This window comes from Megascapheus bottae, chromosome 11 (genome assembly GCF_031878675.1).
Source record: "Megascapheus bottae isolate mThoBot1 chromosome 11, mThoBot2.hap1, whole genome shotgun sequence".
In the NCBI taxonomy this organism is placed as follows: Eukaryota; Metazoa; Chordata; class Mammalia; order Rodentia; family Geomyidae; genus Megascapheus; species Megascapheus bottae.
Window position 1 is genome coordinate 22,071,822 of NC_143519.1, and position 72,089 is coordinate 22,143,910.

At 37.7% G+C, this 72,089-nt stretch overlaps 1 pseudogene; it reads left to right on the forward strand.

Annotated features, from left to right (window-relative positions):
- Nucleotides 1–11,143: 11,143 nt before the first annotated feature.
- Nucleotides 11,144–60,067, forward strand: LOC150056814 (general transcription factor IIH subunit 5 pseudogene; annotated as a pseudogene).
- Nucleotides 60,068–72,089: the final 12,022 nt, after the last annotated feature.

Genomic DNA, 72,089 nt, shown 5'->3' on the forward strand with positions numbered 1-72,089 from the left:
TGGCCAGAGATGACCTAGAAACACAACAAATCAGAGAATGTCTGGATAAGTGGTACTGCATTAAACTGCAGAGCTTCTGTATGGCTAGGACATAACTAGCAAATTAACTAGAAAGCCGACAGAGTGGGAGATCTTCACTAACCATACAACAGACAAAGGCCTCACATCTAAAATATACCAACAGCTCAAAAAATTGAATCACTCCCAAATTAATCTCCAAAGAAACAAACATCCCATTAAAAGATGAGAGATGGGCCAAAGACTTAAGGAGAGCCTTCTCTGAAGAAGAACTAAGAATGGCCTATAGACTCATGAAGAAATGCTCATGCATTCTGTCTTATCAGAAATTTGTCATATGGTACATACTTAAGATATTGACAAACATGGAAGAAAATAACTCAATAATCTAAGAATGATGGAAAAGCAAAAGCTCATAGGTTGGTATCATATATAGATTTTTGGGACTGTGGAGTTTTAATTGGGCTTTAAGGTTTTTTTGTTGTTTTGGAAGGATATATTAGTAAGAACAACTCCCATGAAGAACTACCAGCATTCTGGATAAATGTACAAACAGGAGTCTGTACATGTACTCACTCCCCCTAAAAATAATACATGTGGATATTCACATGGATACTTTTCTAAAAATTATAGTTGAAAAAGAAAAACATTTCAAGATATGTTTTGGTTAACTCGAGACAAGTGAATATCAATACTATTGGTTTAGCAATTCATAATCTATTACTTACTAAGCCTGTCAATGATGCCTTCACTCAAAGAAAGCTCTGGGTGATTCGTCTGTATTACATATAAAAACTATGAAAAGAGCAATATCAGAAGGGTGGGGGCAGGCTGCTCGTGGCAGTTTCAGCATTGCTAACGGACAGTAAACAGACATTTACTGGCAAAATCCATTCCAAATGACAGTATGATTTTTGTCATTTCCTGTCAGTCTATTCTGATTGAGGCTAAGATTATTAGAATCATGTATTTCATACTAGGGGATCCACCCTTTAAGCCTTAGGGTATAGAGATTCATATTTTGTCTAGTCATCTTAAGTATACTTAAGCCAAGGTCATTAGCCTGCTTCATGTTAGACATTCATTGCAATCCTCAGTTACAACAGGATATTACTCAAGATTCTTTTGAGCTAAAACAGAAATGCTCAGTGAAGTCAAAGTATACGTCCATAGTATTTTGCAGAACTTGCATTCCTTTCGATTTCTCTTCTGCGTTAAAACCAAAGGATTACATTCAGCATCTACTCATTATGTCTGTCCTTTACCCAGATGCTCCACTGCAACCAGAAAGAGCATTCAATTTCATCCAACCTTGGATAAAGGTTCCAAATAGCCAAGAACTGAGAATCAGCTAATCCTCGCATGACTTAGCAGTGCCAGTTCCTTCCTTATGAAAGCCTCCCTCTTGAGACATCAACTCTGTGGCTGTCAGTTTCCTATTGGTGCCTTTAGGAAGGGATCCACCCCAAGTTCCCAGGCCTCCAGTCCCACTGGGATGTACTGCAGTCATCTTAGTGCATCAGAGGTGGGTGAAGGAAATGCATCGCTTCCCACAAATCCTCAGTCTAATTTTAATTTTTCCTATCCCTCCCTCTCCTTGGTATGCGCGCACACACATACACTCATCCCCTCCTTCAAATGACCCATTTGAAGTCATAGATGTAATTCTATCTGCTGCTTCCATTGCAACTCAGGTCAAGAGAGCAGCAGCTGCTGACCTTGACATTCACACCAGGGCTTGGTGGTTTCTTCCAGCTGTTCTCTGGAAGACAGAACATCTGCAGCTGTCTTTTAAAGCTGTTTTTGTTAACATACAGAATTTTGTAAGTGTGACGGGTCCTTCAGCTATCTCTTGAGTTGTCTCCTCAAGAAACCATGTCAATGCCACCGCTACAAACCAGGAACGTGTTGGCTCCAGTGAAAATGACAATGGCCCTTATCTTTTCTAGTGAAAAAAAATTTGTAAGATGAAACTGACATGACAATGTTGCTGAATGGTGGGACTTCTCAAGTTTTTCTAGAAACATTCCACTGATGGCAGAGAGGAAAGAATTGTGACTAAAGCCAGACAGACATATAGAAAGACAGACAGAGATAGATTAGATTAGATCATTTCTCCCTACTTCATAATGATATACTGAATATATCCTTGATAATGTCCACTTTACATTATTACAACAATAAAATAAAATAAAATGTCCACCTCATAAGGCTCTCCCGTTGAGATACCTTGAGTTCTGTTCATATGTGGTTCTCAAGACTGAATTTTGTATGGAACTGTGGTATCAACACACCAATATTCTTACATACTCTATAGGACCTTGACTGAATTCCTCTTAGGAATATTTTTTTTGAAAGTAGCTTAGCATAGCTGATCCCAAGGAATGAATGCAACCTAAATACTTGTGAGAATTGGATGTTTTTTATTCCAGAGTATCTTCCTTCTCCACCTCTCCTGTCATTTTCAAGTGAAATTAGACTAAAACTAATACCAAGATTTGTCTTAAAAGAAAATATCCCTAATATGTGGATATTAGATCCAAATAGTACGAGAGCGATGAGTCAATATTTGGGTACCCAAGGTTATGGACATGGGCTTGGAAATATACACATGACTACACAGACATAAATATCTATGATGGGATATACACTTTATAGGTATAATGTTATATAGATTGATATGTATCTATGACATACAAACCTTCAGCTTAATTTTAATTGTGTTCTAAAATCTATTGTGCCAGTGATTGTACATAGAGATTCCTTTCTTGAATACTTATTTCTTAAACATGACATTTGAAATATGATGTAAAAATCAGTGTTAATAAAATTCTTTAAAAAGTTTTAAAAAGAATGAGCTCCTCCTAAAAGTAAAATAAAAAAAAGAAAAAGAAAAGGAGGGCCCCACAACAGAAACACAGAAAATAAATGTAAAAAAAAAATCCTCAATCATTAGCCATGGTGATACTATGAGCCTAATAGATTTGTCACACATCAACTATCAGTCATTTGGTGACTGAATCTATTTTCTTCCATCATAAGCTTTCTTGGAGATTCACATTGCAGGACAACAATCCTGGACTGATCTGCAATTTCCAAATCAACAGTGTTACAAGATTCGTGCCATGAATACTGCATGCAGTCTGTCCCCAAAGCCATTTACATTCATTTTTATTCCCTTGATTTCTTTGGGAGCAAATAGTTCCATTGTGAGGGGATGTGACATGTGAGGGTACCAACATTGAGTCTATACACTATCACTATTTTTTGTCTTCAGAGAACAGAGTTTTATTTAGGAATTATTAGATTACTTTCTCAACATTGCGACTCAGCTGAATCCCCAGAAAGCTCCTGATATATGCCAGAAGCAATATACATCATCCCCAGGGTTATTTTTATGTGCATATATTTCTTAACATCTGAAAGGTAGCAACTGGAAAACATAAAAGAAAATAATGAATATTAAAATATTAAACAAGTAGTATAACATGTAGGGATTTTTAACTATTAAACTCATACACCTCTAAAAATATTGATGTTTCCTACTGAAAATAGAAAAAGAAGACCCAGAGTCTTTTGCTCGTCAATAAAGTCAGAGGAAAGGAATGAAAACTTTCAAGTTAAATTGTAAAGAAGGAAATGAGAAAAAGAATAAGTTAGATATACCTGCTGCAGAACTCCTGGTGTGATGCTTAAAATAATGCTAAAATTATTCCAGTGGTAACTCTCTCCCTAAGGTCACAAATCCTATTTCAGTTCTTTTGAGATGAAATATTTAGATCTCAGCTTCTATACCAAAGCTATGTACCTTACACTGAAACAGTCTGTAATAATTTCAGTCAACTTTATCAATTAGTATTATAGAACCAGCTGGGGCATATCCAAAACAAATTATATGCCTTAATCCATTTCAAAATGACAAAAAGATATTAATGATATCATCAATTAATGTTAACTTCTAACAACAAAACAAGAATATGTTTAGAGAACATAAATAGGCTTATTGCCTGTTTTTTACTATGAGAAAGAAACAATAAAAGTATTTTATCTACTTTAAAAGTATCACAAATCACCAACAGACTACAAATTATTTCCAAGGCAAATAGCTAGCAAAACCATTCTATCTAAGAAAAATGTCTCTGCTTCATCTTTTTAGGACTATTTTGATATATTTAATATTTGGTATTTTTATTGCTTCCATTTCTTTCAGGTCTAAAAACAATGTTTTCTAAACTGACCTTCCCAAAACATTTTGGTGATATGTGACCCAAAAATTTAAATCTTACTGAAATATACATTGAGTTCCATTGTAAAACCTTGCTATGGACAAACTAAATTGGATATATAGCATGTTGCTTACATTACAAATTGATTGCTTCCTATAATAAAACTTTACCATTCCAGTGAGCTGTTGCCCAGGAGAACAAAGGGCAAAAAAACTTCATTGTTTTTTAAGGAACTTTCCAAAATTTTCTTTTTTTTTTTTTTTTTGCCAGTTCTGGGGGTGAACTCAGGGCCTATGGTATGGTCCCTGAGTCCTTTTGCTCAAGAATAACGCTCTACCACAGCTCTACTTCCATCTCTTTTCTTTTCTTCTTTTTGAGTGATTAATTAGAGATAAGAATTAGAGATAAGAGTCCTGAATGAGCTGGCTTTGAACTGATTTTAGGTATGAGCCGCTGGCAACCGGCTTATTTATTCTTATAAGAGACTACTCAATTATCTCTCTTAAAAATAAGCAAACTGATTTGACCATTGAAATCCTATCTATTTAGAAGACTGAGGTCTGAGGATTGAGGTTCTAAGCCTATCCAAGCAGACAAACTTGAAAGACTTTAATCTCCAAGTAACTAGTGCAAAGCCAGAAATAGAGGTATGGCTCAAGTGGCAGAGCACCAGCCTTGAACAAAACAGCCAAGTTAGAGAATGAGGTTTTGAGTTCAAGCCCCACTACTATTACTACAACTAGTGCCAGTACTACTAGTACTACTACAACACACACACACACACACACACACACACACACACACACACACAAAGAAAGAAACAAGAATCATACCATCTCAAGGCATTGCATTGCTCAACTATACTTATCAATATATTATACATAAGTGGCACTGTACCCAACATAGGGTATAATTCTCAGCCCAGTAAAAAGCTATTTGCTAGATGTAAAATAAACAGAATAGGACTTTCTTCCCTTATAATTCTAAATGCCAAGAACCTAACTAGCTATTTCCATTCCACAAGATTGCTCTGTCATGGAACTTTCTTCTGAAATCACTTCAATTTTTGGAACATACCTTATTAACTAGGGTTAATAAAGTATTCCTGGGCCCATTCACCTTATTTCCTAATTCTTCCATGGTTTTGCTGTTCAAAACTGTAGTACCTACTGAAAAGCTCCATTATTGAAAATCACAAGTCTTGATATATACTTCTGCTTTATTTGATTTTTGTTCAAATCACTATTCTAAAATCCTATCATTTTTTTCTCACCATGTCTGTGACAGAACTTGTAATACTCTCAAAACAGTAAATATTTGCATCAGAAAAGGAAAAGGATAATGTCCAAGGTTATATAAAATCTTATCCTGGGTGTAAAACTGGGACTAACTTATATGCTCTTACTTTAAATCGGCAAAAATTACTACTTTTTTCTGACTTTTAAAACCTAACCCCAAAATACTTAGAACATGGTAAGTACATCAAGTATTAGAAAAATACAATTCTTATTCTAGCAATGAAAGAAAGCTAAAAGAAAGTCATTGCATTAGTTAAATACCCTGGTCAAAATAATAGACATAAATTAGTTTGTTAATTTAACAAACACACTCATTAAAAGAAAGTGTCATACAATACCATGCTCCTGCACAATTTGTGGAAATGTACAAAAACAAGGCTGAGCATCATGCTTTGTCCATCCTCCTGGATTCTATGCAGTTCCTCCCGTTAAGTCAATTCTAACAAAGGAAATTTAGACAAGGATGTCTGTTCTCTCTGTTCCTCTGCAATATAGTATCAGAATTTCTAGCTAGATATAAAATCAACCCTCAAAAATCAACTGCCTTCCTCTACGCCAACAGTGAGAGGAACGAGGCAATAATCAGGAAAGAAACTCCTTTCATAATAGCCTCAAAGAAACTAAAGTACCTAGGAATTAGCTTAACTAAGAATGTAAAGGACCTTTTTGATGAAAACTTTAAAACCCTAAAAAAGGAAATTAAAGCAGAACTAAGGAAATGGAAAAACCTCCCATGCTCCTGGATTGGAAGAATCAACATTGTGAAAATGACAATCTTGCCAAGGGCTAGCTACAAATTCAATGCAATACCCATCAATATCCCAATGGCATTCTTTAAAGAAATAGGAGAGTGAATCCAAAATTTCATATGGAATAATAAAAGACCCTGTATAGCAAAAACACTTCTTAGCAGAAAGAACAGCGCTGGAGGAATTTCAATTCCAAACTTTAGACTATATTACAGAGCTATAATTCTCAAAACAGCTTGGTACTGGCACAAGAACAGGCCTGAAGACCAATGGAATAGAACTGAGGACCCAGATACTAAACCACAGACCTATGGCCACCTAATCTTTGACAAGGGAGCCAAAAAAATAGAATAGAAGAAAGACAGCCTCTTCAACAAGTTGTGCTGGCAGAACTGGTTAAGCACCTGCAGAAAACTAAAGTTGGACCCTTCTTTGTCACCCTGCACTAGAATTAACTCCAAATGGATCAAAGACCTGGAGGTAAAAGCTACCACACTGAAAACTTTACAGGAAGGAATAGGAGATACACTAGGCCTCCTTGGCACAGGTCGAAACTTTCTTAATAAGGACCAAGAATCACAACAAATCAGAGAAAGGCTGGATAAGTGGGACTGCATTAAACTTCAGAGCTTTTGTATGGCAAAGGACATAGCTAGTAAATTAATTAGGAAGCCTACAGAGTGGGAGAACATCTTCACCAACCAAACAACGGACAAAGGCCTCATATCTAAAATATATCAACAGCTCAAAAAATTGAATCACTCCAAAACTAATCTCCAAAGTAACAACCATCCCATTAAAAAATGGGCCAAAGACTTAAAGAGAGTCTTCTCTGAAGAAGAAACAAAAATGGCCTATAGACACATGAAGAAATGCTCAACATCTCTGGTCATAAAAGAAATGCAAATCAAAACAACTCTAAGATTCCACCTCACTCCAGCTAGAATGGCCAGGATCAGGAAAACGAATAATAACAGATGCTGGAGGGGATGTGGCCAGGAGGGATCACTACTGCACTGTTGGTGGGAGTGCAAACTCGTTCAACCACTATGGAAAGCAGTGTGGAAGTGCCTCAAAAGGCTAAACATAGAACTCCCCTATGACCCAGCAATTCCACTACTTGGCATTTACCCAACCAACCAGAAACAAGGACATACTAAACCCACTGGGACAACAATGTTCATTGCAGCACTATTCACCATAGTAAAGATATGGAACCAACCTAGATGTCCCTCAGTTGATGAGTGGATCAACAAGTTGTGGTATTTGTACACAATGGAATTCTATGCTGCTGTCAGAAAGAATGACATCGCCCCATTTGTTAGGAAATGGAAAGACTTAGAAAAAATCATATTAAGTGAAGTAAGCCAGACTCAAAGGAACTTAGGCTCAATTCTTTCCCTCATTTGTCATAATCAGTAGAAACCTTGGGCTCTACTAGCAGAGATCTGCAATAGAGCAAAATCTTGATACATAAGGCCACATAGTATGAAGCTAATTGAAAGGACCTCCAGGATATTGAAACAAAAGCCATCTAACGAATGATTATTGTCATTAATGTACTATGTTGACCCTCATCTCCTTTGCTGTCCCTCGGTTATCTCATATTGTTACAGTATCTCACTTTGTTATCTGATATATTTATTTGTATTTGGTTATTTGAAATTTGATAGGGAAGGGGGGAAAACCAAGACGGGTGGGGGGTGAGGGGGGGAGGGTACTGGGTACCAAGACATGTGAAAGGGTATCAGTATATGTGAATTAATGCACCTTCTATCTGGCAAATATCATGTAACCCTTTTAGTAATTACAATAAAAAATTAAAAGAAAATAATGAGAATGACTGTATAAATAATAAAGTCTTTCCCAACAAACATTAAAAGCCGTAAAAAAAAAAGAAAAAAGAATTTCTAGCTAGAGCAATATGGCAAGAAGCAAACATAAAGAGGATCCAAATAGGGAAAAATAAAGTAAAACTTTCCCTCTTTGGAGATGACATGATTCTATATTTGAAGAACAGAATAGACTCAACTCCCAAGTTACTTGATCTGATACAAAACTTTGGCAAAGTAGCAGGTATAAAACGAACCCTCAAAAATCAATGGCTTTCCTGTATGCCAATGAGAAGAGCAAGGCTGAAGTCAGGAAAGCAATTCCTTTTACAATAGCCTCAAAAAAAACTGAAATAAAATATTTAGGAATTAACCAAGGAAGTAAAGGACTTCTACGATGAAAACTTTAAAAATCTGAAAAAGGAAATTGAAACAGGATTAATGAAGTGGAAAAACCTTCCATACTAATGGATTGGGAGGATTAACATTGTGAAAATGGCAATCCTGCCACGGGCTATCTACAAATTCAATGCAGTATCTGTCAATATCCCAACATCATTCTTTAATGAAATAGAGGAAGCAATCGAAAACTTCATATGGAATAATAAAAGACCCTGGATAGCAAAAACAATCCTTCCCAGAAAGAACGGCACTGGAGGAATATCAATACCAAACTTCAGACTCTATTGTGGAGCTATAGTAATAAAAAAAATGTTTAAAAAAGGCCTGGTACTGGCACAAGAACAGTCCTCAGGACCAATAAGATAAAACTGAAAAGTCAGAAATTAACCCACAGACCTGTGGCCACCTTATCTTTGATAAAGGAGCCAAAAAAAAATAGGATAGAAGAACAGCCTAAGCCAGGAGTTTGGCCTAGTGGTTAAAGTGCTTGCCTGTCATGTACGAAGACCCGGGTTCGATTCCTTGGTACCACATACATAGAAAAAAGCCGGAAGTGGTGCTGAGGCTCAAGTGGTAGAGCTCTAGCCTTGAGAAAGTCCAAGGACAATGCTCAGGCCCTGAGCCCAAGCCCAGGACTGGCAAAAAAAAAAAGAAGAAGAAGGACAGCCTCTTCAACTAATGGTGCTGGCAGAATTGGTTAAACATCTGCAGAAAACTAAAGTTGGATCTTTATTTGCCACCCTGAACCAGAATTAATTCTAAGTGGATCAAAGACCTTGAAGTAAAAAGCAGATACCCTCAAAACTTTACAGGAATGAATAGGAGATACAGTAGAGCTCCCTGGTACAGGCTGAAACTTCCTTAATAAAGGCCCAGAAACATAACAAATTAAAGAAATTTGGACAAGTGGGACTACATTAAAGTTCAGAGCTTCTCTGTGGCAAAGGACATAGCTAGCAAGATAAATACAAAGCCCACAGAGTGGGCAATATAACAGACAAGGGCCTCATGTCTAAAATCCACTTACAGCTCAAAAAAGTGAATCTTTCAAAAGCAAATCCTCAAAGAAACAATCATCTCACTAAAAGGTGGGCTAAAAACTTAAAGAGAGACATCTCTGAAGAGGAAATAAGAATGGCCATAAGACACATGAAGAAATGCTCGACATCTCTGGCCATAAAAGAAATGCAAATCAAAATAACTTTAACAATCACTCTGGAAGGCAGTTTAGAGGTTCCTCAAAAAATTCAAAATAAACCTTCCCTATGACCCAGCCATACCACGCCTAGGCATCTACCCTGAGCATCATAACCCAGGATATATAAGGACACCTACTCAGCCATGTTCATCACTGCATTATTCACAATAGCCAAGTGATGGAAACAATCCAGGTGCCACACTACAGATGAATGGATACAAAATATGTTACATACATACAATGGAATTCTACATAGCCAACAGACAAGATAAAATAATGGCATTCACTGAGAAGTGGATGGAACTAGAGTGAATCATGTTGAGTTAGATAAGACCGAAGGAACAAAAGGTACAAGGTGTTCTTGCTATGTGGTTATTACATCCAAACAATACAAGAGCGATGAATCAATACTCAGGTACTACAGGTCATTGACATGAATTTGGAGATACAAATATATCTATATAGACATATAATTCTATGATGGTATATATGTATATTCTATAAATATATATTCATACATAGATCGATATGTATCTATGACATACAAAGACTCAGCTTAATTTAATTATGTTCTTAAATTTATGTGCAATGATTGCATATAGAGATCGCCTTCTTGAATACTTATTTGTTGAACATGGTATTTGAAATATGATGTAAAAACTTTTTTTAAAAAGAGTAACATTAATGGGTGAATTTGTTTTAACCAAGAAAAAAAATGTAAATATAAAACAACTTAGTCAGAAAGAGAGGTATAAGTATGAAAGTTACTCAGAGAATCTACCTGTTGCATCAGAATGCCAACAGGTTACGAACATGTAAAGAATTTGGAATGAGTTACGTTTAAAGTATGATATATCCAGTGATGTCTTCACTTATATATGGTATTAGTTGGTCTCATTGTTTATTGCGCACTTGTAATGTATCTTTACCTTTGGACACATGTATAAATTTGGTCATATGACCAGCAGATACACAGAGAATCCCTAAAAGATCTGATGACTTTTTCTTCTGTTTTGAAAATTATAGAAGAAAGGTGTTAACCTGAGTTGTGATTTCTTCACCTGCTGCAGAATATACTGTTCTTCATGTGTGCCTTGTAGTGTTTATGTATTTTATAAGTATAGTAGATATTCAAATATATTACTGTGACAACTCACATAAAAATTACCATAAGAAGCTTAATTTACACATTTTGACTTTGGCTTTAGAAAGTAAAACTCACTATGTTTATAATTTAAAAAAAAACTTACATGGTAGGATCTATCTCATAATACATAGACTGACTGCTTTACTGAACATTTGTCATTCTCTTCCATTCCCTTCCTGAGATGATGCAATCATTTCTATATACGCCTTTGAAACTATACTAAATACATGTGAGATTAGGTGAATACCCAAGTGAGCATTTGTATGAACTAAGATGCCATCTTTAAGAGCACGAGGGCTGGGGAATGACTGCCAAATTGGATTCTACATGGGACCCAAGGGAAGAACCTGTTTTCCTATAAGGAGCAACATAGCTAAAGGTGAAGCTGAACAGGGAGAAGGAACTAGCTCAGTATTAACAGGTTAGTGCCTGGTTCTGTACACACTGTGGGAAACAGCAGATGTATCAAGAGAGGGTAAAAATGCAGGGAACTGTAATGGGAACAACTATTTATGTTGATTGTTTTGGTTATTTAGTCATTTTTCATTTATTGAATTTCTATCTGCATCTGATGTTCTTGATAAACACATATCGTATGGAGAGGCTAGAATGCTCTTCACTTAAAATATACTAAAGAGCTATGCAATCAGCTTTTTTTAAAATAATGTTTCATTAGAGATAAGCTGAAGTCCTCTATGCCATTCATAGGAATAAAACCCCACCTTCAAGAGTGAATCTAAGACATTAGTATTTCTATTATACAGACAATTTTATGGATTGCCAAGTTTTCCAGGATATATGTGAGTTACAAGTAATTTTAAGGCATACTTTGTAGCATATATTTTTGTATATAAAAATAGATAATGCTTTTGGATACATTTGTATATTCATTATTTGAACTCTATTCGTAAGCTCATTTATAACATTGTAATTAACTGTTATAAAAATAAAGCCTTGATACCTTTCCTGCTCTTTCCTATAATTCTAATGAATATTCAAGGTACTTTGGCCTTTTCAGAGGCTGAGAGTTAGCTCATGGGCATAATTGATAGTTAGACCATAGTGTGTTTTTCTAACATTTTACCTAAAGTACATTTGTTTAAAAGTGCCCGAATCATTTTAGCTCCCTTCATCGTTAGGACCTATGAAGCAGGTTTTCCTCAACTTGAGAATTCTAGCTTCTTCATTTCAGCTTTGCTGATTTACACTTATGACTAGAGTAATACTTTGGTGTTTACTGGCAACATGGTTGTGTTTTCTTAATAAAAATATTTTACCTGCACTTATGATCATGTGCAAAATTTTAAATACAGCATCTTTTTCCATTCCCTAGACTTCTCAGTGATTTTTTTTGGGGGGGGGAGAGGTGACTCAAGTTATTTAAAAGGAAAAATAATTAACCAAGCAAATGGAAGCTCCTGAGTTTAACCCTGGTGCCAGCAATAAAAAGAAAGGAAGGCTCCAAAACTAATCTCCAAAGTAACAACCATCCCATTAAAAGATGGGCCAAAGACTTAAAGAGAGTCTTCTCTGAAGAAGAAACAAAAATGGCCTATAGACACATGAAGAAATGCTCAACATCTCTGGTCATAAAAGAAATGCAAATCAAAACAACTCTAAGATTCCACCTCACTCAAGTTAGAATGTCCAGGATCAAGAAAACTACTAACAACAGATGCTGGAGGGGATGTGGCCAGGAGGGATCACTACTACACTGTTGGTGGGAGTGCAAACTCGTTCAACCATTATGAAAAGCAGTATGGCAGTTCCTCAAAAGACTAAACACAGAGCTCCCCTATGACCCAGCAATTCCACTACTTGACATTTACCCAACCATCCAGAAACTAGGGCATACTAAATCCACTAGCACAATGATGTTCATTGCAGCACTATTTACCATAGCAAAGATATGGAACCAACCCAGATGTCCCTCAGTTGATGAGTGGATCAACAAGATGTGGTATTTATACACAATTGAATTCTATGCTGCTGTCAGAAAGAATGACATTGCCCCATTTGTAAGGAAATGGAAAGACTTAGAAAAAAATCATTAAGTGAAGTAAGCCAGACTCAAAGGAATATAGGCTCAATGGTTTCCCTCATTTGTCATAATCAGTAGAAACCTTGGGCTCTCCTAGCAGAGATTTGCAATAGAGCAAAACCTAGATACATAAGACCATATAGTATGACGCTAAATGAAAGGACCTCTAGGATATAGAAACAAAAGCCATATAATGAGTGATTGTTGTCCTTAATGTACTATGTTATCTCTCATCTCTTTTGCTGTCCCTTGGTTATCTCATATTGTTACAGTATCTCACTTTGTTATCTGATATATTGGATATATTTGTATTTGGTTATTTGAAATTGGATAGGGAATGGGGGAAAACAAGATGAGGGGTGGGGGTTGCGGGAGAGAAATGTGGACCAAGACATGAGAAAGGGTATCAATGTATGTAAATAAATGCACCTTCTATCTGGCAAATATAATGTAACCCTTCTATTAATTACAATAAAAATATATGAAAAAAAGGAAATGAAGGCAGGAAGGGAGGGAGAGAGAGAGGGAAGAATGGAAGAGAAGAAGGGAAGAAAAGAAAAAAAGGATGGGAGGGAGGGAGGAATGAAGGAAGGAAAGTATTTAGATTGTTATGCATAAGTGTAGTACCAAATCAAAAAAAAATCTAATGTTTGTTAGTTTCACAAAAGGTATAAAGAGAATTCTTCACATAAAAACGTGATTTACACAGGGTGGGGAACATGGCCTAGTGGTAGAATGCTTATGGAGCATAGACAAATCCTGGGTTCTATTCCTCAGCACCACATACATAGAAAAAATCAAAAGTGGTGCTGTGACTCAAGTGGTAGGTGCACTAGCCTTGAGGAAAGCCCAAGGACAGTGCCTAGGCCCTGAGTTCAAGCCGTAAGACTGGCAAAAGAAAGAAAAGAAAAGAATTGTGATTTACAAAGCTTCAGAAAATATAGGCAGAATAGAATATATGAACAATATATTTATAAGTCAGAATAACTTCAAAGTTGAGAAAAGAAATAAAAACTTTTCTGGAAAATAAGATAATTTTTAATCAACCATATTTAAAATTGGTTTTATACCTTTCCAAAAATGTATGTTTTACTGTATTTTACATGGTCTACAGCATACAAAACTATGTATTTTGCCCCAAGTTGTCCTCATGTCCTCATAAAGAAGTATTTTAATAAAAAATTACAATTAAAAAAGAGTAACATTAATGGGTGAATTTGATCAAAGTACATTACACGCATGTATAGAAATATCACAATGCAAGCCCTTTATACAAATTATTTATGCTAATTAAAAGAATTAAAATAGTTTTTAAAAAGACTAAAGGAATCTTGAAACTATGTTATGAAGAACATTGTGTGACATAGGCCAATGAATTGGGTGTAGTCCCTAAAAGTTTTTTAAAAAACTTTGTTCCCTATTTTCTAGAAAGGTGCTAGAAATTGTGTAAATCTTGTTGAAAAGTAGTGGAGTAATTTTTTTCAGAGGCTTTTGGAGGAATAAAGGAAATCAAAATCTTCTCTGTCACTAAATATAGGCTTTTTTGTAACTTTCTTAGCAAAATATGATTTACTGTAACCTTTTGTTTTTGTCATAGAGAAGTAAATGTTGCTTATTTAAGTGCCATGTACAAAGAAGGTATTTGGATATGATCAAAACAATCATTGCTAATATGCTTTTGGTGTTAAAATAGATCTTAGATATAGTTAAAGTTCTTCATGTATGTAAACCAGATAAATGAGGACTTCCAGCATTTTTCTGTGTATCTGTAAGCACGGGGTGTGAGAAAGGTGATTACACGTATGTATGAGTCCTAATCCCACCAATAAATTATACAAGTTATACTGAAAAAACAACTTTGAGATTCCACTTCACCCCAATTAGAATGGCCATTATCAAGAAATCTAATAATAACAGATGCTTGCAGGGATGTGGCCCAAAGGGAATACTACTACAATGTTGGTGGAAGTTGTTCAACCACTCTGGAAAGCAGTATGGCAGTCCTGTAATCCTAGCTACTCAGGAGGCTGAGATCTGAGGATTGTGGTTCAAAGCCAGTCCGGGCACTAAAGACAATGAAACTCTTATCTCCAATTAACCTCTAAAAAACCCAAAGTGGCGTTGTGGCTCAAGGGGTAAGGTGGTAGCCTTGAGCTGAAGAGCTCAAGGACAGTGCCCAGGCCCAAAGTTCAAGCCCCATGACCGACAAAAAAAAAGACTAAACAGAGCTCCCCTGTGACCCAGTAATCCCACTCCTGGGCATTTACACAAATGTCTATAAACAAGGACATGCTAAAGCTACTAGGACAACTATGTTTGTTGCAGCATTGACTTGGGAAAAAAACGTGTTAAGTGAAGTAAGCCAGACCCAAAGAAACATAGGCTCCATGTTTTCCCTCATTTGTAATACATAGTACACATCTAGGGTTCTCCTAGCAGAGCATCACAATAGCTCAAAATCTATGTACATATGGCCATATAGGATGAGGCTAAGCAAAATGAACTCCAGGATATGGAAATAAGAGGTTTATCTTTGTGATTGTTGTTCTTAATGTACTATGTGAAGTTACTTCTTTTCTCTTCCCCCCCACTTATGGTTTATTTCATGTTGTTGCTGTATCTGATGTTGGCACCTGGTATATTGTATATACATTTGTTTGTTTATTTGACATAGGGAAGGGAAGGGGTAAAACAAGATGACTGGGAAAGGGTTGGGAAGGGAAAGTGGGAAAAAAACATGGGAAAGGGTATCAATTTTCAAGAAGTAATGTACACATTACCTAATGAATGTAATTGTAACCCCCCTATACATCACCCCAACAATAAAATATAATAAAAATAAATGAATAAATAAATAAATAAATAAATAGAGAAAGTCTATGGATTCAGAAGTCATCCTCAGTCTACTACTACATTGTCTTAAGGAGAGGAAAAATAATTAGATTCACTCCCTAAAAAGTACTTGTAGAGAGACTCATTTTCTCTTTTTTGGGGGGAGGGGGATGGGGGGTAGGGGTTGGTTGTGGAGCTTGAACTCTGGGTATTTTCCCTGAGCTCTTCAACACAAGGTTGGTGCTATACCACCTGAGCCACAGCATCACTTCATTTTTACCTTTGCTAAGTGGTTTATGTTTGGAAACACTACCTGGCTTAATTTTGTTAAATGTTAGGTGACCCAGCTTTGGTTCACCAAATCCTCTACCAGTTATTTGTACTAGAAACTGCTGTAATTTACAAAAACATTTCAGATCTTAAATTGTTATTTTGTCTAGGATCTGAGTAAATTAGTTAAGGTAAGGCAGGAACACGGAGTTTACGGTCTGAGGGAAGCAACAGCTGCTAGATGTCTCGAGAAGAGAACTGAGGACAAATACAAACGTCTGTTGATCATGCTTGCAAGTCTAAGAGATAAATAACGCAGTGAAATGACTCATTTCATTTCCAAGTAAACCTTTTTAGCTACAATTCCTGTAGTACTGTGTTAAATATTTAACTTTACTTTCAATTATAGGATAAGTCTGGACATCAAAACTTAAACTCTTTCATCCTGCTACAGAGAAAACATTAAACGCTTCCTCCCCAAAATAACTTTGTTAATTGCTTTTCTAAGAGATAAAGCTGGCAACAGATCCTTTGAAAAATAAATACTGCATGGATCTGAGCATCTAATTAGTTTAGACAAGCCATAAATGTGTTTGAATTATAAAATTGTTGTATGTATTGTGTAATTTGGGGAGAGGATTAAGTTGTAGTGTTCATATTGTTTTGCTATTAGTAATAGCATTTGTATACATGCAGATAAGACCTGGAAGGGGTCACAATATATAATCAAAAAATCTTCCATTTGAATTTAAAAGAAAAATAAAAACAGTTATAATTAAGCACCCTCAACATATTTTCTTTTTTTCTATTTTTGTATTAGCATCCTTATTCTTCATTTTTCCTGGAAAACCTCCAAAGAAAAGAATGAAAAACATGAGACTAATAAAAATAAAAATAAAAAGGAAGACAAAACATGTAAAAACTATGAGAGAAAGCTGACAAAAAGGATGGGAGAAAGCTGACAAGAGGAAAACAGAAGTAAATATATAGTTGATCAAGTAGGGTTATTGAGTATAAGCAACAGTGACTGACTACAGCTATCTTCAGCAAAACATGATTTTATTTGGCACAAATAGTTAATCCACAGATGAAGGAGGAAAGCTTAGAAATCAAAAGCTTGGAAAGAACAAGAATGAAGGAATAAACTAATGAACACTATAGGTAGGAACCATCCATTCTAATAATTTTCTATCCTTCTGTCATTGTGCTCTAGATCCAAATACAGAGATAAACATAAATTTTAAGAACTTGAGAAGTAATTCAAAACATTTTCCAAATTTCCTGAATTTAAGAAAATCATTTCATGAAGGTAGAACTGTAAAAATATCTATGAAATGAAAAAAAAACAAATTATTTTGAAGGAGCTCATAGAATTAACACTCCTTGGGTAGGAATTCTGCCAACAAAAGGTGTGTGAAAATTACAGGCAAGCCAAAAGTACAGAAACTACGTGGATAATTTAGTGGCTACCCAATTGATTCTATTTCCTACTTATCCCATTTTTTAGGTATTTAATTTCTGTGAGTTTTAGTTTAGTGACCAGTAAAAATGGTACTACATTTATCAGAAGTGTTCCCCCAAAATCAAAAATTTAACTGTTGGGTCTCCAGCCCCTCATAGGAAGGGGAGGAGAGCTTTTAAGAGGTGAGGCCTATAATGAGATGTCTTCTGGTCTTTGGGGTCATTTCCTTGAACAGCAATTACAGGACTCTGATCTTGTGTGTGGGGTGTGTGCGGGATGTGTGTGTGTGTGTGTGTGTGTGTGTGTGTGTGTTTGTGTGTGTGTGTGTGTGTGTGTGTGTGTGTGTGTGTGTGTGTGTGTTTTCTCTGCATTCTAAGCAGCTTTACCTTCCTGCCATGATGTGCAGACTGGCACCAACTCAAGTTCTTCTGGGTCACTCCTTCATTAACTGTTACTTCTAAAATGGTGAGCCCAAGTAAACATTGATTTCCTTGTTGATCATGTCAGTTTTTGATGCAGTAATGGAAAGCCGATTCACACAAATAGGAATATTAGTGGGGCTTACCCCAAAGGATGTTTTTGGTAGAAGATTAAATAGGAAAATGTTAATATGTATGCTGTGGTGCCTGGCATTTAGTAAGCATTTGGATACTCATTAAAATTCTTGGTTTGCATCATATAGAAAATTATCTAGTTTGCAAAAGAGGAATGGAAAGATGACATCCCAATGATGAAAAGGCATTACCCAGTATAGAATTCTATTTCCTGCCACAAGGCAATGACTATTTCTCATGAAGTGTATATGTAATGTTGGCTATGTACAGCAAAGCATCAGTGTAAACTTCCTATCCAGTTCTCCTAACCTTGAACCCAGCAACTGGTGATAAACAAACAATGAGGGTGAGGACAAGCCTTCCTCTATATAGACAGATCATTTCCACTGAATCACTCAGAGGTGGTTATATGACTTCCTTCTTAGTGAGAACCAAAAAAGAAAAACAAAACAAAAGCCCAAATCTCCTTCCTATCCATTCTGTCCCTGCTCAGCAAATGCTGCACCCTTCAGTTAATCATATTAAATCTGTTTCCAGTCTCCTTAATTATCTTGAAAAGTTTCAGCTTGAAAAGCATTGAAGAGTAAAGCTCCCACACCAAATGTTTTGCAAGAAAGCAGCAACCACACATACGTGTCCCCATCTTGGTGGACAGATATTTGGTTCCTTGGGTGTCAGATATTTTTTAAGGCTTATGTTGCAATCCCTTTCTTCACATTCTATCCCCTGAGCCCAGTGCTCCATGCTGTTGAGCTTGTTGAGGACATGAAGAAATGCTTAAAACCTACAAGTATTTTATTTAAATTCCCAAACACATAAAGACAAACAAAAATAGAAGCAACAGCTGTTGAAAGTACATGCCTAAGCAAGCTATTCAATTTAAGTAATCATTACTTTAAACTTGAGTGAGAATATTGAAAGAGATGACATTGATCAAGATATATTGTATTCATAAGCGCTTCGTTAAATGGCAACTTTGTAGAACTACTTACAGGTAAATTTTTAAAAGTAGATAGGTTTCTGGGTGCTGGTAGCTCATGGCTATAATCCTAGTTACTTAGGAAGCTGAGATCTATGAGACTCTAATCTCCAACTAAAAGAGCTCATTAACAGTGACCAGGCCTTCGGTTCAAGCCCCATGACTAACAATAAGCAAACAAACAAACAAATAAAATACCTAGGTGGATGAAAATGCACAAGACAAAGTAACAGTAGCACATTCATAATTACTCAGATCTGTTCAGAAATTGAAGGGTCTTCCAGTCTCCCAAGCTGCCTCTTGGACTAGCAGAAGAAACTACCATAGAAACTGAAAGGATTTGCAATACAAAGGTAGAAAGCCAGGCAAAATAGCTTATACCCGTAATTCTATTTGGCAGGTTAAATTGGGGAAGATCATGGTTCAAAGCTAACTGGAGCAAATAGTTTCTGAGATCTCTTCTCCACAGAAAATGCCTGGCACACATGCTGGGAATATGGCTTAGTGGTACACTGCTTGCCTAACATGCATGAAGCCCTAGGTTCAATTCCTCAGCACGACATAAACAGAAAAAGCTGGAAGTGGCACTGTGGTTCAAGTGGGTGGTAGAGTGATAGCCTTAAGCAAAAGAAGCTCAGGGACAGTTCCCAGGTCCTGAGTTCAAACCCCAGGACTGGCAAAAACAAAATGCTTGGCACAGTCCCATGCCTGTCATCCAATTATGGCAGCTAAATAGGATAGCCAACCATGCCCAAGCAAGAAAGTGGAACCTTAGCTGAAAACAAATGCCAAAGAAACAGAACAGAAAGGCCTGGGCATATGATTCAAATGGCAGAATGCATGCCAAGCTAGTGTAAAACCTAGTACCATCACCAAACTAAGAAAAGAGAAAAAAAGCAGAATGCCAGTGGCTCACACCTGTAATTTCAGGAGGGCTGAGATCTAAGGATTGTAGTTTGAAGCCAGCCTGAACAGAAAACTCTGTGTTTTGAGATTCATCTCCACCAGAAAACTGGAAGTTGGGGTATGACTCAAAGTAGTAGAGTGCTAGGTTATAGCAAAAAGAACTCACAGGCAGTACCCAGATCCTAAATTCAAGCCCCACAACCAAGGGAAAAAGAAACAAAGAAAGAAAGAAAATAAGGGAGGGAGGAAGGAACGAAGGGAGGGATGGAGGAAGGAAGGAAAGAAGGAAGGAAGGAAGGAAGGAAGGAAGGAAGGAAGGAAGGAAGGAAGGACAGCCAAAACTCTATTAAAGCCCTAGTTTTCTCACCACAATGAGAGGAAGCTAGTGCTTTTGATTTATAAAACAACATGGGAGCTAATGCACTCAATTTTTAAGATAGATAATGGTTAAAACAGAAGGAAAGAATTGTTGTTGTTGTTATTATTATTATTATATTAAGAAGTGGATGGCAGAGATCTATACAGTCCCAAGAGCTGGTGGCAAATTGATTCCTCTTAGTGTTTCTAACAACTAAGCAAAACTCACTGCTCAGAGGTAACTGGAAGGAAGATGAGGCTTCCTTGAGAAGAAATGAAAGGGACTTAGAAGGGGTAGAGAAGGAAAGAAATAAAGAAACATAAATAAAAAGAAGGAAAAAAGAGAGAAGAAAGGAGATGCAAATATTTATTGGAGTATTTTTTGAAACTGAGAGACTGGGGAGTAAACCTCTCCCTTCTGCTTCTAATGTCTTTTGTAACCAAAGGCAAGCATTGACATACTACTTTGCCCCAATAAATTCTTCTAGGCCTGTGAGCATGCCCAGGGTAAAAGATACATTGAATGTCAAAGTACATTGAAGGTCTCAGATGAATTAAGCCTAAAACTTTTCCTCACCCTTTTCTTCCAATTTATGTCATTGAAGAATAAAAGTATTTATTATCCTTGGTTTGGGAATGAGTGCTGTTTGGTATCTATCTTTGAGCTCAACAATCATGAATAGTGTGGTTAGCGTGGTTTAGTGCAGCAATTCTTGGCAGTCCTAAAGCCAGGGCATTAAGACAGAACAATAGATACATCAGTCCCCTGAATAAATTAGGAATGCACTCGGATGGACAGGAACTAACCAGACATTGGCTGTATTTGGTTTGGAAAAGGTGTAGACAAAGAGGGAGATTCCATTGTCTTTCTTTTCTTTTTCTCTCCCTCCTTCATTATTCTAGTCTTTTTAACTGTGACTATTAGATATATTTGTAATCATAAAGCCCTGTAAAAGACACTTAGGGATACACTGGAAGATATAGTATTGGCAACACAATAGTCATCACAAACTGCCAGGAAACATGCAAAATAAGCCCAGTGGAAATGAATGATCAAAATGGAGCCCCCAAGCGCCCTGCACACTGAGTTCGGGCCGGCGCCTGAACCACTGGAGCCAGGAAGGATCTTCCCCTTGCTAAGAACTGGCAATCTTGTGTCCTGTCATCACAATACTCCTTTCTGTTTAGTGGTTTAAAATGTTAGACAAGTGCATTACGAAGCTAGCCAAGGAAACGCTTCCTTTCCAGGGATTAGACACTTGAAGCCAACAATTAACACTGGCCTTTGTCAGTGATTCAGTCCACACTAGCGAAAAGAAAGCTTCTTAACAGACAGACCAGGCTGTGAAGGGTCCCCCAGAGGACACACAGAGGGCTTTGTTCCTGCTTCTTTACACATCGCTAATGGGGGGGGGGGGGTGAGCTGAGGGAAAGGGGTCCTTCCTTGCCTCATTTGCCTCTTTTTTTTTTTTTTAACAATTACTTTCTATCTTTGCCATGTTGGGATAGTGATAAAATCAGGTCACATGGAGACCAATGGTTTGATTTCTAATTAAATAGACGTCATCTAACAAAATGGACATTACTTTTCTTAAGGGTATACACCTACAAAAAGCCTTGGCCAAATTACTGTACAAAGGCAAATATGCAAAGCTACAGAAAGTGGGAATTGTTTTTGGCTTCAGATGAATATTTTTCTGCATAATAGGCAATGCTACAAGAATGGATTCTTACACTAACTTTGCTTTGCTTGGAGTAACTTATTACCATGGAGGAGCTTGACTCTTTCACTTGGCAACATATTCCATGGAGTCTTATTTCTCATTAAAAAATTAACACTGTCGAGACAAGTGGCACACACCTGTAGGTTCTGCACTGTGGAGTCACAAGCAGGAGAATCATTAACTGCACAGTGAACTTAAAACCAGTTTGGACTTCACAGGCAGAACTTGTATTAAAAAATAATAAATAACAAGAAATTACAAGCGAACACTGTCTCTCATCCTTTGTTCCAATACCCAGAGGTTTTTATTCTCTTTTGTCAATTTCTACCTCAGTTTCTAGTAAATATAAACTATTCAAAGAAACTTCCAATCTTCTCTTAGGAAGAACGAGGCTGGAGTGAATCTGGAAGTTCAATATTCAAACAAAGAAGCAGACTAAATCACTACATTTCACTCTCTCTGAGTGATACGCCACTGCCACCCTGCTATTCAAATCCAATTGTGGCATATTATGGACCTAGTAGAATGCTACACACGAAATAATTAAATAATGACCCCAACCTTCAAAACATGGAGACATTTGGAGATTTCCTGAAAGGCTTCCTTGCCACAGTCACCTAATTGGGGTTTATGTATGTATAGTCATTACAATACATATATGATATATCATATACATCATACATGTATCATATACTATCATATAATATACACGTGATATATGACATCACATAACTGAAGCCAGATCCCCAGCCAAAACTCAGCACAAACTATCTTCCAGTGAAACTGCCAGCCTCATTACTTCATCTGAATTAGCTGGATGAATAATTGGAGATTTGGAAGATTTGCTAAATTTTTCTATATTCCTGATAACATTGTTAACTCTTGCTACCTTTAAGTCTATCTGGCATTTCTGTTAGCATACCTCAAAAATTACATATGGTTCAATCTGAAATAACTTTATAAATTAAAAACTTCCAAAACTAAATATATGCATTATCTTCCTATCAGTACCACCAACTTATACAACTTCAGCTTTCTGTGCCTACTGCAAATAATTCTACTGTTACACTGATTTCTGCCCACTCAATATGATTTTTTAACATCTTGGCAATTTTCTGCTGTCAAATACTTTCATTAAAATTGCTGAAGACATCTACTTTGACTATTTTCAACCTTTCCAACAGAATTGATGAGTGACTGCTAATCGGGAAACTCTAAAGGCAACATTGAGTCTTTATTTACAATGACTTTGGGTGACACATTGTTTGATAGCATTGTTTCTTGCGAATGTTGCATGTTCCATTATAATATAAAGCTATCCTCTGTTAGCTCTGGAGTTGTTTTTCTGAACTTCTACACCTACAGTAGGTAACAAGCCTTCTATTTTGCTATGCTCCTCCACAGGTACATACAGAAGTATTGTCCTGTGTTTTATTATTAATAGGCAGTTCAAAATCCTCTAAATAAACAAAAAGAAGGTAAGTTTTTCCTCTCCCAAACCCTCACAGTTTTTGAACAAGCTTTTCAAACTTTTCCTTTTTATATTCCCACAATACTTCTCTAAACACCAAAGAATAAGATACAAAGTCCATCATAAAAATATGCCCGATTTTTCTCTGGTCGCATATTATCTATTATTTGTTCATTCTGAAATTATACAATGCTTGGGAAGAGTAAATGAGATTGTCCAAACAGGATTGTCATGGCTGCTCTCCCAGTTCATCATGCAGACTCTCCGAGTAGGAACAGTTCTCAGTTGTCACTCTTTGAGAAAGATTTCCAACTTCACCTATTTGAACTATGGAACAATCTTGAAGATTCGTTCCTTTGCCTGGTCTATCTCATCCTTCCCTGTCATCTTTGGAAGATGGGAGGTTTGCTCTAAGTTAGCCATCACCACCTGCAGCTACTGGCCCCGTAGTTATGTGCCTAGTCTGGGTTAATATAATTCTGTACATATAACATCCATCATTTCAAACACTTTGTAGCAACAAATAATGCAAAATGTCAATTCACAGTTTTTATATTTGGGCTAGCTTGAGTGAGATAAAATAGATCACTAAAATTAATTTAATTTAATTTATTGAGAATTGATACTGGGAAGTGCAGATTACATATGCAAATTTGTATAGGATTTTTCTTGGACTAGCACCCTACATACCATCCCTGCATACATAAATCTCCCTCTCAGCTTGCTATCTAATTTGGAGGACCCCCTCATTTATAAATTCTTGGCTCTCTTACCCACCCTCATCTCCATTCCCAGAACCTCAGCCTGAATCAACCCTAGTACACTCATCTAGAACATTTTGATGATGTTTTCAAAAACAATAATTGATTATCCAAGGGAGGAAAAAGGTATAAAATGTCCAAACTTAAATAGAAAAAATAGATACATGTTAAATGTGTATAAAGTGTTTGAACTTTACTAAATATTTTATAATGCCAATACTGAGTACCAGCATGGGTGTGGTAAAATGGCATTCTGGTAGAGTACAGCTGGAATTCCAAGGGTTATAATACACTATAAAAAACAACTTAATATATTTTAAGAATTTTATGCCTTTCCACTTCAGAATAATAAGTACAGAAATGTCCTCACTTAGGGGAGAGGCTAAATGAAGTTGGATAAGTATATGATGGAAAATCACACAGACAATGAAAATAATGTATCTGATGAGTGTTTAGAAACACTAAAATGCTTATGATATTAAAATAAATCAAAATAAAAGAGTAGGCTCTACTCATCTAATGTATCAATGGTTAAGTATACTAATTTGTTTCTATTCTAGGTGACACTAGTCCAAAACAATGAGATCTAGTCAAAATCGAACATGCTGCCAGAAGAATTTTATGGCAATGTCATATAGTCAGATGAAGGCAGAACACTGCTTAATCAAATCAGAACCAAAACCATAGAACAAAGCAAGTCAGAACAGCCTGTTTCCCCATTGCTGTAGTTTTGAGGTCACCTTTATTTTCTTACATCGACTCAACATGGTATGAAATATAAATGTTTAAAATCCTGAGCTCTTGATCCACAGCATTGTCTGTAGAGGACAGGCTCCAGTTATACAAATTCTAAGGGATTCACACATCAGATTACCTTAGACCATTACTTTTAACTCCTAAATGAATGATTGCAGTTCATAGGGTAGGTTTATGTGGTTGACTCTTAACAAAACAAAAATTGGAAAAGTCAAAAAGGGAAATATATCACTGCAAGTTCAAGAGTTATAAAAACACAATGTCTATTCCTTAAAGAAATAGACAGTAATTCATTGCATCTTCATGTGCCTATGACACAATACTGAAATTATCTAACTTGCTGAAAGCAAACTGCATTCTGACTGACTTAGTTCCTTAGCTACTAATAGGTATTCCAGTGCCCGTAGTTAAAATACTACAGAATAAACAAAACAAAAGTTGAACAAGAATGAAATCCAAAGATTTGGAAGAAAAGAGTAGAATTTTAGGAATGCTCAAGAGTCTAGTGTCCTCTAATACTTAAAAAATGCACAAAGAAGATACTAGCATTTTCAATATACAGACAGGAAAACTGGGTTTAGGGAAGCTAAAGAAGTAATAAAGGGTAATAGGTAGACAATGTAGTCCAAAGCCTCTTGTCTGGATTCTAGCTCATTAGCATAAACTCTAAAATAGGCTTGCCAGTAAACTGCCTCCCTACACAGAGGAGGAATTGTAGAGACTAGGGGAGTCCTTAGTTCGAGCATAAATGATGGAGTAGTTATGTAGTCACTTCCTCTGGTGATTTCTGACATAACTGAGGCTTAAAGAGCACAATATATTTTGTGATAAAAGAAGATTTGTGCAAGTAGGTGACATCTAACAGCTGCAGCAACCACATGCCTGAGAAATAATTAGTTTCTAAATAAATATGGAATCCTACAGCTCAGTAGAAACATGGTTACTCATGCCATTTTTTAAACAGGTTGAAAAGTTAAGTAGACATTTGTCCGATAAAACATATGAAAAGTTTATGAAAAAATGTTCAATATCACTAATTAGGAAAATAAAAACCAGAACTACAATATTAGCTTATACAAGTAGATGGCCTTCAAATTTTTTAAAGACAAAAGATATTAGATAGAATATTTAGAATATAGATCTTTGAACACCACTGGTGAAATTGACAACTGCTATGGAAAATAGCATAGAGTGTTTTTTAATGAAAAAATAAAACTCTCTATATTTGATGCTAAATTCAATTTTGGTGTATTTACCCAAAGGAATTATATCAGGATCTCAAAAATATATTAGAACTCCCATGTTTATTGCAGTACTACCCACAATAGCCAAGATGCTGAAACATAAAGGTTCATCAGTGGATGGGCAAGAAAAATATGATATATGTGCATACAGTAGAATGGTACACAGAAATATATATAATCGTATAATTTAAAAATCTTACAACATGCCAAAACATGGTAAACCTTGAGGACTAAGTGAAACAAGCCAGGTACAGAAGTACAGATATTACCTGACTATACTTAGAATCAAACTCATAGAAGAAAATAATGGTAGTAGCAAGGGGCTGAGAAAAGGGAAAATGGTACATTTCTAGTAAAATTTCAGTTATGAAAGATGAATCAGTTCTGGAGATTTGCTGTACAAAAATGTGATATTTATCAATAACTACTATATTGTAATATTTCAAATTACCTCAACAAATCAAATGTAACAAAGTAGAAGAAAAATGGTAACCTACCTAAGTACAGTCCCTACCTAGAAAGATTTGAACAATAAAACATGGTCCTTCTTTTCTAAGATTCCAAACTCAAGCAGACAACCAAAAGTGATAATGACCTATGGTAAGCATGATATGTGTTAGGAGGTAAGTACAATTTGGTGGCTGAACTTCAAGTTGTGGTCTAGTGCAGACAGAGAGAGCTCCTCAGAGGTAAAAAGAGTAACTTCTCCAAGCACAGATGGTAGGAAAAGGTGTGGAAAAGTATACTCCTGGCTAACTGGAAAATTTTGTTATCCTGCAATCATAGTATTGCACTATGACAGAAACATGTCTAATAGACTCTGAATGGGGTGGGAGAGAATCCCAACCTTTTCTAATACATATAAATAATATATGATATATATTATTATAAATGTATATGATACATATATTAGAAATATATTTCAGAGATAAATATATATTTCATAGACAGAGTAAACTAAACTTTAAGCAAGTGATTAACACAACCAATCAGATTTACTCTGCAGTTTCTATATGTATTGAAAAAACTTCACTATAGCAAAAGTTCTTGATAGTTTTTCTCCTTAGACTTGGTTATGAAGAGGAAGAAATTGGTAATAATTGAGATTCTAAGAAAGCAATTTGCTTCTCCCTGCTGTATAAAGCTATATGTGTATATCAGTTACTTCTACATACATGTCAATAACTGATTCATTTATTGGCTTTGATTACTCATTAAGATGAGAGGGCTGGAGCTGGGAGAGAAGGGGGAGAGTGATGAAAATGAAGACATTAATTAAGATCCATTGTACTCATAAATGGACATATTGAAATAAAACACACATGTGCAACTACTTAAAGATAATAAAAAATAAAAATTCATATATACATATGTAGAAGATCTGAAGTCAAAGAGTAACAATAAACCCCAAAAGTTAGAACAAAAAGAATATTACTTTATTATTTTCTTTCTCATTTGTCTACATTTGGGATGCTCATATAGTACATCCCAGTTATGTAAAGTCAAAATTACCTCAGATATCAAGTCCTATTGTAAATTGTTCATCTAGCACATACAAATCTATGGGGGGCTTTAGGAGCAAAAAGGCAAAGACTGATTTTCTGCTTCATTGCACTTCCACATAGTAGGTATTTGCTAAATATTGATTTTAAAAAAAGTGAATCTCAATTCTTCTCAGACACATACCAAGAATTTTTATGGTAATAGCAGCTGGCGCTGAGAGTACAAATCTGTAGAAATAGTTTGTGCCTTAGTTTACAAATTGTCAGACTCAAGCATTTGCTGGGATATTTATATGATAAATGCAATAAAAGAATGTTATGGGACCAGGGACAGGCTACCTAACACTGCCATGGAAAAATAGATTTTTCTGAAAGAAGTTGAATCCTTGCTTGAGTCTTAAAACAATAGGTCAGAGATATAAATAATAATTACTATTACTACTATTGTAGTAATAGTAATAATAATAATATCTCAGTGCCAGTAGCTTACAACTTCAATCATAGCGGAGACTTGAAAGATGAAGGTTCAAAGCCAGCCAGGGCAGATAAAGCCACTCTATTTCCAATTAACCAACAAAAAGACTGCAGAAGGCATGCTTCAAGCGATTAAGTGCCAACCATAGCAAGAAAGCTGAGCAAAACCCAGCACTGATGGGTCAAGCCTGTAATCTTACTACTCAGGAGGCTGAGATCTGAGGATCGTGGTTCAAAGCCAGCCCGTGTACAGAAGTCCATGAGACTCTTATCTCCAATTAGCCACCAGAAAACTGGAAGTGGTTCTGTGGTAAAGTGCTAGCCTTGAACTGAAGAGCTCAGGGACAGCACCCAGGCTCAGAGTTAAAGCCCCAAGACTGACAAAAACAAAACAAACAACAACAACAAAAAAGCAGCTGAGCAAGAGCACAGGCCTTAAGTTTGAACCCTGGTATCAGGAGGAAAGAAAAGGAATATACAATAAGAGATTTGAAGGCACAGAGGGAGATATGTATGTGATTAGTATTTATTCACCTCAATATTTTATAACAAAGATTTATGATAAAATAATGTTTTTACTTGAACCCTACATAATACACATAGCTATTCCCTGGAGGGGACATTACCATCTTCAGTTATCTCTATCCTAACACAGTACTCAGGGAATTTAAAATGACCATAAATAAAATGCTGCAATTGATGAAATTTATTATGAAAGTTCAACTCATCCAACTCGAGAAAGGTCACCAGCCTGGAAGAGGTCTTTCTTCTGTGTATTCCTCTTCCACGTCTCCTACAGGAGACAGAGTTCCTCCACATCAAAGAATCATGGAGCAACCAAGAAAAAGAGTTCCTTTTGTTTTTGTTCAAAACAGTTCTGGTAAACCAGCCCCAGGCTCCAAATCTCCAAGTTATAAATAATTGCTAGAGTGTGCAGTGAAATGTGAGTGCCTGGGGTGGTCACTAATGTCAGAGCAAGGGGAAGACTGAAGCCTGAAAACAAATGTGATAGTAAAGTTGTCCACGGATCCACAAAGTTTGTTGTGGATACCTCGTAGACAGAGCTGGGTTCATCCAGGGAAAAGTACAAGAGCTCTGAGGTCAGACTCAGGTGAGCTGCATCCTGCCTTTTCCACAAATAATTCTGTGGCCTTGAGCAAATTACTCAACCTCCTTGAACTTCATAGTTTACAGATGCAAAACAGGAATAGGAGACTCTTGCTTGAATGGACAATCTGAAATTGGGTGAATTTTCAGCATCTAACATGGTGCTTAATATAAGAGTAAGTACTCAAGAGAACTTACTATTATCATCACTTTATTACCATCCTGATGTTATGGTATGACCAATGCATGTAGCTTTGGAGAGGAAGGCAGCAGAGCCACAGTCATCCATCACTATAATATACTCAGCCTTACCATCTTTTTTTTCCATATATTTTTTATTGTAATTAATAGAAGAGTTACATTACATTCACCAGATGGAAGGTGCATTACTTCACATACATTGATACCCTTTCTCATGTCTTGGTCCCCATTTCCCTCCCCCCCACCCCCCCTCATCTTGTTTTCCCCCCTTTCCTATCCAATTTCAAACAACCAAATACACATATATCCAATATATCAGATAAAGTAAAATACTATCACAATATGAGATAACCAAGGGACAGCAAAAGAGATGAGAGATAACATAGTACATTAAGGATAACAATCACTCATTATATGGCTTTTGTTTCTATATCCTGGAGGTCCTTTCATTTAGCGTCATACTGTATGGCCTTATGTATCTAGATTTTGCTCTAATGCAAATCTCTGCTAGAAGAGTCCAAGGTTTCTACTGATTATGGCAAATGAGGGAAACCATTGAGCCTATGTTCCTTTGAGTCTGGCTTACTTCACTTAATATGATTTTTTCTAAGTCTTTACATTTCCTAACAAACGGGGCTATGTCATTCTTTCTGACAGCAGCATAGAATTCCATTGTGTACAAATACCACATCTTGGTGATCTACTCATCAACTGAGGAGCATCTGGGTTGGTTCCATATCTTTGCTATGGTGAATAGTGCTGCAATGAACATCATTGTGCTAGTGGATTTAGTATGCCCTTGTTTCTGGACGGTTGGGTAAATGCCAAATAGTGGAATTGCATGCACATACATGCACAGAGAAGGGGAAGAGGAATGGAGAGGAATGCTTTGTGAACTCGCATTTAACAATTTAAGATGGTAAGGATAAACATAGAGCTCAGCCTTACCATTGTTAATGCGAGTTCACAAAGCATTCCTCCCCATTCCTCTTCCCCTTCTCTGTGCATGTACATTCATGCATGTACATGTACATTAAGGAAAAGGCCTCAAGACAGCTAGGCAAGTGATCTATCACTCATCTATACCCACAGACCAAGAGAGATCACTGAGAAGACACTCTTGCATTTATCCATTACTCTTTTACTCCTCCCACTCTGACACCGCCAACCCTTACCCTGTTAGATTTGTTTGATTAGACGTGGCATAGGTCTTCCCTTTGGATCCCTCTCTGAGCAAGCTGATTATAACTTGGTTCACTATTTTAACCATCAAACCTCCTTATGGTATTAACAAATTTGTTTATTATAAGAACCAAGACACATTATCTCATAAACTACTTTGCTAAAAGGTAGCTGCTATGTACAACTGTTTAATGATAATAAAAATACAAATTTAAGAAATACAAGCTGGATGCCAGTGGCTTGTTCTGTACTAATCCCATTCAAGAGGCTAAACTCAGAGGACTGTTGTTTGAAGCCAGCCAGATAATCAAGTCAGTAGAACTTAGAACTCCAGTTTTTTTGGTTGTTTTGTTTTATTTTTTACCAAAAAGCCAAAGGTGAACTATGGCTCAACTGCCAGCCTTGAGCAAAAGAAGCCAAAGGACAGCAACCAGGACCTAAGCTCAAGATCCAAAAAGAAGTATATTAAATAAAATAGAAGAAGTCAAGCAATATAAAATATATAGTTGACTTTTAAATATGTTGTTTGGTTTTGTTTTCATTTGGTTGAATATAAAATCAATAGACTGAGGTACCCACAAGGAAAAAAAAATGTCTTTTTATGGAGTAGTAACGTCAATATTTACTTCAGTCTTTCTTTTGCCCATTAAATATTTCTGCATTTCTAAAGCACTAAGAAATACATATTTACTTTTGAGTGATCTTTTTTCTGTAACTTGACTCTAGACTCACATTTTATACCATAGATTGTTTCCTCAAACTGTGAGATGAATGTCTGGGAGTTTTTTCCTCTATTGCTCATCTAGAAAGACATACATTTTTCCTCTAATGAATTAGAAAAGAAAAAAATCATATTTCCATTACACTTTGGTAATGTAAAACAATTGGAAGAATTCACTTGGCTTACATTGATTTAAATCTGTAGTGAACTGCAAATAATTCAGCTTCAAATCTGTTAAGTCTAGGAGGCCATTGTCTCCACTGGTAAAATAAAGTAAGCAATTGTTATACCTCAGCATCACTTTGTATATTGAAAGCAATCTAAACACTGCGTTTCATAATTTAAACTTTCATTGTTAATATAATATGCATGCCATGTTCTTAGCACTAAAACACTGCAGCAAAGGTTTACTTTGCAAGGGATTTTTTTCAGTGATTACATTAACATGTCTCCTGTCCATAGGAACATTTCACAATGCTATGGGTTGTGGCAGAGAGGGCTTAGTTGTTCAAATCTCTAAGTTCTCCTTCTGTGGAGTTTCTGCTGGTAAGAAGCTGGTGCCAAAGACTGCATTTTCTTATCCCTTCCTTCTTCTATATATGGGCAGGGAACTGACTTGTCCCCGTGGATAGGGAACAGAATACATATATATATTGCATATATCATACATCTATCTATCTATCTATCTATCTATCTATCTATCTATCTATCTATCTATCTATCCATATCACATCTTTTTTGGAGTGGTTTGCTTTTCCTACCCACATCCATTAGATCAACACTAAAGGTGTTATGGGGGGGATCATATCATGAAGATGATAGCCCCAGCAGCTCAGAACCCTACATTGCACTCCCCTCCCAGTGACATCTGCATTAGAGTGTTCTCTAAAGAAGAAGCATATTCTGTTCATGGTTCAACATTGTGGATTTGCACTGTATAGCAGCTAGAATGATCATCACTACTAGATGGTAGTATTTTATAATCATTCAAAATAAAGTAATTGCCCAATGTATTTACTCTAAAAAAATCAGCATGTTACTGCTTTATATAGGTATTTAGCATTCTGCTGTAAATCACTGTCCTATTTTACTACTCTGGAAACCACCTTGACCTGCTAAAAGCAGATAAACATGACCTAATATCAAGAAGAATACAAGTGAAAACTAAGGAAATGAATGAAACAATCAGCTAGCAAGATACAAAGAGTCCTGAAACAAGTTGTATACAACAAACTAAAAGGATATTTTCATTGGTGTCAGTGTCTAGATTGCTGGCCAAGAAAATTGAAGCTGTTTACAGAATTGCTATGTTTATGTTTAACACCCATGAACACAGTATTGCATCATTCTTATTCCTAAAGTCAATGAACCTCTACAATATGGTTAGCAAACATTTACAGCAGATACTTCCCTCAGAATAACATTTAGAAAGAGAATATATAATCAGCCAAGTCTGATGGTTCATGTCTGTAATTCAGGCTCATTTGTAAGATGAGATCATGAAGCAAGCCAACATTGGCAGAAAAATGTTAGGAGATTTCATCTCAATAGTAGAAGCTGGTTATGGTGATATGTGCCTGTCATTCCAGCTATGGCAAGGAATTATAAGGATTGTAATCTGGATGTAAGGCTGGGCAAAAATGATCCTATCTCCAGTCAGTGCACAAACAATTGGGGGTATGGCCAAAGTGACATAACTCCTTCCTTAGAAAACATAGATTAATATCTTATTTTAAAAAACTGCCAGGTGCTGACAGCTCAAACCTGTAATCTTAGCTACTCAGGAAGCAACTGATCTGAGGATCATATAAGGATCACAGTTCAAAGCCAACCTTGGAAGGAAAGTGTGAGAGTTTCATCTCCAATTAATCACCAAAAAGCTGGAAGAGGAACTTTGGTTTAATAGAAGTGTACTGCTTTAAACAAATCAAAACACCCTCAAAAAAATCAATGGCTTTCCTGTATGCCAACAATGAGAAGTACAAGGCAGTAATCAGGCAGCAACTCATTTTTCAACAGCCTCAAAACTAAATATATGGTAATAACTTAACTAAGGAAATAAAGTACCTTTAGGAAGAAAACTTTAAAAATCTGGAAAAGAAAATCAAAGCATAACTAAGGATGTGGGAAAACCTCCGCTGCTCCTACATTGGAAGAATTAATACCATGAAAATCCTTCCAAGGGCTATCTAAAATTCAATGCAACTGAAACACAATCAAGGGCCCAGAAACACAATAAATTAAAGAAAGTTTGGACAAATGGGACTGTATTAAACTGTAGAGCTTCTGTATGGCAAAGGACAGAGCCAACAAGTAAAATAGAAAGTGGGAGTGGGAGAAGATCTTCACTAGCCATACAACAGACAAGAGTCTTATACCTAAAATATATCTACAGCTCAAGAAATTAAATCTCTCAAAAACAAATCATCAAAGAAACAACCATCCCATTAAGCGGTGGGCTGAAGGCTTAAAGAGAGACTTCTCTGAAGAGAAAATAAGTATGGCCTATAGACACATGAAGAAATGCTCAACATCTCAGGCCATAAAAGAAATGCAAAGCAAAATAACTTTGAGATTCCACCTCACTCCAGTTAGAAGGCCATGATCAAGACATCTCATAACAACAGATGCTGGCCAGGAGGAATCACTACTACACTGTTGGTGGGAGTGTAAACTTGTTCTTGAAAGCAGTATGGCAGTTCCTCAAAAGTCTAAACATAGAGCTCCCCTACGACCCAGCAATTCCACTCCTGGGCATTTACCCAAATATCCAGAAACAAAGCCATACTAAACCTACCAGCATTATTTACCATGGCTAAGATATGAAACCAACCCAAATGCCCTCAGTAGATGAATAGGTCTAACAGATGTGGTATATTTACACCATGGAATTCTATTCTGCCATCAGAAAGGATGACACTGCCCCCATTTGTAATGAGATGGAAAGACTTGGAAAAAATCACATTAAGTGAAGTAAGCTGGAGCTTACTTCAAGGCTAGCAGCCTACCCTCCAGCCAAGCCCCACTTCCTGTTTTCTAGAGGTTAACTGAAGAGTCTCAAGTCCTTTTTGTGCCCAGGCTGGCTTTGAACCTTGATCTTCAAATCTCAGCTTCCTGAGTAGCTAGGATTACAAGCATGAGCCACTGTGCCCGGCAATGGTTGTTGTTCTTAATGTACTATGTGAAGCTATTTCTTTTTTCTTCTTTTCCCCTTAAGGTTTGTCTCATGTTGTTACTGTATCTGACTTTGGTATTTGGTATATTATATACACACTTACTTGTGTATTTGAAAATGGAAAGGTTAGAGAAAAACAAGATGAGTGGGAGGGGGTGGGGGGAAGGAAAGTGGGAGAAAACATGGAAAGGGATAACACTGTTCAAGAGTAATGTACCCACTACCTGATGAATATAACTGCAGCCCCCTTGTGCATCACTCCAATAAAATAAAAAAAATTAAAAAGTGTGGGGAATTTTACCTTATAGAAACTAGCATAAGGAGAAAAATAGGAAAAATTATCAAAATAACAATCTGAGTGGACTATTGACATGTGATTGGTTTAGCTGCAGAAAAAATGAAGCTCATGCTCCAGAGATGAAATTCATTCTTTCATTCGGCCATAATGCATTGGTCACTTGGCATGTGCCAGAGGCTGTGCTGGGCCTTATCCACTAGAGAAGTGATGAGACTGTTAAAAATAGAGTGAAGTGACAATAAATCCACGACCATTGTTCCCACCTCAGAATTGCCCTTCCCTTTTCGGGAAAAGCAATCTGATCTCTTATCTTCAAGGACAGACATCCCTAAAGGAACCCAGCCATTCCTGTATGACAGAAAATCTACGGCCTGCACCATGGTCACTCAGCAAATATCTTTTTTTTTAAGGAGGACAGACTTATTTTGGTTTATAATTTCAGAAGTTTTTTTTTTAAAAATAAGAAACTGTCTTTAAGCAGTGAATTGAAGCTGTTTATGAATACATTGCATCTGGATCAATGTTACCCTTCCCTTGCTTTTCTATGTTATACTATATATGATGAATTCTCTCTCTCTCCCCCCCTCTTCATTTGTCTGTCCCTCCTTCCCTTAGTCCCACCTTTTATAAGCTCCCATTTCTTGTTGCTTTTTCCTTGGGCTTTGACTTTGACTTTCTAAGAAATTATACCTCTCCCTTGAGAGTACCATACTTCAGTTACTTCATTTGTAACCACTTGCATACCACTACATGTGTTTACCTTTATGTTTATAGGCACATTCTAGCAATCACCAATGAAGAAAATCATGTGGCCTTTGTTTCTTTGGGTCTGACTTACTTCACTTAAAATAAGCTTTCCCACCTCTTTCCATTTCCTTATGAATGGTACAGTGTCATTGTTTTCTCATGGATGGGTACATACTCCCTGACATACTGGCTACAGCATTAACAACTCTGAAAAAATGAATTACTACAAATGGTTCCAGCACTGTTCAGGTTAATCATGCATACACCATTAAAAATATTTGAAAATATGGGCCAGATTCCCAAAGTGTATATACACACTTGATGTCAGTAACAAAAAAAAAGGTCACTTCTCACTATATCTTTTGTTTCTTTGGTCAGCTGCTAGGCTTGAACATGCTTTCCCTGAGCATCTTTGTGCTCAAGGCTAGGGCTCTACCACTTGAGCCGCAGTAGTGCCACTTTTGCTTTTTGAGTCCCCTCATAGAGACTTTTTTGCTTGGGCTGGCTCCAAACCACTCGTTAGATCTCAGCCTCCTGATTGGCTAGAATTACAGGCATGAGCAGCCAGTGCTCAGATAATCTATCTTATCAATGACCTTAGCAGATATCTTTGGAGTCCTGATTTCTACCTTCTCTGTGGCTTTATGATAACTAAATAGACATAGATAAGTAGAGCAAGCTATAATATATTTATAAAACAATAGTGATGCCTGAGCCTGACATACATGGGAAGTTCATTATTGGCAAATTACAAGCATAAGACATCCATCTGATTTGTAATAATGTGATACAAAAGAAATAGCTTTTCTTCTGTTATTTTTTCCCCACCTTTTACGAACATTCACACAGCTTGCTGAGCCTTGTGATTTTCCATCTTGCAGACATCTGGTTGCATACATCATGATGTTGTAATTCATGTTGTGTCTCTCAAAGCAATGTTTCTCCCCAACTGAATTCCTGTTTAAACAAAAATGACCTCTATCCACATTAAAATCAAGACCCAGAGAAATAAGCTTAGATGATTATAATGACTACCATCATTACCCATATCTGTGAGAAAGACTTGATCCTTCAAAAACTTTATAACAACCAAAGGAGTCTATTTTATAGAGAAAAGACTGAAGAAAATGTGGCTAACTTAATTATTTCAGAAAACAGAGGAGCAGGAATCAATCAGTCAAGTTCTAATCCACTCAGTCAAGATACCCAGAAGATAAAGACTCATCATTGAAAAGTATTGTTTTTCTTGGTTTACAAAATCTGCCAGAAACAGCTCTATTATGAAACACTTAAAACGAGAAAACATTGACTGTCACTGACTTTATTTAGTAGAATACAAAATGATCATAAATTCTTCATTGTCTCAAGGTCTTCTATGTGACCCCTACAAATAAAATTTCATCTGGTTTACATTTCTATATTAGTACATAAATATACCCTAATAATCCTATTGCATAATTAAGAATGAAGCTATTGAGTGTTAAAAACTGCATCAGTAAAGAAAACTAGCTTTTCAAGAATATAAGCAAATAATTTCAAGGTCCTAATGTACATGCATGTATATGAATTATTGAGTCTCTATCATAAAAGCAGTATGATATAAGATACAATTGATCTTAACTTTTTAGGCACAAGTAAAGAGTTCTAGTAGTCTAGCCTTAAAAAAAAAAAAAAAGAAAAATGGAAGCCAGCCAGTTAAGGAACTGATTAAGTATTCAGCAGAGAATTTTCTGTGGCTGTCAAAAAGCTCTGTCAGTGCATTTAGCTCTCTGGACAAAAGGTTGTTGAAATCACATAAAGGATTTTCTCAATTCAAATGCTACACATGAAACGATATTCACACAGAAGCATGCCAGATCTTCAAAGCTTCATAAAGGCCACAGCCATGTACTTTATGGCTTTAACTTGCAAGCAGGATAAGAAACTGATATAAAATAAGCCTAAAGAAATTTCTTTAGAAATCAAATTTGTATTTAGACTTTATATATTTATTCAAGAAACACATTAAAAAAGAGGTCAGACAAAAGAAGAGAAGCAGGTTATTTTACCCCAATGTGAGCCCAAAGGCCTCCTTATGTGCAAAGTGGACAAACACTTTTGTGTTAGAACATTTAAAAAGAGATTGGCAGTTTAAGAGAATATCTGAAAACTTGCATTCAAAGTACCCATGTTATTCACATTTGTATAAGGCCAACAAATATGACTCCAAACACATAATTGCTTTTATAAAACTTTCCTTTCTCTTTTGGATAAACAAATTATAGATGTAGTCAATACATGGAACTGATTAAAAGATATCAATCAAATTAAAGTCATTAAAACTCCTTTAGTTTCATGGGCCAGCGAGTTCAATGGCGTCAGTCACCATTGCCCAACAATAACGGGGGAAAGCAACAGGTCAGTATTTTCCCTCATGGTGAATGTGAACTCTGATGTTCCCGCTGTGGTTATGTGCTCCAATCTATAGAAATCAACTCTGCTGGCAAACGGGAAGCTTGCAAGCTGTCTTCTAAAGACTCCTCAGCTCTGCAACGCTGGCAAAAAAGAGTAAAATGAGAGGGGAGCCAAAGAGGAACCTCAGTCTGGACTCTGAAAGACCAACCTGTCTCCAAGTCTTCTTAAAGAGGAGAGGTGAGGGTTCTACTCCATTTTTCCTAAAGAAGAAAGAAGGAGAGAGGAGGGAAAGGGAAGAGAAGGGAGGGAAGGACAGGGAAGTGGGGGGATTCTTTATTTTTAAGGGGAAAAAATGAGAGATAAGGCAACTTACAAAGCCACATGGAGGCAGAACCAAGGCTTAGATTTTGGTTCTTTGTCCAAGCTTCTTCCAATGTGGACTCTTTTTTTCCCCATGTATTTTTTATTGTAATGAATAGAAAGGTTACATTATATTCACCAGATAGAAGGTGCATTACTTCAAAACATCGATATCCATTCTTATATCTTGGTCCCCAATTCCCTCCCTGCACCCCTACCTCTCATCTTGTTTTCCCCCCTTCCCTATGCTATTTCAAATAACCAAATATGCATATATACAATATATCAGATAACAAGGTGAAATACTGTAACAATATGAGATAACCAAGGGCTAGCAAAGAGATGAGAGATAACATAGTACATTAAGGATAACAATCACTCATTATATGGCTTTTATTTCTATATCCTGGAGGTCCTTTCATTTAGCGTCATACTGTATGGCCTTATGTATCTAGGTTTTGTTCTATTGTACATCTCTGCTAAGAAAGCCCAAGGTTTCTACTGATTATGACAAATGAAGGAAACCATTGAGCCTATGTTCCTTTGAGTCTGGCTTACTTCACTTAATATGATTTTTTCTAAGTCTTTCCATTTCCTAACAAATGGGGCAATGTCATTCTTTCTGACAGCAGCATAGAATTCCATTGTGTACAAATGCCACATCTTGTTGATCTATTCATCAATTGAGGGACATCTGGGTTGGTTCCATATCTTTGCTATGGTAAATAGTGGTGCAATGAACATTGTTGTGCAGGTGGATTTAGTATGCCCTTGTTTCTGGACGGTTGGGTAAATGCCAAGTAGTGGAATTGCTGGGTCATAGGGGAGTTCTATGTTTAGTCTTTTGAGGACCTGCCATACTGCTTTCCATAGTGGTTGAACGTGACTAGCCATTCTTTAAAAATCTAGCATCTCCACAGGACTACTTACAATCAGTGTGACAAAGAATTGCAGAGACTGTAAATACATGTTTTTCTTTTCTTTTCTTTTCTTTTCTTTTTTTTTTTGCCAGTCCTGGGCTTGAGCTCAGGGCCTGAACTCTATCCTTGGACTTTCTCAAGGCTAGAGCTCTACCACATGAGCCTCAGCACCACTTCCGGCTTTTTGCTATGTATGTGGGGTACCGAGGAATTGAACCCAGGTCTTCGTGCATGCTAGGCAAGCACTCTACCACTAGGCCAAACTCCCGGCCCCCTGTTTTTATTTTCTTATGGAACCATGTCAAGAAGGCAGTACCAAGGTGGGACCAGTAGCTCAGTGATGTCTTTAAAGCCCAGCACCTTGGCCCTTTGCCCTATTATATATAAAATGTCAGCAATGTGCATCTTCCCTTCTAGTGATCAAGACTGTGTTCTATCTGAAGGAAAGCAGGTTTAAAAAAGGTAAAGGAAAGTTCAATGCGGGAGCATTTTTTAATGTATCAAATATTGTAGAGGTAAAAACTTACAAGATTAAATACTAAATTTCCTCCATAGATCCATTTTTTTCTGAGAACACAAAATAATCTAACTGAACTTCTCAAGTATAGTCCTATGCTGATTCATTTAACTTCTCAATTACTGCAGTCCTGTGACAAATCATTTGACTCAGATTTTGAAGATTCCCAGTTAAAATATAGATTTCTGTGAAGATTTTTCTTTGTGGAAATAAGATAGTTAGGGAGAAGAAGATTGTAGTCCAATAAAGAAAAAATAAATGAACAGAAGTAGCTATACAAGCCTCAATTCATATGTAGGCTCAACTATATATGAACTGTGTGAACATGGATGGTTTATTCAACATTTAAAAAATAATTTCCCTATTAGTTGAATTCCATTTTTATAAATAAAATGTAAACATCCATCAATAGGAGAAACTATGTGAAGGTTTAAACAAATAAGAATAATTTGCTAAATGGTTCAGGAAAGAAGTAAGGGCAAGGAGAAGGAGGGAAGTAGATATATTTCAACTAAGTTGATATTCTGATTTGTGAGTGCCATGTAAGATTACTTAGGGTAAACATCAAAACTCACCTGTGATATCAATGCAGATGGTCTAAGGATTAATCATAAACACCAATATTTCAATCAATAATGAACACCCTAGCTTCTCTGCTCACAGATCCATAATCACTTTCCAGACTGAAAATGGCAGCCCTAAACTGCACATTCTAGACACCACATCCAATAGCTCGGACATGAGCTTCATTGTTCTTGGGTCCGTACAATGAATGACATCAACCAGATTACTGCTTTGTAGCAGTAATCCTGAAAGATACAAAATAGAGATACCCACAAGAGGTAAAGAAAGCCAAGACACAAAGAGCCAGGCTATGACATAATAGCAATTCAGAGAGATTATTCTTGCTCCCCAATGAAAGTCAGATTTTTCTCTTCCAATGACAGAATATAGGCTAAAAGCCTAGCTGCCTTTCCTGCATTCTTTGATTATGATCACAGAAAAAAAATAAACTGACAATTCTTGAATGTGATCAATGTGGCTCAGGCATATGGAAGTCATTATTAAATATGACAGAACACAATTCTTTTCTTTAAGCTAAAGAACTTTAATAAACAACCCCCAGGTTAAGACAGCAAACACTATAATTGAACCTACAAATAGCTTGCTTGGTTTGCAACCTGGCTGACAGAAGGCAGGTGTGTACAGCATTAGCAAGAATGCCAGAGGAAAGACCTCAACTCTAGGGAAAGAATCAACCATAGGAACCAAAGGAGAATTTAGTTCCAAGGTGCAAGTGGCTTTTTGTGTGGATGGATTCACTATTCAGTAGTTAAAACCTTTATAACACATGGACTTTTTGTCTTCAAATGTTCTCATTCTGTGTAGAGGGAACTGATAGCTTTGAAGAAAAGTGGAGATATCCTTGAATGATCTACGGCTTATGAAATAGCACTGTGACTCAGATATTGCTTTATCAATAAGTTTTAGTATTCAGACATTTCCATTCTGATGTGAAGCAACCCCAGTTTGAATCCTTTCTCTCCATAGTGTCAGTAGGTTAGGTAGGTCTGCTTGATTTTTTTTTCCTGACACTTTGTTCAAGTAGTGTATAATGAAATCACTGGCTCAGCCTACCTGTGCTCAATGAATTCCCCCCCTGGAAATGCATACTATGACTTGCAGCTCCACACCATAATTATGTCTGCCTATGCTACACTTGCCAGTCTTCACTACAGAGATGTTACTGTTAGGAAAGTGCATGAGCTATGCGAGGAGCCCCAAAGGATGCTGTTGGGATCCTGGAAGCCTCGCACTAAACTCACATGTAAAGAACACCAGCCCTACTTGTCTCCAGATCTCGGATTCTCAGTTCTATTTCTTATTACACACATCTGAGAACTCAGATTGGAGGTCAGCTGGTCAGTTCCTTAGGATCACCATTATCGTCAGCAGTTCCTCTCCTAATACCGGGTGTTCTGAAAGAGAAGAGCAGCTAGGCGCTGGCTACTCACATCTGTAATCCTAGCTCCTCAGGAGGTTGAGATCTGAAGATCACAGCTCAACACCGGCCAAGCAAGAAAGTCCATGAGAATCTTATCTCCAGTTAACCATCCAAAAAGTCAAAAGTGAAGCTGCGGCTGGTGCTAGAGCTCTAGCCACGAGCAAAATTGTCAGGGACAATGCCCAAGCCCAAAATTCAAGCCTCAGGACTGGCACCCCCCCCCCCAAAAAATAGAGGAGAAAGCAAGACCTAATTAAACTAGGGTTTATTACTTTGCAAGATCCATATGTAGACATTAAATAACTTAACACACACCCTAAAGCCTGAAATAATCTCCCTTCTAGTCCATATCTTGTTCTATTTTCTTCACATTTACATGGCTTTCAGCCAGAAACCTTGTGTTTGTGCCATCTTTATCTCTGATTCATTCTCTCCCACTTTTATTCTTCTTACCACTCATTTTACCAACTTAGTTTTGACAAGTCAGTTGGCCAGTGAGATTTTCTCTAAACCTCATACTAGTCTGACCCATAGTTTATACATGCTCATTACTTCTGCACTGACCTAGGGCCCGGCATCTCCTGCTCATCAAATGGCAGTATTATACCATTGGTTTATGCATTACACATCCATTTTACTTGAGTGTTTTTGCCTGCCCCTGCTTCAGCAAGGGACACATTAGTAAATGCTAAAAGTGAAGCTTCTGAGGACTCAGTGAAATACTGTGTGACATATATAGGACTTGGCATATAAAATTCACTCATAAACACTTTAAATATTATGAACAACTCATTGTTAACAATCATGTGATAGTACCAGGGTGAAAACTGGATCACAGTGGGAAGTAACTGGTCCAGTTCATTCAAGAAGCAACAGGCAGAGTTTATTCAGAAGAGAAGCAAATAGACAATTTGATAATGTTCACTATACCTAATGCTTGGTTTGAGAGGCATTTTATAGAGCCATTGAAGTCTGGAAGACTTATGCTTTTTCCCAAAAGCATCAAGAAATAAATTAAAAAGAAAATCTAAACTCCAAGAAAAGTAAAAGGGCATAAAATAAGGGAGATATGAGTCTAATTTGTTATATTGCTTAGAAATGAGCCTGGCTGAGGCAGAAAGTTTGGCCTACTGGTAGCGTGTTTGCCTAACATGCATGAAGAGCCAGGTTCAATTCCTTGGTACCACATACATAGGGGGGAAAAATGTCGGAAATGGTGCTGTGGCTCAAGTGGTAGAGCTCTAGCCTTGAGAAAGTCCAAGGAAAGTGCTCAGGCCTGACTTCAAACTCCAAGACTGGCAAAAAAAAAAAGTAAGAAAGAAATGAGCCTGGTTACATTTTTTGAAATACTTACAACTTGCAAAGACAAATACCACATTTTTTTCTTATCTGTGTAATCTCAACCTTTAAAAACACAAGGGCATGAGAAAGGGTATCAATGTATGTGAATTAATGCACCTTCTATCTGGCAAATATAATGTAACCCTTCTATTAATTACAATAAATATATATATATATATGTATATATATAAAACACAAGGGCAGGGTTGGAGGTGTGACTTAATTGATAGAGCACTAGCCAATGAGCAAAAGTGGCAGGTAGCAAGTTCAAGTCCTAGTCTGGGACCTAAAATAAAAGAAAAAGATGTGGTGTAAAAGGATTCTTAAGGAAGACCTGAGGGGAAAAAATTAGCAGGTAAATATGATAAAAGAGGAGCAAGAAGAGCCGGGTGCCTGTAATTCAAGCTACTCAGGAGGTTGAGATCTGAGGAACACAGTTCAAAGCCAAAAGTTCATGAGTCTCTTGTCTCCAATTAACCACCAGAAAACCTGGAGTGGTGCTGAGGCTCAAGTAGTAGAGCACTAGCCTTGAGCAAAAGGAGCTCTGGGATACTGCCCAGGCCCTGAATTCAAGCCCCAGGACTAGCCAAAATAAAGGGGAGGAGGGGCAAGAATAGGTAACAACAACAAAAAAAGGGTAGATAGGTAAATTTGACCAAAACAAGTAATTGTGCCCATCACCGGTATTCAAGTAAGATATACACACAAAAAAAGTAAGAAAAAAAATCTGGGCACAATGGCTCCATGCTTGTCAGTTTTGCTACTTGTGAAACTCATGTGGGGATGATTGTGATTGAATGTCAATCTGGGCCAAAAGAGGATCATGGTCACAGGTCAGTCGGGGAAAACAAATTTGCAAGACAACATACTCTCAACAGAAAATAACAGGTTTGGTGATGCATGACTCTAATCCTAGCTACGGTAAGAAGTGTAAAAGGGAGGGTTATGGTCCATGAGTCTGACTACCTTTATTTAAGTGATTGTATCAGGTCCCAAAACATTTCCTGGTCTGGGTTATATACGAACTATTCTGTTGCTTCTTAAATTTAACATGTAGCAAATATTGATTCTGCTCTCTCACTTTTTTAATCAACCTTATGAAAAAATGAAGATGCACAACTAACCCAGAATTCAACTAATTAAGAAGGCAAAAAAAATAATATAGCTATCCAAGTTCTCAAATCAAATTGGTAACTCACAAGTAATTCTGCAGCAAGCATTTTCTTTGACTTGTACATCACAAGTCACTATTCTACCTTTCTTTTAAAAAAAAAAAAGCACTTCCTTTGGCATGTTTAATCAAAATATCCAGGTATTAGAATAAAGCTAGAGCCAGGGGCTTCTCTGATTTAGAAAATTGGACCTTGATTATGGCATGTTCATTTGTTTATCCTCGACAGATACATTTAAATATTTCATTTATTTTTTTACCCACTTCCTTGAAGCCTTGCAACTTGGTGAAGGGATTTTTTTTTTAATTTAAGTAAGAAGAGAATGAGTTTGCCACACATCTTCTCTTGTTTTCATTTATGAGATGTGCTTGCTTAATAAAGTAGAAGTGCTAGGGGAGCTGACAAGTTCAAGCTGTGTGGCAATTTAGCCAAATCTGAACTGCAGGGGGAAAGTGTGAAAAGGTGGACGAATGAATAAACTGGATGAACAACTTAGGGGGAGTGCTTTGGGAATGCCACCTGCTACACACTGAAACCTATAGCAACACTGCTTGTGCGGAGAATGAAGAAGGGTAACTGTGGAGAAGAATTAAGAATTGTAGATGAGCCCACTGGATGGAGAGTTAACACAGGGAATACACTAGAGTTACCAAACTGAGGACAACTGTCTTGTTAGCACTTAATTAGGATGATAGGTCTATCCCTGGTACCCCATCAGGCCTCTTTCTTACTTTTAAATTGTAAGAGTTGGGTTATTAGGCATGGTCTCTTTAATTACCTTTATAGTCACTTGTCCAATAAAACTGATAACAGTCATAGTGTCCTTCAGATTCAAAACATTAACTCTACCAGCAGTGCAAATGAGAAAGAGGGAGAGAACCCTGCTCACCTCTAATAGGGCTTTGCGGCCATCAGCTCCACAGCCTGCTTACTGCTGTGAACCCTGAAGATCGGTAACAATTACATGAATACTGGGATGGAAGACTTTACTTTTTGCCTCTTGTGCCCATTAGAAAGCCCAGTCTCACTCAAATCCATGTGCCAACTACTCAAGAGACTTCTGAGTAAAGGATTTCTGCACAGATTTGGGGTTATGATGCAGCATGAGGTCCACCCAAAAACAGACACCTTAAACCAAGGTCCTGGATCCTTGAGCAATCTATTTCACTAATTGCCACTGCATTCTGGGAATCCGACATCCAGAGCAAGTGCAGCCCTCCTCTTTGCTGGTGCACAATGGAAGATGACTGATGCTCAAACAAAGAATTCCATGTACTTGTGTGAGCATTATTATCTACAGTTTCACTTTGACTGGATTATTAATCAGTTGAATTAAAAATCAATTCGCTAATGAAATGTTGCAAAGAATTAAGTGAGCACATAACTTCTGACCTCAAAATATCTACCAGAGGGAAACAGAGAAAGGGCAAAGAAAGTTAGATATAACATGCTATTAAAAAGAACGTGCTACCCTCACTGATGAATTCCCTTGCTCTAATAGGACACACAGTGCCCACCCTGTGGCCAGGTTGCTAGATTCAGCTTGTTTGCTCAGCCTGTATCAATTGCTGCTACAGTTAGATTAATGCCTATGTTTGTCCCTGAAGCTCAGAAGAGATGAGACAGAGAAAAACCATGTCTTTGATGGGAAAAATTCCAGCCAAGAGATCCAAGACTTGCTGAAATTGCAAACGTTTCCAATCACATAGAATTTCCCTACTAGAAAGGAACAGACACTATTTGTCATGTCAAAAAAGTGTTTTCTAAGCAACCTTTTAACTCTTCATTTTTACTTACTACTATCTTCATTTACTTGAGGACAACAGGAAGTTCTACTTTGAACGTTTTGGTCACTTTTATATATTCCTTCAAATTTTTTCAAGAGCATTCCTCACAGTTCTAAATAAGGAATGACTTTTTTCATAGCATAAAAATAAAGTCTCATTGGACACAGATGGCTCATACCTATAATCCTAGCTATTTACGAAACTGAACTCTGAGTTTCCCTGTTTGAAGCCAGACTATGCAGGAAACTCCATGAGATTTTTATCTCCAGTTAACCAGCAAAAAGTCTGACATGGAGCTTTGCCTCAAGTGGTAGAGTACTAGTCTTAAGAAAAAAAGGCATAGGGACAGTCCCCAGACCCGAGTTCAATAGGTACAAAAGTAATAATAAGTCCCATCTCATCTGTGCAGTGATTATAATTCTCCAGAGAAGTTTCATATAGGTAGATGATACAGTGCATCAGTAATTCAACTTCTATCCATAACTCACTGGAGATGGAGGATTATCATCTTACCAGATAAAATACCCTATAACAAAAGCCACTGTGGATTATTGAGTAAGCCTGTTTTTAATTGGAAACCTAAAACTGTAGTTTGAACAACTTGTTAATGCATCATTTGAAGTAAAAATACTTGTCTTTTTCCAAGTAGAAGTTACCATAAAACAGATCAGTGAGAAGATCTTCTAGATCTCTCACTATGGTCTCTGATGTGTGTAGTGTTATGTATTACTTATTAAACCTCATCCTGTTATAATAATAAATATTGTAATTACTGTTAACCATGAAATATGAAGGATATTTCAGGATTCTCTTAGCCCAAAAGTAAAAATTACAATTGTAGATCCAGGAATAGTTAAAATGGTCCAACTTCATAAATTCCTAGTGGCAGTGAAAGCCTCATGTTCAAATCCTGGATTTCTATAGGTTTTAAGAGTTTATTTGAGACTAAGAATACGGAGACCAGTATCCATTGTCAGATCAACTGTATGAGTCAGGGTACCTACAATATATAAAAGTCACCACTCCTCCTCCCAGGCTGTTCCTATGAAGAGTCTTTTAATAGAGGAAATAATTACAGAATTAAAGGTAGTATGAAAGGAACCAAAACATGGAGAAACAACAAAAGGAAGCTATTTCCACTCTTTGGTTAAAGAAAAAAGGGGAGGAAATAGTGTTATCAGAATACAATGAAACCTGGAACCACTAGAACAGTCTTCCAGGCAAAGATTGTTTTTACTCCCTGCCAAAGATGGGGCACCAAAAGAGGAAAAGACAAGAGATTAAATTCCTGATTGTCTCTCCTCCTGCCCTTTGATGGACTGCCAGGGTTCCTCATTGGCTAAGCCCAATCAGGAGCAGGTTTCAGGGCTAGGACTCCTGGGGCACAAATCAGGACAGAAAATGAGAATAGACTGGGACAAAGAAACAGGAGAGCCAGCATAGACGCCAAAAAACAGCAGCACTCCCAGAAGCTAAATGCTGCACAGACACCCACCTCTTCTAAACTTCTCAAAATGTCTGTGTAACTTACTAAAACAACTATATAGGCCCTTTAATTTTGGTCTATTTTTTTGTTTGATGAAAAGTTTATGACAGAATTGCAAATAGTCCTGCCTTGTACATGGTTGGGAAAAAAAAAATAGTCACAAACCAGATGGGGGAAGACATGAAGATTTTTACCACAATCTGTGGAAATAGAAACCATCAGTCTAGTCCATGAGTGGCTAACCATAGAGTTACCAAGAGCTTTTGGGAACACTGGCCAACCACGGTCCTGGCTGAAAGTATCTGCCAGTGTCTGTTAGTTCTTTTCCTCCCTCTCTCTCTTTCTCTCTCTCCTTTCTTCCTTTTCTCCCTTCCTTCTTTCCTCTTCTTCCTCTTTCTCCCTTTCTCCATTTCCTTCTTCTTTTTCAGGTCCTAGAGCTTGAACTCAAAGGCTAGGCATTGTCCTTTAGTTTTTTCACTCAAGGCTAGTGTTCTACTGGGAATAAGAATCTTACGGACTTTCTGCTTCAGCAGACTTTGAACCATGATCCTCAGATCTCAGCTTCCCAAGTAGCTAGGATTACAAGCATGAGTCAACAGCATCCAAGTTTCTTTTTCTTCCTTTTTCTAGTTTTTAAAATTTTCTATTAAGATGTTTATTTAGCATAGGTTTGTTGTACAAGGGAGGTTTTATTGTTCACATCCCATTCGATGTACCTTAATCAAACTTATTCCCTCCCCTTTCTCATCTCTTTATTTCTGAAAATAGTTTCAACCCACTTCTACTATTCTACTTGCGTATATGCATGTAAAGTACTTTGATCATTTTCTTCCTCATCACCCCTCCTCCTGCCAACATTCTTTCATGAACCTACTCTAAAACTTAGATATCCACTACCATGCTCAGATTCTCTTGACACTCAAAACCCAGGCTTCATGCTATGTGTTCCAAGAAGTCTTTCTTGATCTTCTGGGTTCAATATTTATCTCCCTCTACCTTAACATTGCGATTCTTCATTCATTCACACAGTATGTGTGAATGAGAAGCTCATGTATTCAATCATCTCTCCAAGAGACCATGATGGATCTTACAAAGAGCTGTTCATCTTGTGTCCACTGCCCTGTCCGGAGTAGCTCCTGACATATAAGCAGTGCTGTGTAACTGTGGTGGAGCTGAAGCATATGATGGTTTGTCTTCCACATACAGTTCTCTAGAATGTGACACATGCACCCCGGAGACCACTGTGTGCACATTACTTTGCAATATGAACAGTGGGGCTCCAGGAAATATGGAGTTCGATACTAAACAGTTATCACAAATTAAAACAAAGTAGGAATCTGGCAAAAAGCAGTCCTACGGTCTTGTGCATGTTAAGTGGTTGAGGAATAAACAAACACAATAATAAACCTGACACTTAACTGGAATGAGTCCTAAAGTCTGCCCACAGAAGCATTGTGAGTCATTGTGAGGGGTTTTCTGAAGCAGGAGGGCCAGTTGCAATCCCAGATGTGCAGGAAACTGGCTGAAAACACAGCCAACAACCTAAAAGCTGGTAGGTGTGTGAGGACTATGGGGTGAGTTTTGTATATTCCCATGCTGCAACAGCCAGCCGGGTGTAGTTTCCCATGTTTACCTTGTGTTTCTCAAAATGAAATTGCACATAAACAGATGTGAGCTTCACATCAGGCTCAAATTGTCCTCTAACTGTCATGCTAGAGCAAATTCACATTTTTTTACATAAGTGTTTTAGCACAACTGACTTACCACAATGCATAAATAGTATAAATAGCCTGCATTTGGATTTCAAAATAGGCAGCAAACTACAGCAAAACACATTCACAAATGCTTCTGAAGAAAGTTATAAAATGATAGCCTAAAGTTACAAGAGGAAAGGAGGGGCTAGTATCTCCTTTTAGGGCATAATTAAGATGGGCAAATCACTTACGCTTATTCCATTTATCTTTTACTTTCTCTAAAATAGGGATAACCTGCTTTCTCCTCACCATGCAGGAGCAGCGTGAAAGGACGCTAGAGAATAGTGTAGAGACCACTGAGGACACTAGACATTTTGATAAGCTCTGAGGAAAGAGTGTACACTATATAACAAAGTTAATTTTTTTACACATCAAATATTGAGCTGTGCCAACATTTGTTTGCATTGTCTATATAAAAATCTTAATAGTTGGGTAAAACAAATCAACATTTCTGTACAGAGGTACAGTTGTGTATTGTTCACAGACAAATCACATCTAACTAATCTGATCATGTCCAGACACAACCAGCTGTTCCTTCAATGTTATTTCCAACTTTCTTGTGGCCCCAATAAAGCAAGGGAAAGCGCATGCTCTTCTCCTGTCTAGCATTTGTACTGCTTTTTAAAACTTAGCTTGACAGAAAACAAAACGGATAACATTCATAATATTTAATGTATGTATGTGAAAACAGAACTAGGTAAATGACGAAAAGGGTTGACACTGGTCACAAACGGACAAATTAGAATTAAAAACTTGAATTAAAGCCTCTTTGTACAACTTCTTAAGTATAGTTAATATTTTTAAAATTCTAAACTACTAGTGAATTAATATGTAATACAATGTAGCTCTGGCTATAATCTGAAGATTCTTACATTTTTAACACATAGTGTGTTAATTATATTTTTTATCTCTGTGATAGACTGCGAGATATTATCAACTTAAAAGGATTTGTTTTGGCACATGGTTTCAGAGGTTTCAGTCCATCCTTGTGGGGAAGGCATGACAGAGTAGAGTAGCTCATATTCTGGTAGGCAGGGGAAAGAAAGAAACAGACAGACAAACAAAAAAGTGCTTGCTAGCTAGCTTCTTTCTTCTTTCTCTTTATTCCCTCCCTACCCAAGCCTCTGGGATGGTATTACCATATTTAGTTAATCCTCTCTACAAATGCTTTCACAGACCATCCCAGAGATGTACTTTATTGATCTTCTAGGTGCTTCTCAACCCACTGCAGTTCACAAGTTAAGAGTAAACATCCACAGCCACCCTCCCACACATGAAGAATTGTATGAGATGATTTATGAAAAGTCCCACAGGGAACACATGTCCTATGAGGCCACCAGGGTTCATTCAGTTAACTACAACAGAGACTGGGAAAAGTCTTCCTAAGGGCACAGGAAGAGGGAATGAATGAAAATTAGAAACATAATTAATGACTTTAATTATCCCCATGTATTGTAGCAATATTAGAATAAGTTCCCAGCTTCTAACTTTTTAATAAATATTATGTGGATCACATGAAGCTAATATGGCTAAAATGATCAAATGCTCAAGCTTAACAAATTCAGTTATACATTGGTTCTTTCCTTATATCTACAATTTCATGACAATTGTACCCAATCTAACTTCATGATTCGTGATTTTAAGTACTAAGATCATTATAATACCATAGTGAGATATAAAAATATTTAAAATTCTAAATCATAATTATTCTTCAGTAACAGTCTACCTTCAAATTATTCTTCAATAACAGAACAGATTTTCTTAGCATGCTATACTTTGTATGTATATATATATATATGTATAAATATACATGAAAGAGTCTGCTATAAATTTCTCCCTAATGTATCTTCATAACACCAATTAGTCATTACAACAACTATTTAGTGACTAGTGTTGCTGTGTTAATATGCTAACCAACAAAGCCCCCTCAAGCAGACTGTGCCTTCAATACTAATAATATTTCTAAAAACTTTGAAGTATAGTTTAATAATAAGTGTGAATTTTAAGATAAGTATCAAGAAGATTTCATTTCCTTTTACTATACTGAGGAAATAAACTTATGTTCTTCAAAACAACTTGAGGCAAAAGTCATTAATGACTCTTCAATGCTCAGACAGAAGAAAGAGAAGCACATGAATCCCTCATGAGATCAGCCAGTTATTTCCTGAGACGCTGGCTGGGATTCACAATTAATAAAATAGAAAATGGTTGTGCTATTTTTCACTTATTGGCTATGATAAAGGTATTTGTGTAATAAACTGTTTTGAATATAGCTGCTATGGGCTCATTTCCTATAGAAATTCCTGCATTCCACTTAGAGATAATCAAGTGTTTCATCTTCTATGTAGTCCTTCATTCCCTATTTCTGAGATATACATGGAAATGTTATATTAATCCTTAAAACTGTATGCCTTTCTGGGAATAAGTACAGCAAAAGTGATAGGATGCCTACTATCAAGGCCCTGGTTTGATTCCTCATGCTACCAAAGCTAGTATCTTCTACAAGCTATTGATTGTGCTACTGGAATCACCTTGTAGTATCAGAATGCCTATATTCTATTTTTCATATGACCTTTTACTAATTTTATAAAGAATTATAGCAATTATATCCCACAATAATGTAGTTCTTTTTAAGTATCATACCTGATCTTCTTAATATTCTACATGGCCCTAATGGTAGAATGCCTGCCTAATCATGCACATGGCCCTAAGCTAAATCTCAATATTGCCCAAAATATTATAAGTTGTTTTAAGTCTTTTCTTTCCTATGTATTATGTAATTATCCTTGATGAAACTGTGAGGCAAAGAAATAATTTATTCAAAGCCAAAACCCTATAACTGTCGTAAATGGCATTTGAAACTGGGCAATCTGATAAGGTCTATACTTCCAGACATTATATTCTGAAGCTTTCTTCTATTATTGTATATTTTATTAAATTTATTCAGAGAAATGATAAGGTTCTTTGTTGATAATTCAAATTCTCGATCATGGTTCCAAATTAGCACAAATTGCTTTTGCACTAAAAGTTACCTCTCTCCCCTCTTGCAAATGCTTTCATTTCATAGCCCTTCTTTTCCCTGCACTTTAGTTGATTTTGGTGATTAAAGAGAACTGTTCATCTGCAACAAAAGCAAAACATTTCTGCCAATAGCAAAAAGTGACAGCTGAAACAGCATTTAAAGTACATCTTGAATAAATGTTCAAAAGCATGGCCTTAGGGCAATTTCCTGTTTTACTGGAAAATCTACTTTGCTAGTGTCTGATAAAATTGTACGAATGGTGAAAGCTTAATTCTCTGAGGCATGTTCTATGAAGCATTTGACAGCTTATCTGATGAAATCCATTCTACTACCAGTTCAGAGAGACCAGGCGCCCCTCATGGAGAAAACCTCCTCTGAATGGCTCTTGTAGCCTTGGGGCTGATGTTATTAGTTCCTAAATGAACTGATTAGTGTTTCGTTGACTTATTTCCCAGCAACTGTACTCATGCTTGACATGCCAAAGGTTTTCCATCTTAATCAATCCAGTGTTGGAAATGACTTGCTAGTGTGTGGAAATATTATTAGGGCTATTTAATACTTTGAACCATCCAGGTGATTCAATAAATTTAGACAAAATTAAATCATCACTCATATAAGATTGGATGAAGTGTCAGTTTAGCCTCACAATTAAATGTTCCATTCTCCGGAAGATGGAACAGGAATAAGCAAGTACTCACAAGTGGATTGCTACTGCATGGTCCCAGAGCCTCATGCTATAAAGTAAAGAACACTCAGCTAAACATTGTACTATCTAAAATACTGCCTACCGTACAATGATTACTATTAATTCAATAACTCTTGAAATTAAAGTGTAAGATTTCCTCCCCCAGATTCAGTGATCTGTGCCAGCACTAATGTCTAGTTCTGAGCTTTGATCTCTGTCAAGCCTTCTGGTTACAAATCTAACCAGTATCAGATTCAGCATTCCTGTCATTTAACGGATATACAAACGTGTAGATGAACAATAGGTGAAAATATGAGGCTATCCTCGTTACATCAATTGGCTTAAAGAGAATATTATTTTGTGATCTGATGCAAAGAGTATCTTTCCAAATTGAGGTGAAATGTATTTTTTGGGTTCAGCTACCTTAGCACCAAACAACAGCATCCTCAGAACCCCCAGGGAACTGAACTAGGAGACTGCTTTGAATTATTTGTGGAGTTCCATTACATTGCTTTTTACTCCCTCAGGCTTTAAAGTATTCCCATAGTATAGTAGGCAAATGGAAAAATATATGACTATATTTACCAAACACATAAACAAGATATTGTTTTCACTTTACATTGTCCTCTTTGTGAGAAACAAGGGATAATTTCTGATGGACTTAACATTGTTCTGCTTTTGAATCACTGACTTTCCCTTTGCTTTTTTGTTTTTGGGGTCTTTTTTTAGGGGGGTATTGATTTGTTTGTCTTATGAATACTGCGAAGCATACAATTAGTTCTTCTCTTCTAGACAACGTGGCATAAGACTTGCGGTTCAACTGTAGAAAACACAAGTGCTTCTCATGAGCATACTGGGTTCTACGTCCATCCCTATCTTCATTCTACATTTTTACTCTTATCCACTCTTGGTGTATCCTTCCTCTGCCACTTATGAGCAGAAATAGCTTCAGGATATGCATAAAATTACTCTAGAGCATGTCAAGGAATAAATAAATCAATTGAGTGTTCTACACTAGAGCACACCATCATTCACTGCACAAGGTGATTCTTGTGATGGTGTAACTGGATGGGGTCAGTATAAGAACCTAGATTTTGATGATGCTGAAGATCTGCTAAAGTTAGTAAGCAATGAACTTCCTCCACTCGCTACCTCTTCAATGTAGTCACTTAACTTCTCCAATTCTACTTTCATCTTTTTACATGGGAAAAATAATATCCTACATTTTTTGTGAGTGATAGACAGGCGCATTCATCTGTTTATTCAACCAGTGAAATAGCTACTAGACTATATCTGACCAGTTGTGTACTGTGCACTGTGAACTGCAGATAGAGCAAAAAGAAACAGAAGATAAAGCAGGAAATGTCCCTACTATTTGCAAATGTGCATTCTTATGAAAAAAGACATAAAACACCAAATAAATAAGATGATTCCAATGACAATAAATGCAACAATGGTTGTGTTAGCATTGAGCTAAGGTCTTGAGTTTGGGGTGGCATCTATTATATGAAGCAGAGTGCTCAAATAGAGCAAGTCAAGACTCTGAGATATGAGTACATTTGCTACCATGAAAAAACATAAAGTCATGGAGGCCAAGTAGGGCAAATGAGAACAGAGGAGTCGAACATTGTCCTTTCTCTGCACTTGGAATATAGCCAGCCTTCGTATATGGAATATAGATTACTGTGTGGCACCATTTTAAAGCAAAACTGAAAAGGAAAAATTGCTTAAAGTTATATGTTTTCCCCTCTTGGAAAGGAAAACAACAGAAATTCCTTTTTAAGTTCTGTCATGAGCCAAAACATAAAGCCAAGAGAAGGAAAGAAGAAGCCAGGGTTTATTTTCTGTGCAGAAGTACAGAAAAGAAGCTCAATAAAAAATACAATTGCTATCATCAATACACCTCTGGATTCCAGTACCAAAAGAGTCAGCGCCTTCCTTCATCAGAATTGAGAGCTAATGAGGGCTCATCTTCAGTCACGTTCCTTCAATACGAAGAACTGACTAATCTCTATGCAGTCAACAGAGCTCTATTTCCCCTTCTGAACACAGAGAGACAGGTGAACAGAGATAATAGCCTCTTCTCTTTAGGTACCTTATAACTTCCAAGAAGGCAAAACATGCACAAGAAAAAATGAAAAATCCCCCAGTATAGTGATACGACAACACATGAAGGCTGAGTAGCAATATTCTATATTTGCTGTATTTGACAACAGGGTCTGACATTAGGGTATATACAGAGGGGAAAACTCTGTATATAATAATTATTTAGAGAAAGTAATATTTAACCAGGCACGCTGGTGGCTCCTATCTGTAATCCTAGTTACTCAAGAGGCTGAGATCCGAGGATTGTGGTTCAAAACCAGCCTGGGCAGGAAAGTCCATGAAACTGTTCTCTCTAATAAACTACTCAGAAAAATCTGGCACTGACTCTGTGGTTCAAGTGGTGAAGTGCTAGCCTTGTTCAAAAGAAGTTCAGGGGAATAGTCCTAGCCCTGAGTTCAAGCCTCAGGACAGGCAAAAAAAAAAAAAAGAAAAAGTGAAAAGAAAAGCAAAAGCACTATTCATTTATGACTTTACATAGCACAATTTTTAAGGTAGCTCTGGATAAGGACATGGACTCTTGGTCATTCTAAACCAGTTAACTATAGTCTTAAATAATCCCAAACCTCTATGGGACTATTGTTTATGTGGGAGGAAAAAAAGTACAGCTATCAAATCTCTAAACCTGAACAATCAGAAATACCCAAGAGAACTAGATAATTCCTTCTTATACCTATTGATATAAGAAGACCTTTATCTATTGTGAATACATGCTGATAGAAGACTTCTGATCTCATCAGGAAGCAAGAAACAACATATTATTTATTTTGATTTTTTGTGTGCCAGTATTGACTAGAACTCGGGTTCTTACACCTTTTCCACATTCTTCTGGATGGTTGGTGATCTACTACTTCAGCCATGTTTCCAATCCAGTCTTTTGATGGTTATTTTGGAGATAGGACACTCCAGGACTTTTATTGCCAGGTTTGCCTTGAACTACATTTCTCCAGACCTCGACTAAGGTTGCAGATGTGAGCCATTGCCTGGCTACTACTTTTTATTTTTGTGTCTTCGGGGCTTTAACTCAGTCTCTCATGTTCTTGTCTGTATCGCTTGCTCCAAGCTAGAACTCTACTACTTGAACCGTATCTCCACCTTCTATTTTGTTTTTAATTGATAAATTATCATTGTACACATTTATTAAGTACAATAGCTTTTGGTAACTATATGTTCTGAAATAAACAGTTAGATTTGGGAACATCCATCACCCCATCCATTTATCATTTCTTTGCAGAAATAACATGGAAAAATACCTTTCCAATATTTTGTACTGTTCAAAAAATACTATTCAAATACCATTTTGTATTGTTAACTATCATCATTTCATTTTGCAGGAAAAAAATTTGATTTTATTTCTTTTATTTAAAGGTAACTTTGTGCCCAGTGACCCTGCCTCCCTTTCCTTCCCCCAGCCACTGGTAACTACTATGTTCTTTACTCCTATAAGATCAATTTCTTCAGATTCCATGTAGGAATGAGACCATTCCATACTGTCTTCTTGTGCTTGAATTTTTTCACTTAACATAATATCCTCCATGTGACAGCAAATAACAAGACTTGGTTCTTTTGCAGAGTGGGTGGGAGTATTACAATTGCATTCTGTTGGGCACATGTACCATATATTCTTTATCAAATGCCAGACATTAGATTTATTTGAGATCTTGGATATCGTGAGTAGACACAGTAACAAAGTGTCACTGTTTATATATCATTATACATAGGCTATCAAAAGTGGTACATCTAAGAAACTTCTCCAAGCCTCACCACAGAGTATACTTCTAACTGTCTCTTCAACACTTTTTCAGGGATCCAAAAACATTTGGTACTTGAGTAGAACTGAACACTTCATAGATTAATTCTTTTCACCAGTCCCCACAATGCAGTCCATCATTTCCTTAAGAAAGGCAAGAAAATTCCCTCCAATTAATAGAGTAGATATGAATATGTACACATCTTTTTTCATGTTTCACTCTAGGGAAAATTTATAGATTCGGACAACAAGTTGTGGAGCCAGGATGAAAGCCACCAGTGTTTTCTATGGATGTGACTTCCTAATGTCAATGTAAAGTTCTATGAGAGAAAAACCATCTGGCAGTTGTTGGACTGTTGGGTGTAGGATCCTAGGTTCAGTTTCTCTGAGGTTATTATTGTCTATTTGTGTAAAATTAGCAGAATGGCCCTTGATCTCTTGCTTTTAACATTCTCCTCTAAAACTTAAGAACTTTCACATGAGGGACATAAAACAAATTTATTACAGGATTCTGAAAACAAACAAAAATATCTCTTGCTGATTAGCATTCTGAAGACAGTAGAGTGAATTTGCTTTGGCTATTTTAAAAGTATCAATATTGCCTACCAAAACTTCACATGGCCCTGATTCATTAGAACAATGCATACTTCTTGGTTGGCTCCTTAAGATGATGAGAAGCTTATATATATTTCCTATAATTACAATTTTCTGTAGGAGTTTTTTTAATAATTAATTCTCCCAAGCACAATGTTTTTTTAAAAGCATTGTTAGTAGGACTTTACTGTAATTAAGATGCAGGTTTTTTCACCAGTATTTCCCTGGCAGCTCAGCCAGGATTTAGGAACACTGATGGCCTTCCATAGTTGATATTGTAGCTACTTCTTCTCAAAGCACAGATGAAACGTGAAATGTTTCTTAGAGTCCATACATCTCAGAAGCAATCTACTCTGCTTTCTAGCCCAGAATATACAGGCTAGTTTAAGTATGCATCTCTAACACTTTAAACTTCATGTTAAAAACAACCCAGAATGTATGGATGAAAAGATCACAGCAAAACACATACAAAAATCAGCAAGAAAGTTTAAAGATAGGGAGGAGAGGGGCAATAAAAAGTAATAGTGGGAGTAAGTGTAATTATATATATATATATATATATGGAAACATCACTGTGAAACTCCACAATTTCTACAATTAACACATGCTTTAAAAAATAAACTCAGAGCAATTGTGTGTCTACTTATATTATTTGGCTTTCTAGCAGACTTCTCACAGCAAATGCAAAATCTCTCTCACAGACTAAACCAGAAGTTTTGCTGCACAAACTTGGATAACATTCAAAATATAAATCAAAACTGCTTATTGGGTTCATGTAAGCCTGTGAAGGCGTCCCTCCTTCAGGAAGACATGTACAGAAAACCTGCCTGACTCTCTCAGCAGAAAAGAGTAGAGCTCTAGGCTGTGTGAGTCCTACTTCCTTCTGCCCACTGCAACAGCTGGAAGCAAAGCCTTCCCTACTTCCTCTGCACAGAGTGGTAGCTGACTGTGACACACATAAGTGGGATAGAAATAGGGATTGTAACCTTGTTCAAGGGCTACCTGGATGCAGATTTTGTTCCTACAGATCTCCTCGAAATTATAAAGAAGAGAGGTAGCCCCAGCCCACAATCTTCCAGGAGAGTCATGGCTTCCCTAAACACTCAGGAATCAGCTCTCTGAAATGTCATCACCTGTCAAGGGTCCCAGAAGTCTTCTTCCTCCCAAACAATGACAGTGAGTAATGGTGTTATGTCACAGAGCCAGCTGGTAGACAGAATCTCAGAGCCAGGCCTGAAGGACTCACAGAGCTAAACCATACCTGGTGACCAAGATAAGAGGCACACGCACTCCCAAAATTACCAAGAACTCAAAGTCTCCAGCTACGAAGATGCTAATGCAGAAAGCCAAGAAGACAAGATCAAGGAAAGAATCCAAAGGACATCATGAAATTAAGCTGCATAGAAGTTTCCACAGAACTCTTTTATTATGTTTCCTCGCTCTCTGCCAAAAATGAAAAAAAAAAGAACAGGAAGGAATCTTCCTTGCCCTCAGCCAGATGGAGGCTGGAACAGCCAGAGGTGGAGTCAGGAAATTCCCTGATAGGAAATCCATAGTAAAAAATTACCTGACATAGACATCATTAGCTTAAGTCTTCTTATTAAGACTGGAAAAAAATGTTTCCTTTACCCTAAAATAAGCAAATATATCTGTAGAGTCAGAAAATAAAGATTAACAATCAGATAGAAGAAAGAAGAGCATTACAAAGGATTACAAACATGAGGCAGAAATAGAGAGAGGGAGAGAAAAAAAAGAGAGACGGGGAGGGAGGAAGGAGGGGAGGGAAGGGGGGAGGGAGGGAGAACATGAGAGTCTTTTTAAACATCTTTGGTGGTTCACACTTATAATCCTAGCTCCTGAGATCTGAGGATCTTGGTGCAAAGCCAGACTGCTCAAGAAAGCCTATGAGACATTTCTAGCCAACTAACCACCAAAGAAGCCAGAAGTGGAACTATGGCTTAAGTGGTAATGTACTAGCCATGAGCAAAAAGCAGCTCAGGGAAAGTGCTCAGGCCCTGAGTTCAAGTCTCAAGACTGGCAGTAGCACTGGCACTGGTGTGTGTGCATGCATATGCACACACAATATCTCTTTCTAGTGAAGTATCTCTGACCACAGTGACTATTAACCTTCATCACAATTGGATTAAAAGGACCAGAGTGCCACGGGACCAGCTGGAAGGTGTGTGTGCAGAAGCTCTGAGCAACTGGGAAAAGTGGGAGTTAAATCTCAAAGGTAAATTGAAGTTGATGCATCTGAATTTTGTGTTATTTTATCCTTTTTTTATTATTAGCCTTCTCGAGGCCATCTGCACCTTCTGACTGGGAAAAGATGGGCAACGTCTTGAAAGAGTGCTCATAGAGTGTGATCCCTCCATGCTGCAGTCCCTGGTGGACTTGGATGGGTCTAATGTGCTGGGGAAGAAGTTCATCATTCAAGACATGGGTGACACTCGTGTCTTTATAATACCGGTGTTGGTTAATGTGCTCCAGGGGCCAAAGGTGAACGAATGGATCAAAATGCTTTTTCTCTTACCCAGAAGTGAAAACACTAAACACTGACTACTTAGGAATTGCAAGCAGCACTTGTGAACAACCAGCTCCATTTCCAGTCACGTGGTCAGTAAACCTAGCAGACTGTTTAGAAGCTTGCTGTGGGAAAGGCTGGGGGATCATTTGCTCAAACAAAAGCTCAAACAAAGAACTTCTTAGAATTAAAAAAAAAAACTTCTAACAGTGGGCAAAAATGTACTTCTTACCTTAAAAAATAAAAAACGCAATTGCATTAAAAGGCATTAGATGGCTACAGTTTGGATAGAGTGCCCCCCAAAGGCTCAAATATTAAAGGCTCACTCACAGCCAATGTCATTATAGAGAGAGTATCAAATGGGAAGTGTTAGATCTTGGTAGTGCCTTGAAGAGGGCCTTAGGAGGTTTTAGATCATTGGAAGAATGTGAGCGCCTATCACATTTGGGCCACAAGTAGATTTTGGCCCCAGCAAGTATTCTGCACCATGATGTCTCACCTCAAGCCCCAAAACCATGGAGTCACCCAGTTATGAATTATAGTCTCCAAAAAATTAAGGAAATAATAAAAGATTTTTTTTTCTTTAGAAGTTGATTATCCCAAATATTTGTTACAGTGATAGAAGGCTGGCTGATCTTCTGGAATTTCAAAATTATTTTTATTTCTTCAGGATGAAAGAAATACAGGGAGATAGAAGCCCCGCTCATTCATACGAACATCAATGGGATAGGTGGGGTATTTATGCAACTCCTTCCTAACACAATTAAGAAGGAAGCTAAGGGTCCATGATATTCACCAGTAAAATCTTGCAGCTATTTCTTGACATGGCCATTCATTTTCTTACCTAATACATGAAGAATCCCCTTCAAGTTGTTAGTTTAGTGAGTGGAGCACGTGGGAAGAGCAAGAGTTTGCTCACAGAGCCCTGGATTCTGGGTAGCCTCTTCTCATCCCAAGCTCTTATGGGCCTGAGCCCTCCATCTCATCTCCAGTTTCCATTGTTTCATGAACTGAAACTTGATGTAACCTAACCAAGAATTTAAACTCCAGCCATGCCAATTATTTAGATCTTACCATAAGAACATTGCTCAGAGTACGATTATGAAAGGGATTTTTACATTCAACATATTTCCTATCCAGTTGCCAGATTGCTAAATATTGTCAACTTTCTCACTTCGATCCCATCACTACACTACATTCACAAGGCAATCACTGCCAGGTAGATGCCCAGTGGTTTCAGCTTGGTAAATCTGGCTAAGGGCAATCCACATCTCATGTAAGATGGATGACAGTATTAGAGCCTGTAGATTATTCCTAGCATTTTTAAAGTCATTATCTTTCATTTTTCAGTTCGCTGCTTTGATTTTTCCTTCTTCCTCAACTAGTAACTAACTGTAAGGACAGTGTCTTTTGTGGACCATTTTTCCTCTTCTTAATTGTAAATGCTGCAGCACCCCTAAAGGCACAGTACACAGACCTCTACCCTTTGCTTTATCGACATTAACATCCTAACTAGATTTGTCCATTGTGTCACCCTCAAACTGCTTCAGACGGCTGTTCGGAATATCCCACATCCACGTGTCTCACACGCTGCTGAAAGCAAACGGGCTCTCCTTTCAAACCCTAGTTGTCTTTCAGTCTCTCCATTTTTAGTCAGTGGTGCTGCCATTTATTCAGTGATTCCAGCTAAAAACTTGAGGTGTTTTTCATTTTATACACGACATTGAATGCAATTAGTTCTTTTGACTCCATCTTAAAAGGTTTTTCTATAATCTGAGTATTTCCCCAGATTCGACTGATACTTTATGGCTTTCAGTTACTCTTCCGTCTCTCATTTACACCTGCAGCAATTCCTGTGTCTACCCTCAGTTCACTCTCTCCCGCTTTTCCCAACACACTGAAGAAAAAGTCCAACTCGTCATGCCCATGAGTTCCTACACAATCTTGCCTTGTCTTTCTGTGCTCCTCTCACTGCTTCTCCCTCTTTTTGCTCTCGTTTCTTCCCAGTGACGCTCTCTTATTGTCTCTCAAACAAACAAAACAGTCATTTCTATTGCAGGGTGTTTGCACTTGCTGTTCTGTCTGCATGCATCTTCTCATTTCACTTATATCTTTCAAAGATGATTTGCATCATCTTTGCCTGCATTGCACATTGCCTTTAGTCTCACCAGGTCTATCCTTAATGCATTATGTGTGGTTTTTGTTTTTAATTACCTACCCACCAATAGGATGCAGGCTCCATGTAAACGAAGATGCAATTTCCTTTGTTTTCACAGATGTGTATAGAACACTACTTAATAACAATTGGTTCCTCCGTATTTGTCAAGTGAATGGATAGCTCAGCGAGTTAGTAAACACAGAGTAAGTTGGAAATAGCATGCAGATAAAAGATAATACTGCTAAAGTGGGCCAACGTACATGACACTGGGCCTCAAAGAACAGAATCTTCTCAACTGCAATGTTTTAGACACAGTCGCACACTTGTTGGGGATCTTAAGGAGACATGAGACATCATCTGATTTATTTTTTTAAAGTGCTTTGTGAGGATGATATATATGAGCCCAGGCAATTTCTTAAAAGTGTGTGCAAACAGATTTTAGACAATTAAATAATAGCTTTGATACGTTAGAGTGATCCTAATTTCACAAAATAAAGAATTCATGAGCAATTAACCTATTATCTACTTTTCACGTAACAAATGTTCATCTTTCAGTACAATAATAGATTAAATAAACTCAACTATCATAAACTAAGTAGTTCTGTATAAAAACAAGTTTAATTTAGGAGAAGAAATTTTATTTCTTGTTTCACGCTCTGTAAACTCATGGAACTAGATCGTGTTTATGGCTTCTTTGAACAAGAAGAAAAACCCATCTTCAGATTTTTAAAGTTATTTTTACCTTAAACAGGTGAGAAAAATGCATGGAGGAAAATAAGTCCTCGTGTCAAAGGCCAACACAAGAAATTACCAGCCAGGGCTGGGAGTTTGGCCTAGTGGTTAAAGTGCTTGCCTAGCATGCATGAAGACCCGGGTTCGATTCCTCGGTACCACATACATAGAAAAAAGCCAGAAGTGGTGCTGAGGCTCAAGTGGTAGAGCTCTAGCCTTGAGAAAGTCCAAGGACAGTGCTCAGGCCCTGAGCTCAAGCCCAGGACTGGCAAAAAAAAAGAAATTACCAGCCAAAGGAAGGTATCTGTCCAATCTGGATTCATTTAATCTCATTTTACCTCATGAGAAGAATGTGACTTCCCTCTTTCCAGAGTTAGAATGAAAACACAGAACTGTTGGATGAATCTAAAACAGACATCAAACTACACTGAAGAAATATAAAAACAATTCAGAAATATCAAACATTGTTCAGGATTATATTAACAAGGAGCCATACTTTGCAATATCTGCCATCTTAAAGTGAACGATATTTTTCCACAGCCTTTTCAATGTTCAAGAAATAACAAAGACATTCTGGGAAACTGAGGCAAAACATGGTTGAATATAGTGGAATGATAATAAAGAGGCCTTCAACTCAAAGGCCTTGTCTTTATCAGCATAACTGACATTCCCTTTAAAAATGTTTACTCATAGAGGATGGATTCAATTAAGATAATGGAAGAAACCAATTCTAACCCCATGAGTGATGCACAAAGAAATCCAAAACAGATGAGTTCATTGCCTTCGATGCCTTGTGCTTCAGGGGAAAGTTTGGGTGGGTTTGAGGCAGACTTCTAATTAGGAGCCAAAAAAATGCATTCCAAAGGTGACACTCCCTTTTAGGAGAGAAAAAAATAGGGAAATTGAGCAAAATGTGGGTGGCATGTGAGCTATAAAAATCCTGAATGTAGTGATGACAGTGTTTCCACACAGAGACAAAGTAGCACAGAGAACGGAGAGAAGGGGGAAATGAAAAACAAAATCTGGTTGTCTTGAAATATTGTTTGTGCCACTCCTGGGGCTTGAACTCAAGGCCTGAGCACAGTCCTTGGGCTTTCCTCAAGGCTAGTGCTCTACCATAGCACCACTTCTGGCTTTTTTCTATGTATGTGGTAGTGAGGAATTGAACCCAGGTCTTTGTGCATGCTAACAAGCACTCTACCAGTAGGCCAAACTCCAGCCCCTTGAAATAATTTTAACAATAATGTCAATGTTAAATATTATTGCATTGACAGGTTAGGGTCTAAAAAGACACCAACTATGTCTGATCACTTTAAAACAAAAACTCTGAATACTGCAAATTCATTCGAGGTTAGATATTAGTATGAAGAGAAAAGAAAGAAAACCAAGCGATCTCTAACCTTGCAGAGAGAAGTCAACAGAGTAAATAAGAGGTTCGTGGAATCTCAGGATTTTCTTCGTTTAAAATATTTGTCCTTAATTCCTAAAGGCAAACTACTGTCACTATACTTAAGTCAGTTGTCCAAATCAGAGCAGAACTCTGAAAGTCCCTATTTTTCAGCGCAGCTCTGCAAATTGGCACAAGAGTCCAGTCGTCCATCCATCTCTTTAAAGCACAGATTGGAGGTAGGTTGGCAGATGGAGGCAAAGGGAAGAACTGCTGGCCTGTGAAGCTATCCAGCATCCCTACCGATCACCTGGCTCCTCTTTCTCCTGACTGTGTCTATCCACCAAAGCACATGAAGGGAGCAGAGGCACGAACTCTAGCCATCACCTCTGGCGTCCACTCACACCTCCACACACACTTTTACACAATAGTTAGGAAATGAGCAGAAGGAACCTGCGATCCTATATGAGAAAGAAGAGTCCCCTTTCAATGACCCTGCAAATAAAGACAACTGAAATCCTTGTCACGGACTCCACTGTTTAAAAAAAGGACTCCAGAAGGCAGGATTAGTCTGGACACTGCTTTTTAAACACAAGTAAAGTTTGCTCTCCCATGTCATGGCAGGATGTTTTTAAAGGCAATAATCGCTAAGTGATTTGGTTAAGCTAGAATAATAATTCTACCAATGGAACATTTACTCCTGGCAGGAGAGACAAGGTTGATCAAAAGATTGCACATAAAGGAATCTGCCTCTGCAGAGAGGCCTGGCTACTCTGCAAGTCCAGGCGGGCACACGCTAAGATAAACAGCTGGCTGAGATATGAGGAAGAAAGCAAGAACTGGAGATCAATATGAGACACCTGAAATAAGATCCCTTACAAGGAGACGAAGGGCAGGACCATGGGTGGCTATAAACAGTGACCTGAGCTGACACACTCAAGCAGGGATTCCCTGCTGAAAGGCATGGATTAAGTAAATCCACTTACCTCGACAGCACCCCTTCAGTCCCCAAGATTTAGAATGAAAAAAAAGGATACCAGACAATGGGCAAAAATGAATTGGTGATGAGATGATAGGCAGGAAATGGTAGATGTCAATGACACTTTAAAAGATAGGAATGGCAAGACACATTTACAACTGAGTTGATGATGGAGTCCAGAAAACAAAATTGTACAAGGTCAATTCCCTGTAGTAAACACAACTTATCACTCATTTGGAGGTGCCTTGTTGACGCACCTCCGTAACCCATGGAGTTGAAACCAATAAAGAAGCATATGCCTTGCATTTGAAGATAACTGGCTACCATTCCAAATCTAAGGAACTTTTGAAAGACAGCATGTTTCTCCAAAATCGTTAAAAGATGTCTCTGAGATACACATGTAATCTTAACTTGGATGCATATTATAGGCTCTTCATAGCCTGCTTACCTTTATTATTTAATAGAAAATTTGTATGAACATGTAAGCATTTAGCACAGTAAGATGCTTTATCATATCATAAATAATCTTAGTTGCAACTGATTTATCTCATCAGAGGAGAATTGCTAGGCTGCTTATTTAAAATATTTCCAGGTCATATTTAATAGGGTGGAAAGATTGCATTCAAAACCCTTATGTTTTTGCTTGCAAAGCATACTAAGACCTCAAAGTGGGAGGGTGGAGTGGGTAGGGTGGCCTATTAGGGAAAGGGAAGTGAGTTTGTATTTCTCCAAAATGAACTAGAGAAGCTAACTCAGCTGTGGGTTGAGGCTTATTGGAATAGCCAGCAGCCCAAAGCAGAGTACATAAAAGCAAGCAGAAATATTGTGATGCAGGCTGTTTGAATTGCTCGCAGGGCTGAATTTGTCTGAGGGAAAGCAAATCTAGCTGTGATCCAAACAACTTCAACTGTTAAGAGGTCTAAGCTGGCTCGGCCCCGGGCATGATGTAACCATGGACAGCTTTGATTGGAGAAGGAAGGAAAACTGTATCTTCCTAATGTGCACAAAGACCAGGTTTCAAATCCAAAAATAATACATAAATAAATATCAAAGAGGGGTTGGCAAATTTAGTCAATAGACTGAATAATAGTTTGTCAATAATCCCTCACAGCACGATTTATCCAGTCAACAAAAAGGTTAACAGATGTCTGTCATTTCTCTGAACCCTTTTAGAATCATTTACTCAGTGGACCAGCTGGGCTTAAAGTAGACCTCACACACACCTTCTGACCATGCACCAGCCGAAGGAAACATATCCAGTGCTTGTCTCCATTGTCTGAGAACAGCAAGACTATGCGTGTGAATCCAAGATAAATATCAGAAATTAAAATGTTTGGGCTGTGAGTGTGGCCTAGTGGTAATGCTTGCTTAGCATGTACGAAACCCTGGGTTCAATTCCCTGTTATCACACACACAGAAATGGCTGGAAGTGGTGCTGTGGCTCAAGTGGTAGAGCATTAGCCTTGAGAAAGCCCAAGGACAGGAGTTCAAGCCCCAGGACTGGCAAAAAAAAATAAATAAAAAAGAAAGAAAAGAAATTTAGAACTTCATGACTGGCAAACATCTTCCAAGAAATCCAGACAAACTAGCTTGCCCTGGCGCTGTCTGGCGTCCTATTTTATCCAACCAAAGATCAACCAAAGATGAGTGCCGCAGTGCTAACCCTGTGCCCTTTTCTTCATTTTCCCCAGAGAAGACAACCGCTTTGGGCCCTGAAGTACTGACTGACACAGGGTAAGGAAAGCATCATTCACAGAGAAAATCTGCAGACCACTACAAACAAGATCCTTTCCATGCAACCCAGACACAACGCTGCCCCTCTTCTCCACATTTACCAACCCAGTAAGAAGCCCAAGCAATCTTACCAACCTCTCTGGACGGCAGGATTCCCCAGGTCACTCTTCTTTGTTGAGAAGGCCATCAGGCAGTGGTGCCTTGCTGGTAAAGAGACCTGCATGGGGTTCTCAGGACCCTTGGGAGGCAGCAACAGGAGGGGATCCAGGAGAGAGACTTGGTTGAGATGGCTGGAAGAATTGGCTGTTTTGTTCCTGGTGGGTCCCAGCTGCCTCTGAGCTCCACACACTGGGCTGGATGCTAGATTGGAACTAAGATCAAAGGCTCCCTTGCCTTCAAAGAGGCCCAATTTTGTGGAAAATAGAAGCCTCCTGGTATCTAAAGGCATCTATGCTCACTGTTTTTCTTTCTCTTGCAGTCTTACCTTTCCTCCAGTGATTTCATAGGAATCTCAGAAAGGGGGAGAAATGTTTAGGAAAGTTTCTGTTAAAAGTTCAAGAACTGAGAAACTGAGTCTTTGGACCACAATTCTTTTTTTCATATACTTTTATTGTAATTAATAGAAGAGTTACATTATATTTGCCAGATAGAAGGTGCATTAATTCACATACATTGATACCCTTTATCTTGGTCCCCATTTCCCTCCTGCCCACTCTCCCATCTTGTTTTCCCCCCTTCCCTATCCAATTTCAAATAACCAAATACAAATATATCCAATATATCAGGTAACAAAGTGAGATACTGTAACAATATGAGATAAGCAAGGGACAGCAAAAGAGATGAGAGATAACATAGTACCTTAAGGACAACAAGAATGACATCTCCCCATTTGTTAGGAAATGGACCACAATTCTTTACCTGAGGCATAACAGTTAGATGCTTAGCTGTGTGTATCTTCTTAATTTTCCTTTCATATTTCAAACCCACTGAAAGAAACAGAAGGTAATAAAACATACCTGGGAATCCACAGCCATTTGGGGTCTCAGAGATTTTGTAGGTTTTTTTGGTTTTGTTTTGTTTTTGTTTTGTTTTTGCCAGTCCTGGGCTTGAGCTCAGGGCCTGAGCACTGTCCTTGGATTTTTCTCAAGGCTAGAGCTCTACCACTTGAGCCTCAACACCACTTCTGGCTTTTTCTAAGTATGTGTTACCAAGGAATCGAACCCGGATCTTCATGCATGCTAGGCAAGCACTCTACCACTAGGCCAAACTCCCGGCCCTCAGAGACTTATTTTTAAAATGATGCCACAGGTGTAGCTGCAATCCAATGTTTTATCTCCTTCCTCTCCCAACACCCTGGAAAAATCCGTATCCTGAATTTGATATTTTTATTTATCCTCCCTGTGATTTCAATGTTTAACCTAATTGATTATAATAATTGTAAGTTCTTGTTTATTTTGATATGAAAGTCTACCTCTGGCTAGAGCAGTGGCTCACATTTGTAGAGCTCTAGGTATGCAAGTATGAGACTGTGAGTTCAAACCTAACTATGAGCAAAAAGTAAATAAGAAAAGAAAAATTGAGATGGTTGGGATGTGACTCAAAGCCAACAGAACAAAGGTTCACAAGACCTTTTCAATGAAGAGTTACACACAATGGCTTACACCTGTTATACTTGCTGTTGGAAAGCCTAACGTGTGTGGATCATAACTCAGATGAGATCAGGGAGTGAGACCCCCATCTCAAATCAAGAAGGAAAAGGTCGGCACTGGTGGCCCACACCTGTAACCCTAGCTACTCAGGTGGCTGAGATCTGAAGATCAATTAAGAACTCAAAAAACAGAAGTGGTGCTGTGGCTTCAGTGGTAGAGCACTAGCCTTGAGCACAAAGAGGCTCAGGGACAGTACCCAGGCCCTCATGCAAGGCCTATAACTGACAGAGGAAATAAAAAAGGAGCAAAAGTCAAGAATGGAGTTGCAGATCAGAGGTGAGAGCTTTGACATTGTAGGAACCAGAACTAGAGTTCAAAAAACAGCTACCTAAATATTATCATTCTTGTCATCCCTTTTGCCATTTCCTCAGATCTCAGCCTCCTGAGGAGCTAGAATTACTTCTGTCATATTTGTAGCATGATTTCTTTATATTTGAAACTCATCCAGGTTATTCCCTACTTTTCACTACTCTTAAAAAAAAAATGACCTCTTCAGGAAGAGTTCTATCTTTTCATGTGCCACACACTTTGTGTTTTAGATTTATCTGTTTTATCAGTCTCTTCCTTTTCAGGGCTAGTTATGTAAAATAAGATATAACTTCAAAGAAGAAATGTTTAGCTCTCTCCTCATCCTCACGTCCATGTGTGTATGCATGCTGAACAGCCTCTGTGTCTTTCCAAATGTTTCTTGTGAATTAGGGCACACAGAGCGATCTCCTTTCCAATAGATGATCCTCCACCACAGACGGCACCTCTGCTTCCCTTCCCTCCCTGCCTAAACCTCGTGTCTTTCTAAGGGTTTGCTGGACCCAGACCAAAGGGAGAATATCTGCAGATATTAGCCACATTGTACAGTGAGCTTTACAGTTTTCTTTTCTCCCAACTTGTTTTCAAGCTGTCATTTGAGATAGTTGTTGCTGGGACCCTAAATATTGAGATGGGTCCATCTCTGTTCCTAGCCTGGGAAGTCCTCCTGGTTTCTGTTCAGGCACTGGGGTAACAGTCAGATCCCTGGTGCTGGTCACACATGAAGCCACCACCACTTTGGGGTTGGAGTCACTTCTGGGGAAAAAGGTGTTGATGAACTTGGATTGTTTCTGGCAGAAGGTCCCAGAACAGCTGCAGGCCACGGCTGTCTCACGGTGGCCTTTCATGCATGTGGAGAGGGGGAATATGATGCTAAATGGCTATCCTAGCCCCCTGTGAGGAGAGGTGTGTAACCTATTTTATTTCATTAGGAAGGAAAAGAGTGGGGGCAAGAAGGAGGGAAGGGATAACTCTGATTAAGATGCACTGAACATTAAAATAAATTCAAATTGAAATTAAATTACTAAAATAGAAGGAAAGCAGCCTGTATTCTGGAGTCAAGATGGAAGCAGGAAGCAGGTCTGCAGTATTCCAGCACATGTACAGTAGGGTTTCTGCCACCACGATGCTCACTCTTCTCTCCCCATTCCACTCAGATCCCGGCCCTGTCCAAAGCACACAGTAGGTCCCTCCTAGTCTTCCAGAACCACCTTTCTGGAGGCACACTCCGCACACGCAAGCAGCGCTCAGGCCAGTGGTACTTTTCTAGAAGTCCTGGTAACCAGTTCATGATTTCACCCCAGGCAGAGCACCCAGCTGTGTGTGCTACCCACACTCCTTCACAGTGCTTCTGATGCCAGCTTGCCGTTCTCATCCCCGGGTTTCTTGGCCTCGCCTTACACTAGGTTGAGCACCTCCCCTTTCCAAGTGTATCTCCTCACCCCACCACCAGGCTGGTAGGAAATGGAGACAAGAAAAGATTTGTGAGAACAGCATTCTGAGCCACGAAAGCCACAGGTTTAAACAACCAAATAAGAGAAAGCAGGTCCAGTGTTTGAACTCTCTAAAGTAGCACTTTGGTAAAAAGAAAACACAATTACATGCGGTCCACATAGTGTAGCTTAAGCCAACCTATCTCGGCCCTTTAAGAGTTTAAACGTGACTGGTCAATACAACACCTTCCAAATCGAATTATGTGAAACAAATACACACTTGGGGCCACTGGATCACCTATGAGAACAGAAGCCTATGTAAAACAAAGGACTGGAAACTTGCTGCATGTCTCATTAGACTGCAGGCTCTGGCTGCCTGTTTCCCGTGGATTGAGCCACACTGTGGTGTCCTGTCAGCCCAGGGTTTGAAGGTGAGAAAGCTGAGTCCAGAATAGAGGAGAGAGGAAATGATCCAAAATGGTTTGCTTTCTTCTTATCAACCACAATTAGATTTAATCCTGAAAAGGTCTAACATTATCTTGCAAGACCTCATAGTGGGATATTTGATTAAACAGCTGGGTTTTGTTGGGTTTGCGGGTGAGAAAAAGTCTTTCTCCAGCACATCAGAGTCAGAAGATAAGAGGCATGTGTGCCTCCTGAGCAGGGCATGATTTTCTCCTGCTTCACAATAACTGGCCAGTCACAAAAGTGGAGCTTCTCAGAACCACCAGCCAGCATCCAGAAGCCTGTGAAAGTTGACTCCAGTGAGGAAGACTTTGCCATGAGCCTGACTCCGCATAAAGTGTCTATCATTGCACATCCTCACAGCTCATGCTTTCTGGGACTAACCTGAGCCACCTGGGGAAGGGATAGCACAGAAGACAGAGAGGAAAACTGCACAAAAGAAGCTGGGAATCAAAGGCGAATTCAATTATTTTTCTTGGACCAGACAAAAACCAATACATTATAGATCATATTTTTGACAGGATTTGTTCTTAATTCCTAAACATCAGCCACTTTTTTTTTTGTTAAACTAGAACCCTATAAAATAATTTATTTATCAGGATTTTTGGATTCCCTAGAAAACAGATCATGTTTGCATTGTCTCAAAAATACTATGGGCAGATGCTGCCCTCCTGAGGCCTATAGTGGTATTGCTGAGTACTCAATTACTACTCTTTTTCACTGCAATAATCCTGTTGTCCCCTCACACTGAAATTACACATGTAACACAAAAAAATATTGTAAGTTAGGTTCTGAAGATTACATATTTATTCATTTGTATCTGTAGTTCAAGCCATATTAATTTATTTAGATATAAATATGCTTGTATTAATGTGGTTTGATGTTTTTCTACTAAAAGACAAATGTTTCCATCACTAATTGAGGCATTCATTCATGTACTGAGACTGTATTTTCCAAGCCATGAGTCCTAAAACCCATGTTATGAGTCACAACAAGCTATTAAAAAGGAAAATATAGAAAATAATAAGTTGAAAATATCAGAAGGAATCACAGGATCCTTAGCAAGACCTAGATGCATTGTGAACTTACACTTGTAAATGCTTTAAGACTTGAAAGAATGGTAGAAAGTTTCTTAGCC